The sequence below is a fragment of the Camelus dromedarius genome, chromosome X (assembly GCF_036321535.1).
Source record: "Camelus dromedarius isolate mCamDro1 chromosome X, mCamDro1.pat, whole genome shotgun sequence".
Taxonomy (NCBI): Eukaryota; Metazoa; Chordata; class Mammalia; order Artiodactyla; family Camelidae; genus Camelus; species Camelus dromedarius.
Genome location: NC_087472.1, coordinates 46,235,762 through 46,307,850, shown reverse-complemented (window position 1 = coordinate 46,307,850; position 72,089 = coordinate 46,235,762).

Below are 72,089 nucleotides of genomic sequence, written 5' to 3'. Positions count from 1 at the left end.
TGTTGTTGTTGTTGTTGTTGTTCTTTCCTTTTTCTTCTGTTAGCCCAGTGCATTTTATTGTTTGGTTTTTTATGTTAATCTATTCTTGCATTTCTGAAGTAAATCTTACTTGGTCAAGCTGTATAATCTTTTCAATATGTTTCTTAATTTGTTTTGCTATTGTTCCACTGGTGATGTTTGCAACTGTTTTTTTATAATGAGTATTGATCCACAGTTTTATTTTCTTGTAGTGTTTTTGGTTTTGGTATCAGATTAATGCTGGCCTCACAGAATGAAATAGAAAATATTCTCTCCTCTTTAATTTTAATTTTTCCAATAGATTTCAATATTTTGTAGAATTGACCTGTGACACTCTCATCCAAGTTTTTTCTTTGTTGGGAGATTTTCAATATTGATTTAGTTTTGTGTCTAGTTATATGTCTATTCAATTTTTCTATTTGTTCATTATTCACTTTTGGTAGAATATGTGTAGAAAGGTGTATTTTTGAAATTTACTTAAATATATTTAGAGTATATAATTAATTCACTAAAAAAGACCTGAGGTGATACAAAGAACAGATACTGAGCCATTTGTTAAATAGAATAATTAATAATAGTTAATAAAATAGAATTGACTTTAAATCCCTGTCATGAAGTGACATACTGTACACATATTAGTTCAATGCAAACTTACTTCAAACAGAGTATAGGGCTTTTTGTACATGAGTCATTTATTTATCTCTGAATTTCTGCAAATTCTCAGGTAATGGGAATTGTGTTATTAATATTTTATTCTACTGCTTGATGATTACACAAACAGTAATCCAGTCTATGACTTGGAAAATTTAGCTTACTTTTCATGCAAGTGTTTAAAACTTCAAATCCAACCTTTGTTATTTGTGTCCTTTTTGATGATAGCTGTTCTGACATGTGTGAGAAAATATTTCACTGTGGTTTTGATTTGCATTTCCCTGATTATTAGCAATGTTGAGCACAATGAAATATCACCTCACACCTGTCAGAATGGCTATCATCAAAAAGAACATAAATAAAAAATGTTGGTGAGGATGTGGAGAAAAGGGAACGCTCATATAGTATTGGTGGGAGTGTAAATTAGTGCACCTATTATGGAAAACGATATGGAGGTACCTCAGAAAACTAAAACTAAAACTAGAACTACCATATGACCCAGCATTCCACTCCAGAGTGTGTAGCCAAAAAAAACCCCAAAACACTAATTAAAAACATACATACACCACAATGTTTATAGCAGGATTACCTATAATTACCAAGATATGGAAGCAACCTAAGTGTCCATCAAGTGATGAATGGATAAAGATGTGGTATGTGTATAAATATATATACAATGGAATACTACTCAGTCACAAAAAAGAATGAAAGTTTGAGATTTGCAGCAACATTAATGGAGTTGGAGGGTATTATGCTAAGTGAAATAAGTCAAACAAAGACAAATGCTGTATGATATCACTTATATTTGGAATCTAAAAAATACAACAAGCTGAGAGACGGAGAAGATGGCGGAGTGGAAGGACGCTCGCAGGTCACCCTCTCCCACAAATACACCAAGACCCACATCTACAGACCCACTCAGCCAACCAGAGCACCTGTGGAACTCCGACAGAACATCGCCCTCTTCAAAAGATAAAGATGCCAAAAATCTGGTAGGAGAAAAGGAAAAAAGAAAGAACAAAAGGCAAAGCAGCGCAGGACGGGTCCCGCGGGGAAGGAGCGGCAAAGGAGGACTGGCGCTTGCTCGCTGGGTCTCCCCTCTCCAACTGAGAGGCCAGCGGGACGGAGGGGGAGCCTCTGAGGCTCGGATCTGTACAGAGCAGCCCTTGACTAACAGAACTAAGTTAAACGGGCACACAGCGTCCCCGCGACACCCAGCCTGAGACGCGGCCGGCAGCGGCGGGCAGGGCCAGGCTGCACAAGCCGGGCGGAGGACGGAAGTGGCTGCATGGAGGCAGCCCCGGGGGAACGCAAGGGGCTGCGTGCTGTGGCTGTGGGTGCACAGGGCAGAACAACCTGGGCCCTCCATAAAACAGCAAGGTTGATGTGCTCTCGGGGAAAGGGTGCACACCCCCATCCCTGAAATCCCACGGGAAGTTTTCGGGGGAAGAGAGGCGGGGCGCAGGCACAGCCGCCATATCCTCCGCACTGAGCACTCAGGCGGGGGCGGGGGCGAAACCTGCATCCACACCGAAGGGCTTAGCAGCCTCAAACACCAGACTGAGACTGGCCTGCAGCCCGGGGCAGATAGGATCCTTCCGTCCTGGTCCCTCAGAGAACTTGCTCCACGGGGACAAACAGGGAGCTGGGTTTTGGCTCGGAGCAGGGACAGGGCTGTCCCTCGGTCTTCCCCGAGCCCACCCGCGGAGCGCCGACCAGGGCGGAGCGCGCAGCCGCACAGAGCAGCGGAGCTACCAGCGGAGGCGCAGGTAGAGCGAGAGCGGCCCCCCGCCTTTCAGGCAAGAACACAGCCCCTGACCGAGGTGCTGGGAGGGGGCACGACCCGCCCTCCTACCCGGCCAGTCTGCAACATCTGACTGCGGCATCCGGAGGGGCAGCGACCCGCCCGCCCACAGCAGAGAGCTGCACCTGACCCAGTGTTGGGAGGAGGCGCGATCAGCTTGCCGACAGGTGCTGGGAGCAGCACAGAAGAGGGCGCCAACGGAGGGCCTGTGAAAACAGCAAGCTGAACTTCCAAAACAGGACGAAGACAGAAAGACTTCACATTAAAAGCACACAGACTCCAGGAGAACACCGACAACCCCCCCCCTTTTTTTTTAAATCTCTTTTTACCTGTTCTATTTTCTATTACTCTCTTAATCTTTACTTCTTAATTCATTTCTATTTCTCTTGGGTTTTGATGTCCTGCTATTGATTAGACACAGGTTTCAAATACATCTATTCATCTCCCCCCCCCTTTTTTTGTAAAGGTTTCAAAAGGACGTCTCAACCCGATTAATACTCTGCTTCAACTCACTCTTCTATTATTCATTATACACTGTTTTCAAACCCTCTTTCTCCCTTCTTTTAAAATTCTTTCTCTCTCTTATTTTTTTTCCTTTTTTCCTAAGTTCTATTCCTAAATAGGCATCAGATAGATAAAATCCTTAAGGACCAAAATAAACAACTGATACTCTATAAATCACAGTGCCAAAGAGGTATGAGCAAGATGAAGAAGCAGAAAAACCTTTCCCAATTAAAAGAACAAGAGAAATCCCCTGAAAGAAAGATCAACGAAATAGACATCGATAGCCTACTAGATCAAGATTTCAAAAAAGGAGTGATCGAATTGCTGAAGGAATTAAAAGAGATAGTGTTTAGAGATATAAAATATGTCCAAAATGAAACTGAAGCTATAAAGAAGAGCCAAGTAGAATGGGTAAACTCATTGACAGAGATGAGGAATGATCTAATAGCTGTGCAAAGCCGACTAGATAATGCAGAGGAACGAAGTAGTGATCTAGAAGACAGGGCAATAGAAAGCACCCATTCAGAAGAACTACAAGAGAAGCAAATAAAAAATAATGAAAATAGCATAAGGGACCTATGGGATAACATAAAGCGTCCTAATCTTTGCATAATAGGGGTCCCAGAAGGAGAAGAAAGATCAAAGGGGATTGAAAAGGTTTTTGAAGAAATCATGACTGAAAACTTCCCAAACTTAAAGAAGGAATCAGATATCCAAGTACAGGAAGCTCAGAGGGTCCCAAACAGGAAGAACCCAAATAGACCCACACCAAGACATATCATAATCAAGATGGCCAGAGTCAAGGATAAAGAAATGATTCTAAAGGCAGCAAGAGAAAAGCAAAGAGTAAGTTACAAGGGAACCCCCATAAGGCTCTCAGCTGATTTCTCTACGCAAACACTACAGGCTGAAGGGAGTGGCTAGATATATTCAAAGCCCTGAATGAAAAAAAGATGCAGCCTAGGATCCTTTATCCAGCAAGGCTATCCTTTAGGATAGAAGGAGAAATAAAGAGTTTCACAGACAAAAAAAAGCTGCAGGAATTTAGCAACACTAAACCCATGCTAAAAGAAATATTGAAAGGGCTATTCTAAATAGAAAAGCAGCAGGATGCTACAGAAATGAGAAACACACAACTGGAAAGGTGATAACTCGTGAATTACAAATAAAGTAAACATGAAATTATAAAAGAAGACATACAAATCAGTGAGAGTGGGAGAGGGAGGCAGGGAAATATAGAATATCTTTTTCTTTCTTTTTTAAATTTTTTTAACAGTAGGATGGGTTTGAGATCATGTTACTATCAGTTTAATAAAAACACTTCTAGTAATGGGTTGATAGATTTACAAAAAAGGGTAACCACAAGCCAAAAATTTACAAAGGAGTCACAAAAATTAAATAAAATCCATGAAAATACAAAGGAAAATTACCAAACCACAAAAGGAAGAAGAAAGGAACAAACAGGATATACCAATTCAATTGCAAAGATAAGTTCAAAATGGCAATAAACACACATCTATCATTAATTACTGTAAATGTTAATGGACTAAATGCTCCAGTCAAAAGACACAGAGTGGCAGACTGGATAATAAAGCAAGAACCTTCAATATGCTGCATACAAGAGACCCACTTTAGGGAGAAGGGCACATATAGATTGAGAGTGAAAGGATGGAAAAGGATATTCCATGCAAATGGAAAAGCCAAAAAAGCAGGTGTTGCAGTACTGATTTCAGACAAAATAGACTTTAAAACAAAGGCCATAAAGAAAGATAAAGAAGGACATTTTATAATGATTAAAGGAGTGATACAAGATGAGGATATTACACTCGTTAATATATATGCACCCAATATAGGAGCACCTAAGTACATAAAACAATTACTAACAGAGATAAAGGGGGATATGGATGGGAATATAATCATAGTTGGAGATTTTAACACTGCATTAACATCACTAGACAGATCTTCCAGACAGAAAATAAACAAGGCAACAGAGAAATTAAATACTACAATAGAAAAACTAGATTTGGTGGATATTTTCAGAGCATTACACCCCCAAAAAATAGAATATACATTCTTTTCAAGTGCACATGGAACATTTTCCAGGATCGATCATGTACTTGGGCACAAAAGAAACCTCAATAATTTTAAGAAGATAGAAATTATCTCAAGCATCTTTACTGACCACAATGCCATGAAACTGGAAATCAACAACAGAGAAAAAAAGAAGAAAAAAAGGAAAGCATGGAGATTAAACAATATGTTATTGAAAAAACAATGGATCAATGAGAAAATCAAAGCTGAAATTAAAAAATACCTTGAGACAAATGATAATGAAAGCACAACCACTCAAACCCTATGGGACACAGCAAAGGCAGTGCTAAGAGGGAAGTTTATAGCGATACAGGCCTTCCTCAAAAAAGAAGAACAATCTCAAATAAACAATTTAACCCACCACCTGAATGAATTAGAAAAAGAAGAACAAAAAGCCCCAAAAAGCAGCAGAAGGAAGGAAATAATAAAGATCAGAGAGGAATTAAATACAATAGAGATTAACAAGACCATAGAAAAAATCAACCAAACCAAAAGCTGGTTTTTTGAAAAAGTAAATAAAATCGACAAACCTCTGGCCAAACTCACAAAGAAGAAAAAAGAGAGAGCACAAATTAGCAAAATAAGAAAGGAAAATGGAGAAATTACAACAAACAAAATAGAAGTACAGAATATTATACGAGAATATTATGAAAAACTATATGGAACCAAACTGAATAACCTAGAGGAGGTGGACATGTTTCTGGAAACATACTGTCCACCAAAACTGAATCAAGAAGAATCTGAACACTTGAACAATCTGATCACTAGAAAGGAAATAGAAATAGCAATTAAAAACCTCCCTACAAATAAAAGTCCAGGACTGGACGGCTTCACCGGGGAATTCTACCAAACATACAAAGAAGAACTCATACCAGTCCTTCTCAAACTCTTCCAGACAATTGAAAAGGAGGGAATACTCCCAAACTCATTCTATGAAGTCACCATCACCCTGATACCAAAACCAGGCAAAGACACTACAAAAAAAGAGAATTATAGGCCAATATCACTGATGAACATAGACGCCAAAATCCTCACCAAAATTTTAGCAAATAGAATCCAACAACACATGAAAAAGATTATACATCATGACCAAGTGGGGTTCATCCCAGGGACACAAGGCTGGTTCAACATACGCAAATCAATCAGTGTAATACATCACATCAACAAGAGAAAGGACAAAAACCACATGATCATCTCAATCGATGCAGAAAAAGCATTTGATAAAATTCAACACCCATTTATGATAAAAACTCTCGCCAAAGTGGGTATAGAGGGAACATATCTCAACATAATAAAAGCTATATATGACAAACCTAAAGCCAGCATAGTACTCAACGGTGAAAAACTCAAAAGCTTCCCACTAAAATCTGGAACAAGACAAGGATGCCCACTATCACCACTCCTATTCAACATAGTCCTCGAAGTCCTAACCACAGCAGTCAGGCAAGAGAAAGAAATAAAAGGGATCCAAATTGGAAAAGAAGAGGTAAAAGTGTCATTATATGCCGATGACATGTTACTATATATAGAAAACCCTAAAAGGTCCACACAAAAGCTACTAGAGCTGATTGAAGAATTCAGCAAGGTAGCAGGTTACAAAATTAACGTTCAAAAATCAGTTGCATTTCTTTACACTAATGATAAATCAACAGAAGAAGAAAGTAAAGAAACAATCCCCTTTAAAATAGCACCCAAAGTAATAAAATATCTGGGAATAAATCTAACCAAGGAGATGAAAGAATTATACACAGAAAACTATAAACCATTGATGAAGGAAATTAAAAAAGACTTTAAAAAATGGAAAGATATTCCATGCTCTTGGATTGGAAGAATCAATATTGTTAAAATGGTCACACTGCCCAAGGCAATCTACAGATTTAATGCAATCCCTATCCAATTTCCCAGGACATATTTCACAGAACTAGAACAAATCATAATAAAATTCATATGGAACCATCAAAGACCTAGAATTGCCAAAGCATTACTGAAGAGAAAGAAAGAGGCTGGAGGAATAACTCTCCCAGACTTCAGACAATACTATAGAGCTACAGTCATCAAGACAGCATGGTATTAGTACCAAAACAGACATATAGACCAATGGAACAGAATAGAGAGCCCAGAAATGAGCCCAGAAACTTTTGGTCAACTCATCTTTGACAAAGGAGGCAAGAATATACATTGGAATAAAGACAGTTCCTTCAGCAAATGGTGTTGGGAAAACTGGACAGCAGCATGTAAAACAATGAAGCTAGAACACTCCCTTACACCATATACAAAAATCAACTCAAAATGGATCAAAGACTTAAACATAAGAGAAGATACAATAAACCTCCTAGAGGAAAATAATAGGCAAAACATTATCTGACATACATCTCAGAAATGCCCTCCTAGAAGAGTCTACTCAAGCAATAGAAATAAAAGCAAGAATAAACAAATGGGACCTAATGAAACTTACAAGCTTCTGCACAGCAAAGGAAACCAGAAGTAAAACAAGAAGAAAACCTACGGAATGGGAGAAAATTTTTGCAAGTGAAACCGACAAAGGCTTGATCTCCAGAATATATGAGCAGCTCATATGACTCAATAAGAAAAAAATAAACAACCCAATCCAAAAATGGGCAGAAGACCTAAACAAGCAATTCTCCAAGGAAGACATACAAATGATCAAAAAGCACATGAAAAAATGCTCAATATCACTAATTATCAGAGAAATGCAAATCAAAACTACAATGAGGTATCACCTCACACCAGTCAGAATGGCCGTCATTCAAAAATCCACAAATGACAAATGCTGGAGAGGCTGTGGAGAAAGGGGAACCCTCCTACACTGCTGGTGGGAATGCAGTTTGGTGCAGCCACTATGGAAAACAGTGTGGAGATTCCTCAAAAGACTAGGAATAGACTTACCATATGACCCAGGAATCCCACTCCTGGGCTTGTATCCAGAAGGAAATCTACTTCAGGATGACACCTGCACCCCAATATTCATAGCAGCACTATTCACAATAGCCAAAACATGGAAACAGCCTAAATGTCCCTCAACAGGTGACTGGATAAAGAAGAGGTGGTATATTTATACAATGGAATACTACTCAGCCATAAAAACCGACAACATAATGCCATTTGCAGCAACATGGATGCTCCTGGAGAATGTCATTCTAAGTGAAGTAAGCCAGAAAGAGAAAGAAAAATACCATATGAGATCGCTCATATGTGGAATCTAGAAAACAAAAACAAAAACAAACAAACAAACAAAAACAAAGTGTAAATAAAGGACAAAAATAGACTCACAGACAGAGAATACAGACTTGTGGTTACCAGGGGGGTGGAGGGTGGGAAGGGATAGACTGGGATTTCAAAATTGTAGAATAGACTACTCTGTATAGCACAGGGAAATATACACAAAATGTTATGATAACTCACAAAGAAAAAAATGTGACAATGAGTGTGTATATGTCCATGAATGACTGAAAAATTGTGCTGAACACTGGAATTTGACACAACATTGTAAAATGATTATAAATCAATAAAAAATGTTAAAGAAAATACAACAAGCTAGTAAATATAACAAAAAAAGAAGGAGACTCAGAGGTATAGAGAACAAACTCGTGGTTATCAGTGGGGAGAAGGAAGAGGGGAATGGCAATATAAGGCTAGGGGATTAGGATGTATAAACTATTATGTATGAAATAAGCTATGAGAATATGTTGTACAACACAGGTAATACAGCCAATATTTTATAATAATATAAGTGGAGTATAAACTTTAAAACTTGTGAATTACTATAGTGTACATGTGTAACTTCTGTAATATTGTACATAAACTATACTTTAATAAAACTTTTTTAGAAAAAGAACTGGAAAACAAAAACAACCTTCAAATCCAAGTATGTTTAATTAAAACAACAAGAATAATCATAATACAACCCCAAAGTTTAATTTCCTGTTACTATTCTACTAATAGCTACTGTCCTTCTAAGAAAGTGTTTGTACTTTCCCTGACTGATTTCTGCTAATTTAATTTTGGTACATGAGAAGAAAAGGAGAAATGAAAGTTTTTCAGACCATTCCATTACTGAATGCCAGCTAAAACTGTGCAGTATTAGCTAAATTTTGAACTGATATATAAACTCCATCTTTGCAGAACTTTAGTTCTGGTAATAATAAATCTGGCCCTCACGTTCAGTCTACCAACTTCAGTGCATTTTTAGGCAGTTTGAATGCATGGAACATTGGATACCAAAGGTAATAATTTGTATGCCATGGACTGTTCTCAAAGCAACAGAATATGTTTGCAAAATCTTGAACACAATTTCTTTTTCCTTAAATATACAGAAAAACTTTTTTTTTTAAAGTACAATGAATTTAATATATAGAACATCCCCAGAACCCTTTACAGTTTTCAATGTACATGTCTTAAACACATTTTATACCATTTATCCCTATGTATTTCATGATTTGGGATGCTATTTTATTTTATTTTTTTAACTTTTTTATTGATTTATAATCATTTTATAATGTTGTGTCAAATTCCAGTGTTCACAATTTTTCAGTTATACATGAACATGTATATATTCATTGTCACATTTTTTTCTCTGTGAGCTACCATAAGATCTTCTGTATATTTCCCTGTGCTATACAGTATAATCTTGTTTATCTATTCTACAATTTTGAAATCCCAACTATCCTTCCCACACTCCTCCCTCTTGGCAACCACAAGTTTGTATTCTATGTCTATGAGTCTATTTCTGTTTTGTATTTATGGTTTGTTTTTGTTGTTTTTGTTTTTTTGGTTTTTTTAGATTCCACATATGAGCGATCTCATATGGTATTTTTCTTTCTCTTTCTGGCTTACCTCACTTAGAATGACATTCTCCAGGAGCATCCATGTTGCTGCAAATGGCATTATGTTGTCGGTTTTTATGGCTGGGTAGTATTCCATTGTATAAATATACCACCTCTTCTTTATCCAGTCACCTATTGATGGACATTTAGGCTGTTTCCATGTTTTGGCTATTGTCAATAGTGCTGCTATGAACATTGGGGTGCAGGTGTCATCCTGAAGTAGGGTTCCTTCTGGATATATGCCCAGGAGCGGGATTCCTGGGTCATATGGTAAGTCTATTCCTAGTCTTTTGAGGAATCTCCACACTGTTTTCCATAGTGGCTGCACCAAACTTCATTCCCACCAGCAGTGTAGGAGGGTTCCCCTTTCTCCACAGCCTCTCCAGCATTTGTCATTTGTGGATTTTTGAATGATGGCCATTCTAACTGGTGTGAGATGATACCTCATTGTAGTTTTGAAATGAACCCACAAACTTTTGGTCAACTAATCTTCGACAAAGGAGGCAAGAATATACAATGGAATAAAGACAGTCTCTTCAGCAAATGGTGTTGGGAAAACTGGACAGCAGCATAGAAAACAATGAAGCTAGAACACTCCCTTACAGCATATACAAAAATCAACTCAAAATGGATCAAAGACTTAAACATAAGACAAGATACAATAAACCTCCTAGAGGAAAACATAGGCAAAACATTATTCGACATACATTTCAAAAATGTTCTCCTAGAAGAAATAAAAGCAAGAATAAACAAATGGGAACTAATGAAACTTAGAAGCTTCTGCACAGCAAAGGAAACCATAAGTAAAACAAAAAGACAACCTACGGAATGGGAGAAAATTTTTGCAAATGAAACCTACAAAGGCTTGATCTCCAGAATATATAAGCTGCTCATATGACTCAATAAGAAAAAAATAAACAACCCAATCCAAAAATGGGCAGAAGACCTAAACAAGCAATTTTCCAAGGAAGACATACAACTGATCAAAAGGCACATGAAAAAATGCTCAATATCACTAAATATGCAGAAAAATTTAAGACAATATATGGGTGGAAAAGCACTGTGCAGAATCCTTCTCCTCATAAATGTATTTCAAACAAAGAGTATTAAATGTCTCTTAGGTACAAACTCCCATAAGCAGCATTTTAACTAAAGACATTTCTGTGTCTGGTTTCTAAGTTGGTTGTCTCTTCTGTGACCATACTGGAAAAACTAAGATTAATAATAGGTATCGCTGTCAATTAGTTTGTACCTACTAAATGCTGGAGAATGCTTTAAGTTCTTTTAACTATTAATTAATTTATTTCTCACATCAATCCTGTGAAGTGCAGGTTAGAATATGTAACTGCTCTTTATGATTTTAAATCCATATAGATATGTTTGTTATTATCTTAAAATGTAATTATATTAGTGCTTATCAATAAGCACATAGTTAAGTTATCAGTTTTGGTGATGCTTCTGAATTTTTTTTTTTTACAAATAAATAAAGCAGACTGAATTTAAAGTTTAATACTAGTGTTAAAATCTTTAATTTTTCTTTTTTGCTTTGAATTCTTGTTGGAAATATTTTCTGAATACTTTTTTTTTACATTATGTTTAATTATATAAAGAATCTATGCAAATTGTAGTTAACTTGTTTTGCTATATGTAGCAAATATGTGCACATTTCAGACTTGTCGACACTTTAAAATCTCTTTCCCTTTGTCTATATACATACATATATACATAAACACAGACACAAACACATGCTTAAAATATAATTTATTTTGTTTCTCTGTTATACTCTGACTAGTATAAAAATAAAAACATTATATGAGATCACTATGTAATTACAACCAAGTTTTACCAGTTGTGAAATTTTAGCTAATCTTATTTTGTCTGGACTCACAACCAATTACTCCTTCCTAATTATAACGAAGCAAGTCCCAACATCATATCATTTCATTTGTAAATATTTCATTATCTATCTTTAAACAATAGGGGCCCAGGTATTAAAAATAATCTGAGTTACCAATATTATAACTAAAATAATGATAATATTTAATATAAAATATCTAGTCAATCCTTAAATTTCTAATTGCCTCATAAGTATCCTAATAATTTGTATGATTAAATTAGGATGCAACTAGAGTACACATATTTTTATTGGTTAATATTTTCATCCATAATTATTTTTAAGCTATAGGCTCCCTGTCCAACTCTCTTGTGTCATGCAATTTACTAGTGGAAGAATTAGGTTAGTTTTCCTGTGGCTTCCCACAGTATATATTTTGATGATTGCATCTGTGGTTTTATTGATCCAGTAACTGTCTTCTATAGTTATTTTAAATTTATAGTTGTATTTAAAGATAATCAAATGCAGTTATACTATTTTTTCACAAGACTACTTCAATCAGGAGGCACATAATATCTCATTATCTCTCTTTTTGTGATACTAGCAATTATTGAGAATCAATGTTTAGATTCAGTAGCTCATCAGAAGTTGTAAAATGGTGGCACTGTTATTCAACTATTTTTTTCTCAATTTATTACCTAGAATAATAGTATAATAAATGTTCCTTATATATGACATGTTTCTATAATTGTACAAGAAGTATAAGATATATGCTTGGCTATTGCCTTTCATTTTTCCAATTTAAAAAAAAACTGAGTTGCTTCACTAGTATGTTTGAATTTTGAATAATTAAAATATTTAATATCAATATTAATTCATGGATTTAAATATATTTTATATTTTAATATTCCATCAGAAATTTAAAATTAAATTTAAAATTAAATTATTATGCATATTGATTATATGTATTATGTAATCAGTTGGTTCTATTTTTCTAAAGAAGTCTACAAATACAATGAAATAATGACATTCTGGAAAATGCAACACTATAGTTACTATAAGAAGACTGGTGGTTTCAAAGAATTTGGGGGAGGATCTATAAGGTTGCTTGCTTGAAGCATATGGGAGTTTTTTTTAGGGTGGTAAAATTCTTCTGTATGATATTGTAATTATGGATACATTACACCATGCATTTGTCAAAACCAATAGAACTTTACATAATAGTGAACATTAATGTATGAATATTAAAATAAAAATAATTTAGGTCAAGGGAGCCTAGGATGGAACGCATAATATAGCAATACAATGTAATTGTTTTATGATATATGAAATAACCTTACTGATGGTGCTGCAGGTAAAAGATGTTGGTCTAACTCACTTAGAAATGAGATTCTGTAAGTCAAAGGCAAAAGAAACCAAACAAAAGTACTATATTCTAGTTGTTAAGGATTTTAACCATTGGGCTACATTTCAACCATTCTAATACCACTGCACATGTGTACTGGAATTGAAAAATTAACTAAATGAATGGTGAATGGTGGTAACCAAGTATCTTGTTATTGAAGTGGGAGGTATATAAAAGCAAGGACAGGAGGCTAGAATGATGATTGTGGTTAGTGTTGGAAGCATCATTATGAACTCACTTTAGCTTATTCTAGTTACATATTATTACATTGAGAAATATTTATAGACATATATATATATATTATATATATACATGTCTATAATCCATATTTGTATGATATTTTATTTACAGTCCTTTTCTGCCGAATCAACCCTGGCAATCAATGGGGTGACAGATGTCACAGCCAGATTGCCCTCACATCCTATTTAAAGTCCTTTTCTGATAATTTCACTGTTTTTGTCATGACCAGTTTTGTGTCTTTTAACTTATTTTCTCCTTGAGTTTTCAATATCTTCTTGTTTCTTTGTATATTTAATAATAATTTTACTAGATGCTGGATATTATATATATTGCGTTATTAAATACTTTATTTTTCCATCTAACTTTAAAGATTGATAGTTTGTTTCAACACACTTAATTTACCTGCACATTGATTTGATTCATTTACGGTTTCTTTTTAGGCTTTGCTAGAGCATGTTTACAGTAACCTTTAATTTAAGGCTAGTTTAGCCCTACAATTAAAATATGACACTTATTTGATTTCTATGGACCTTCCCAAATTAAAGGAAAATATAAATATGGTAAAGATAGAAATTTTATATATAATACCAAACTAAACAGTAGAATACTGTGAAAAAAATGAAAACATATGAGCTTAATTTAAACAGTTGTTTAGATATTGAGGGGGAAAATCACTAAAGGTAAAAACATAACAACAACAAAAAAGCCCCAAACTGATGCACAGGGAAAATGGTAGGAAGAAACTAACAAATCATCAATAAATGTAAGGTAATAAAAATGGCTGAACATACATTCATTTGAATCACAGGAGGTGTTAGAGAGAGAAAAAAATATTTGAAGAAATAACGGCTATTTCATTAATATTTTGAAAGCTATAAATGCATGAAACCAAAAAGCTCAAAAACTCATAAATTTTAAACATAAATCAACCATATGGTATATCGTAATCAAATAGCTGAAATATTTAGAGCACCCAGACTAAAAATACAAATCTCAATCCTGGGAACAAAAGAAAACTTGGGGACTTTCCATTACTAGCAACAAATGCCAATAAAAATTAGACTGATTGAAGAAAGGAAAAAATGATACGTATGTATATATAATTTTAAAGACTATGTATTTAAGATTTATAAACAAATGAAATCTGATTGATGGATAGAAATTGGGCCAGGAGATTGTACTATAACAAATGTCAATTTCATTACATTGATATTCATCTGTGTTATTAGCCTGTAGTTTACTTTTATTGTTGTGTCTTTGTTTTGCTTGATTACAAGGTAATACTGGTCTTATATAAGAAATCTGAAAGTGCTCCCTCCTCTTTAAGTTTTTGGAAGCATTTAAAAGAATTGGTATTAATTCTATAATTCATTATATTTTGCCACTTGTAGGGCTTTTCTTTCTTGGGAGATTTTTAATTATAGATTCAATTTCCTTACTAGTTATAGGTTTGCTTATATTTTCTATTTCTTCATGATTCAGTCTTGGTAGTTTTTCTGTTTCTAGAAATTTGGCCATTTCAGTTTAGGCTATCCAGTTTTGGGGAGAACAGTTGTTCATAGGACTCTCATATAATCTTTTTAATTTCACTAAAATTGGCTGTAATGTCTCCTGTTTCATTTCTGATTTTAATTGCATATTCTCTCTTTTTTGTAGTAAAATTAGTTAAAAGTTTGCCAATTTTGCTGAACTTTTAAAGTATCTAACTCTTGATTTTGTTGATTTTCTTTATTCTTCTATTCTCTACTTCATTTATCAGTACTCTAGTCTTTATTTTTCCTTTCCTTTAATTAGCTTTGTGTTTAATTTGCTCTACTTCTAGTTGCTTGAGATGTAAAGTTGGAGTATTGATTTAAGACCTTTTTCTTTTGTAATGTGTTTACAGTTATAAATTTCTCTCTTAACATTGCTTTCACTGAGTCCCAAAATTTGGGATTTGTTGTGTGTTCCTTGTCTGTTGGTTCAAAATATTTTCCAATTTCCATTGTGATTTTTTTGGCTCATTTTATTTAATTTCCATATATTTATGGGTTCTCAGTTTTACTTCTATTAATATTTAGTTTCATTCCATTTTGGTCAAAAAAGATGCTGTGTATAATTTCAAAATTTAAAATTTATTAAACTTGTTTTATGGCCAAACTACTGATCTTTGCATGTGTACTTGAGAAAAAATTGTATGCTTTTCTTCTGTTGGGTGGAGCATTCTGTATGTATCTGTTAGGTCCAATTGGTCTGTAGTGTTGTTCATGTTCTCTATATACTTATTGATTTTCTGTCTGGTTGTTTTACTTATTATTGAAGGTGAAGTATTTAAGTCTTCTATTATTGTAGATCTGCCTATTTTTCCCTTCAGTTCTGTCAATGTTTGCTTCATATATTCAAATGCTCTGATTGGGTGGGTGTAGGGGTGTGTGTGTGTGTGTGTGTGTGTGTATATATATATGAAGATACACAATAGTTGTATCTTCTTGGAGAATTAATCGTTTATCATTGTATAATATCTTTCTTTTGTCTCTTGTAAAAGTTTTGGACTTAAAGATTGTTTTGTCTGATATTAGTATAGCCACCCTATTCTCTTTGGTCACTATTTGAATGTAATATATTTTCTATATTTTCTTTTTATTTTCAACCAGTGTGTGTCCTTAGTTCTCAAGTAAGTTTCTTGTAGACAGCATATGGATTCTGTTTTTCAATCCATTCAGACAATCTGTGTCATTTGATTGGCAAGTTTAATCCATTTACATTTAAATAATTACTGACAGAAAATGGCTTACAATTGCCACTTTGTTAATTGTTTTCTATAGGTCTTATAACTTGTTTGCCTCTAATTTTATTCCTTACTATCCTTCTTTTTTACTTAATATTTTTTAATTCCATGCTTTGATTTCCTTCTCATCTCCCTTTGTTTATATTCTATAGATATTGTCTTTGTGATTACCAAAGGAATTACATAAAACATTTTAAAGTTAAAATAAGCTATTTTAAACTGACAACCACTTCAATCACATGCAAAAACTCTTCTCCTTTACTCCTCTACTCCCCCCACTTTATGTTGTTGGTGATAGAATTTACATACTATGCTCAAGTTAATATAAATTTATTGTTATGTTTTATGCTTTTTTATCTCTGATCTTCAACTTTTTTTTTTTAATATAAGGCATCTCAGTGTGTCTCTCTTTAGATTTGTTCTACTTAGAGTTGCTGAGAATCTTGTATTTATTTATATATTTCCTTTCCCAAATTATGGAAGTTTTTAACGATAATTTCTTCAAACAATTTTTCTTCCACTTTCTCTCTCTTTTCTACTTTTGGGACTCCCATTCTATATATATTGGTCCTGTGACTATGTCCAATAAATTCCTTTGGCTTTGTTCACTTCTATTTATTCTTTTTTTCTTTTTGCTCTTCAGATTCCATAATTCCAAAGACCTGTCTTCAAATTCACTGATATTTTCTCCTGCCTAATCAAGTCTGATATTGAACTCCTTTTATGAATTTTTATTTCAGCATTATCATCTTTAGCTACAGGTTTTGGTTGGTTCTTTTTTATAATTTCTATGTCTTTGTGAATATTTTAGTTTTGTCTGTTGTTTTCTTGATTTTGTTTAGTTGCCTTTCCATGTTCTCTTTTAACTCAAGAGCATACTTAAGACAGTTGTTTTAAATTCTTTATTAGGTAAGTCAGAGGCCTGTATTTCTTTAGGGTCAGTGTCTGGAGGTTATGATACCAACATGACCAGAAAATTTGATTATTTGACTGAGCCAGTATTGTAAAACAGATCATACTACAAAAGTTTATTTACTTTGGAAAGACAATGTAATTAAAGTGTCCAATCCAAAGGAAATATTCATAATCATCTAACAGCTCCTTAAGAAGATTGCTGCCCCAAATATTTTGTTCACTCAAATAGGAAAACTATTATTTCATATCTAATGACATATTAAAAATTAAAATATCCCAGGCTCCAATTTTAACTTATTGAAATTGCTAATAGGAAAATTCATAATTTTCAACTCAATATGATTTAAATAAATGCTAGTTTGTTTTGTTATTTTTCCTTATATCTATGGGTTGGATGGAACTAACTGTAAGGTTCTAATTAGGATTTTACAGTACATTTTTTAAATTTTATATTGCAAATTATAGGCATACCTTGTTTTATTGCTCTTCATTTTATTGTGCTTTGCAGATACTGCTTTTTTACAAATTGAAGATTTGTGGCAACCCTGAATTAAGCAAGTCTATCAGCCTTATTGTTCCAACAGCATTTGCTCACTTCATGTCTCTGTGTCACATTTTGGTAATTATTGCAATATTTCAAACCCCCCACCCTAAAAAGATTATGACTCATTGAAGACTTAGATGATGGTTAGCATTTTTTAGCAATAAAGTATTTTTTTAAATTAAGGTATGTGCTTTGTTTAAGACATAAGGCTATTATACACTTAGGTTACAACATAGTGTAAATATAACTATAAGAAGCACTGGGAAGTCAAAAAATGTATGTGAATTGCTTTATTATGATATTTGCTTTATAGTGTGGTGGTCTGGAACCAAAACCACACTATCTCCAAGCTATGCCTGTATTTAGTTGTATTCTAAATTATAATATGGGAAATGGTTTACTACTATTCTCAGTGACATTAATTAGCTTATCCTAGGAGAGTTTTTTGTATCTTCCAAGTCATGTTAAAAATATTCTTTTTCTGAAGCAAGACGCATGGTGGGAGAAGGGTATAGCTCAAGTGGTAGAGCGCATGCTCAGCACCCAAGAGGTCAGGGGTTCAAACTCTAGTACCTCCTCCAAGTGGAAATCAATGAAGAAACCTAATTACCTCCCCCTCATAAAATAAACAATACAAGCCAAAAAAAGATATATTATTTTTCTCTATGTATCTCAGTACCTGATGGCTATAGCTCAGTATTTGAGCACATGTGCATAATTATGTGTACACACACAGGTACACACAAATTATAATTTTTACCCACTTTTAGGAGAATCAGATCTCATTCCAGTCTTTAGATAGCATTCTAGTGCAAAAGGGAGTCTTAAAGATGTTATGTAGCATGTAGTCTCATTACTTCTCTGGCCTCATACTTTTTACTCCAGCAATACCTTAATTCTTGTAGTTGTCCCTCTCCTTACCTTTACCTATGTTGTCTCTGCTGACTGGAATTTTCTTGATTTCCACTATTTTAAAAATATAATCCAGTTCTCCTAGAAGAAATAAAAGCAAGAATAAACAAATGGGACCTAATGCAACTTACAAGCTTCTGCACAGCAAAGGAAACGATAAGTAAAACAAAAAGACAACCTACGGAATGGGAGAAAATTTTTGCAAATGAAACTGACAAAGGCTTGATCTCCAGAATATATAAGTAGCTCATACGACTCAATAAGAAAAAAATAAACAACCCAATCCAAAAATGGGCAGAAGACCTAAACAAGCAATTCTCCAAGGAAGACATACAAATGATCAATAGGCACATGAAAAAATGCTCAATATCACTAATTATCAGAGAAATGCAAATCAAAACTACAATGAGGTATCACCTCACACCAGTCAGATTGGCCGTCATTCAAAAATCCACAAATGACAAATGCTGGAGAGGCTGTGGAGAAAGGGGAACCCTCCTACACTGCTGGTGGGAATGCAGTTTGGTGCAGCCACTATGGAAAACAGTGTGGAGATTCCTCAAAAGACTAGAAACAGACTTACCGTATGACCCATGAATCCCACTCCTGGGCTTATACTGAAGGAACCCTACTTCAGGATGACACCTGCACCCAATGTTCATAGCAGCACTATTTACAATAGCCAAGACATGGAAACAGCCTAAATGTCCCTCAACAGGTGACTGGATAAAGAAGAGGTGGTATATTTATACAATGGAATACTACCCAGCCATAAAAACCGACAACATAATGCCATTTGCAGCAACATGGATGCTCCTGGAGAATGTCATTCTAAGTGAGGTAAGCCAGAAAGAGAAAGAAAAATACCATATGAGATCGCTCATATGTGGAATCTAAAAAACAAAAACAAACAAACAAACAAAAAAAACAAAGCATAAATACAAAACAGAAATAGACTCATAGACATAGAATATAAACTTGTGGTTGCCAAGGGGGTGGAAGGTGGGAAGGGGTAGACAGGATTTCAAAATTGTAGACTAGATAAACAAGATTATACTATATAGCACAGGGAAATATACAGAAGATCTTATGGTAGCTCACAGAGAAAAAAATGTGACAATGAATATATATATGTTCATGTATAACTGAAAAATTGTGCTGAACACTGGAATTTGACACAACATTGTAAAATGATTATAAATCAATAAAAAATGTTTAAAAAATATAATCCAGGAGTTATATTCCCTAGGAAACTTGTTCTAACCCACTTAACCCCTCTCCCCACACAAACCCACAGATGGGTTAACTTTTTTGCCCTTGTTGTACTCTCCCAAAATACACCATGCATATTCTTTAAATTTGAATGACCCAAGCTCTATTGTAAATATTCTTTCATGCATAATCCTATTTTTAGAGGGTTATGTTTTCTGTTTAGAAATTATATTTGTGACCACAGTGCTTAGCACAATGCCTGGCATGAAATAGAATAATAGAGACAATATTTATTGAACTCATTCATCCATTTATTCACTTTTCACAGTCTGTAATAATGATTTATGAAGCATTTATTTATTGTTAGATTTCATTTATTAAATTTTTTGAAAGTAAACATTAAATACTTATTTTTGGCTAATAATTTTTTCCCTGTAATAATTTTCTTTTCCTAGGAATTAGAGATATTTTAAAAGCATAACTATTCTACTATTATTATTTTTACTTGCCATTTAATAAAATTGTAGTCAGGCAGACAACTGTGATTTTTTTATTGAAGTATAGTTGATTTAGTGTCTGGTGTACAGCATAGTGATTCATATATATATATACATGATTCATACATATATATTATTTTTCATTATAGGTTATTACAAAGTATTGAATGTAGTTCCCTCTTCTATACATTAGAGCCTTACTGTTTATCTATTTTATATATAGTAGTTTGTATCTGCTCATTCCAATCTCCTAATTTATCACTCCCCCAACTGCCCCCTTTGGTAACCGTAAGTTTGTTTTCTATGTCTGTGAGTCTTTTTCTGGTTTGTAAATATGTACGTTTATATCATTTTTGTAGATTCCACATGTAGTGATATCATATGATACTTGCCTTTGTCTGTCTGACTTACTTCACTCTGTATGATAATTGTCCATTCATGTTACTGCAAACGGCATTATTTCATTTGTTTTTATGGCTAGAGAGCTGTGGTTTGTGACATTTAACATACTTCTGCCAAGTCTATATGTAAATGCAAACATTAATGTTTTAAAACCTTTAGATTTAGTATTAAACATAAATTAGTGAGAGTATCTCCATGTTTTAATGTCTAATTTCAATAGGTATGGCTTTGTTCTGTGTTAATAAAAATAATGTTTATTACAACTTACTGAACAATACCTATATTTTACTTTCCTTGCTATGACATGTGCTTCCAGAATCTTTGGTGGGTGTTTTTAGAGAGAAGAAGGTTGAAAATACTACAAGTCACAATACCTCTTTAATGCCTATTTTTCTTATTTTAAGGTAAATATCAGATTTTGGCAAATAAAAGAACTATTGGCACTATCTTAAATAATTCAGTATATGTATTTCACTAGTTTGGCAATATGGAGAAGCAGGATATGAACTCTGAAATCTAACTCCATAGTCATCAACCTGTAATCATGATAAAAACCTACTGTTATTCAAAACAGATTATGAAAAAATGCCTAGAAAGTAAACTTTTGCATTGTTCTCCATTGATGTAAATAGTACATATCCAGGAGTCTCAGTTCCTAGGAACTTCCTTTCTCCTCTCATTGCTTTGGGCAAAACAATGTTATGTGTTTGGCTTATGCTACTAATTTTCAAAGATGTTAAGTGAAATAGTAGATATTTGAAATTTAACAATTTTTGAAGTACTGTTCTTTAGTATTTGATATATGAGAAATTAATTAAGCAAATACCTTAAGCAAACCCTCAATTTTGGTTTGATTTGTAAATAATGCACAAATTATTCAGGAAGAAAATACATTTAAGAGGAAGAAAAGACACCAGTAAAAAATTACATAATGTTAATTATCCTTATGAAAGTAATGATCTAATCCTTTGCAAAGGTATTCAGTTGGTCTTTTTACAATAGAAGAAAATAATAACATAGCTAGGGTCTGAAGACAACCATCCTATAAGGTAATGAAGTCTACTTCCTTTTTAGCAATGTGAAAAGAAAAACCTGTTACCTATTTATCTTATGATGATTCGAAATCATATGTTAGATACTCAATCTTGACTAATATTTTCCTAGGAATTTATTTCTTAAATTTTCTTATTTGATGAAATTTTAGTCAGATAACCATTTGAGATTTGAGACATTTTAAAGTAATGCTAACATCTCTTACTACAAATTCAAAGCATTGATGTTTTCAAATTGTTAGTTTTTTTAAACATAAATTAGTGAGAGCATCTTCCTATTTTAATGTCCAATTTGCAGCACAGCCATTTCTCTGACTGCTTTGTTTCAATAAAAACTGTTCTGTGAACCCTGACTTACTTTTATAAATATGAATAATAATCCTATGAATATAATCAAATTAATAAGAACAAAAACAACTAACTTAAAGAATCATCACTTGCGAGGTATAAGAATGGAGCCTTCAATTACTGTATCCTAGAGTCTATGCTCCATGTGAGAGAAATCCAATCCTCATACCTCAGAGGCAACTGCAGGTACCACACCAGCACACTGCCACCAACACATCAGCTGCTGTGTGCCAATTCTTTTTGATCACTGCTCTCAAAAGACAAGGCTCTTCAAAGAGCCAAACTGCATAGTGATATGTCATGCACTATTGGAGCTCATTTTCACTTTCAATGCCCAAATACTGCTTTGTTAGAAAAATCTATGGATGCTGCATCTCAAGGGTAAATAACCAATACTCTTGATGAAAAGGAGGCTTCAGTAGTTATTTCTGTTGGAAGAGATTTAATGCTTAGGAAGAAACAATGTCATTCTAACTTTTGAAGATATTAGAATTACTCAAACTTACCACTTTATTTCCTTTGTAAGATAACTTCCTTCTCATTGTGCTTTTGTATATTAATCTTGTGCTCCACATTCTTAGACATGATTCTTATTCTTCTGAGCTCTAAGAGAAATAGACTGTTTAGGTTATTCTGTTTGAATAGTATCAAGCATGGTGCCATGTGTCTTTAGCCATATTGAAAATTTGGGAAAAATAAATTTAAAATTATACTAATACTGTTTCAACCTGTAGCACAACATTCACTTAAGAAATTCGATTTGATAGATAGCAGTGTTCTTTCTGCTACAAAATGTAGATTTTGATTTTAAAAATTCAGGGGATGTTTATTGTATCTGCTTGAAAACTATGAATCAGACCCAAGTTCCCTCCCTTTTTTACCTCAAAACCTAATGTATACATTGAGTGGAAAATCATACAATTTTTAGCTCTGATACTTTCACTGTTCTTCTGGATAAAATTGTACAAATATGCACATGTAGAGAAAAGGAATGTAAGAACCTGGTTCATTTTTTTTTCTGCTTTAATTCAAAGTTTAGCACGTGGCTTTGAAATAGATAGCTCATTTTTAAATTATTCTGCTTTAATTCCTAATTGGAAGAAGAAATGTGAAACTAAAGGACATTATATTGCAAAATATATTCCAATGAGACATTAAATTCAAAGTATAGAGAAATGGGAATTCCACCTCTGCAATTACAGAATGAATAGCTTTATGGACCCATTTCACATTAAAACAACCATAACTAGTGGAAATTATTATTTTAAAAACACAACAAATTAAAATTTCTGGAACATGTTCTAAGGACATAACATAGAGCATAAAGCAGATGAAGAAAGATTTAGTAAAGGAAATCTAAATTTTGGCAAGAACAGCAAGGATCTGAGGCACATGAGCCTTTTCTTATTTCCTCCCCTCCCTTAGAACAGCATGAGGGAAGTTCCACTAGGGGCAGGTGTGGCTCAGAAGATGAAGCTCCCAATCCAATCAGCCGCCAATCAAGGAATGCTGTATGACCAACAGAAGCAGAGGCTAAATTTATGGTAGTGCAGCCAATAGATAGAGACTGCCTTACTTCATTCAAGTTCCAACTGTTAGGGTGGAGATTGTGCCCCAGGGGCAGTAAGCCAAAAAGTAAACAAAACAAAACAAACAAAAAAAAAACACCAGACCCCTGTCCCGCATTTCCCTTGCCCAAGACAACTCATAAGTTAAGGTTCCATCCTGGAAGATGCATGCAAGAAGTCCAGAGGCTACTGCCCTAATGTAGTCCTTCACTAATTAAACAGGGTGTCACTCCAAGAGAAGTGGGCCACTATCTCCACTACCAGTTCATGAGATGTGGCTTAAGGATTTGCCCAGGAGGCAAAGACCTTCCATAAGAAGACACTGTTCCAAATGTCTCACCAAGGAACTGACTTTATTTATTCATTTATTTTTAATGGAGGTACTGGAGATTTAACCCAGGACCTCGTGCATGCTAAGCATATGCTCTACCACTCAGCTATACCCTCCCCTGCCCCAAATTGACTTTATTTGAAACAGAGTGTGGGAAAGTCCAAGCCTGAGACTACCCTTAAAAACAAGACATTTTTGAGGTAAGCAATTAAGAGGTGGCTGGTAGGTCTACGAGAAAACAAACTACACAGTAGGCTAGTAGATTTACCGAAGAGAACCAGGTCAGAACAAACCTCAAAGGCTGACCTCTATAAACAAAATAAAACAAACAAACAAACAAAAAAGACACTTGCAAAGGACTTTAATAAGATCCATTTGTGAAGAAATTTATATCTCAGATCAGTGTCAAAAATAATAGAAAAATCAAGCAGAAATTAGTGAACACTAAAAGCTGGATGTAATAACAATAGAGTCAAATAGCTTATCAGAGAAATCCAGAAAATAGGTAGTCAAAGAGAATACCACTACAACCACTGTCATGCAGGTGACTGTTACACGTGCTTAAGGCTTAAACCTTTTGAGGAGCAGCATCAGATACTTCACACTGCAGGGGAAATTAACGTCACTAAAATAGTCTAGCCAGGTAACTAAACAAATAAACAAACAATTATCAGCAAAATCTGTACCAAGGAAAGGGATCAGTATTCAGAATTTCTACATTATATTACCTAAAATCCCCAGTTTTCAATGATGACAAAAAAATTGATATATGCAATGAAACAGGAAACTAAGACCCATAAACAGGAAAAAAAAAATCAGACAACATAAATTGCCTGAGAGGACCCAGGTATAGATGGTGATGATGGTTTAATGAGTTTACCTCCAAATATATCAAGTCATAAACATTACATACAGCTTTTATATGTTAAAAATTAATACTCTAAAAGATCTTAATAAACAGAATGAAAAATAATCATGAAAATTAAATATTTTCTTAAAATGTTCGTTATTATCTAATTTCTGAAAGCAAAACATATGAATAGTTTATTGTATGAAAGGTAGTTAAATTCTAAAGGGTTATGTCTATATTACTCTTGAAATAAGTAAATCAGTGTTTTGATTTTTATTTAGAGATTGAAAGTTTATTTTCTGGTTGCCTGAATTTGAACTTAAATGCATTAATGCATTAACTTAGAAGCATATTTTTGCAAGTCCTTGTACACTCAAACAGTAGATAACAAAATATACTAATGTATTATGAAAAAATATTTAAATAGTGCGCAAATGTGTGTTTATATCATTGTTTCAATGGTAAGAATAATGGCATCAACTAAAAACACCCATCAGCAGTGTATGGGTTAAGTACATTATAGTGAATCCAAGAAGAGAGAATGTCATTATCTTTTGAAATGATACATGGATCTAAATTTTTCAGCAAATTAAAAATTCCAAATCCATGTTTTTTTAATTAAAAAAATATTGTTTGCATTACTAAGCTTTAATTATTTACATGTGTATATACATAGAAACCTATAGTGAGACTACAAAAAATGTCACTGTGATTATCTCTGCATGGCTGAATTGTTTTCAATTTGTTTATCTGTGTTATCTCTCTTGTTCCTGTAACAAACATAATTATTCCTTCAACAAGTAAAACATATCTTATTTCTATTTTCAAATGATATATTTCTAAAAGCTTTCTCTCATTGCCTTGATTAATCCTTCTCCCTTTGTACTATTTCATACTTTCAAATGGAAAGAAAAAGTAGGCAGAGCAGCAGAGAATAGGAAATAACTCTGCTAAAATGTGCAGCTTTGACGTGTATAGCCATTCATAGATTTCAAAATCTTATGTTCCAGTGAAATAATGTAGGTTGAGGTGTGACACACACTAATAGCAGATGGAACAATCTATTTCCTCTTCTCAGTAACATAGAGTGTATTTCTCAAGTTCCCTTGTAGTTACATGCGGTTAAAGGATTCAGTTCTATATGGTGAAAAGTGGTTAGAAGATATATGTCACTTTCAGTCCAAACACATAAAAAAATTTTATGTACAATCCTGCATGTTCTTTATCCATGCAAAGTATCCATTTCAAGATGATGAAGCCAGAAAATGGAAGGATCCCAGATCCTTGAATCACACTTCAAGAAAAACAACCCATAATTAGTAATAACCATTTCAGACTTTATACAAACAAGATATACTTCTCTGTTAAACTGATGAAATATTTTTTTTGTTTTTGTGCCAGATAGTTTCCATTTTCCATTCCAGATCCACTATCCTGTATTCTCCACCCTGAACTCTGCCCCCAAAGGCTATCTTATAAGAATTAAGGGGCTGCCATGCTGTTTAGATTTGCTCTCTTTCTGCCAGGGAATGCTGGCAGGAGATTTGAATAAAAGAGGAACATGAAATTGAAGTATTTATTACCTCAGCTCCGTCTACGACTTGTTGCCAACAAATTTCTTGTCTTCTACCAAAGTCCACAGTTCCTGTAACATGAGCTTTTCCAACAGCTCTCTCTCCTGGAACCACGTGCTTTTCTTACCCCTTCAAGGCTAGGTATAGTAATGGCTGACCATTGTTGCAGTCCTCCTCAGGATGTGCAGTTACTTGCTGCTTTCGCTAAAGTCTACCCACACTTGTAAACAATCTCCTCATTAAGGTCTCTTCAATTACTTAGAGTAAGTCATGTGTTTCCTGACAAGACCTTAACTAATAATGTTGTTATAGCAATTAGACTAGTTTAATTAATATGTCTTACTCCATACAGCAAAAATACCTCAGACCATCTCAGAGCTATTCTTCTAACCTACTCATTTGCATATGTGTTCAGCAGCAGTTTCCAAAGAAGGTGTTGGCTAACAGATTTTTTTTAACCCATCCTGAGGGAAAATTTGAGTGTTCATTAAAGCGAATAAATAGGAAAGCTTGATATATTACTTCTTATAGGCCTATTATTTAATATATTTTATGTATAAAAATACATATAAAATGTTATATGTTAATTATATAGAAACATGCAAGAAGAATATTCATGTTTGCCTTAAAAGATTTGACAATCTAACATTATAGATGAGATGTACATATATTAACATTACTAGAAAATTTAAGATAAGAATATTTTGTGTTATAGAAAGGAATTAATAATTATGTGGAAATTATTATGTAAATGTCACTTAAAAGACTGATGGATGGAAGAAGACAAAAATGTAAACAAAAGGCTAGTACCATTATAGAAACAGGAATTCAGGATAAAAGCACTGAGGGAAAAAGAATAGGCTGTGTCACAGTGTAAATGGCAAACTTAATGTTTTGTTCCATTAGTAAATGGTAGTCTTAGAAAAGCAAAGTGGAAATCAATATATAAAAGATCATTATCTGATAGAACAAATATATATACACTGATGGAGCATAAATATGGGCTGTCCGGGCAGTTTTATTTTTTGGAGCAAATACTCAAATATTAGGCTATCCAAGATAAAGGTGACCTTGACAGTAGATATAACAAAATTTGATGAATAAAGTATCACTGAGAAAATTATGTAAATTCTTTTAAGAAAAATATCCTTGATTTATAGGCAAGATAGAGGAACAAGGGTCAGATTTATTATTCCCTTGGAATATTTTTTTTAATGTGAAAAACTAATTTTGGTGTAATGGGTATCAGGCAGTGAAGAACAGTGATCTTTAAGATAGCTGAGATAATTTCAACAATTGTTGCTACTAACTGCCGGGTTAGAGTTTCCAGGCTGTGGTGCAGTAATGGAGGAACCCAGCAAGAGCTGCTGAACTACTTGAGTTTAGAAGACAGAGCTGGAAGACAGAGTCTGAGAGGACAGGGTAGGTAGAGTTTTCAGATCAAAAGTACTACAGATGAAAGGACTGAATAGAAAGATAACTTAGGAGATCTAAAAAACCCTAGAGTCTTCAAATGAATAGAATCAGCCAGTGTGTGTGAATAAACTACTAAAGGCCAGAAAATAACTACCTGAAATAATTGGGTGGGGGAGCAATGCTTGGTGTAGACACAGCCATGAATAGTCCCCATCAGCCAGATTGGAAAGCCTTATAATTCATAAGGCATCATATAGAATTCTTAGATATGTCTTGCTTTAGTATTGGGTAATTAGCCCAAGACTGAATGCTGTTTTTGTCCCATAAGACAAATCTTCCACAGGCCCAGAAAGGATCAAATTTTTTCCAAGTAACTTAACCCCATCCAAGAAAAATCTCCAATATCTCCAATAGAGATGCAAAAAAATGCAGAAAACAACAAAAATTTACAATGTCTGGAACACCATAAAAATTACTATGAATTAAAAGAAGCAAGATAATGTAACACATAATAAAATAAAAATCAATGAAAACTGACCCAGTGCTGATATAGATGATAGAATTTGTAGAAAAATACACTAAAACAAATATTGTAACTGTATGCCATTTGTTCAAAACCTCGAGGAATTGTTGAAAATTATACATAGAGATGAAATAGGTTTTCTAGAGATAAAACTACATTTACAGTGGGAAAAAAAAAAAACCTGGATAGTATCAATGATAGATTAGACAACACACAAGGGGAAAAATAACAGTGAACTTAAAGACATGGGAAGAGAAACTGTCCAAAACTGAAATATAGAGAACCAAAGGGAAAAAATTAAAAAGGAGTATCAATGAGCTAAGAAACAACTGGGAAAGGCCTAAGGAACATGGAATTTGATTCCCTAATAGAAAAAAAAAAGAGGGGAAATACATTTTAAGAAATATTTGGAGAAATAATGACTAAAATTGTTCAAAGTAGAAGACAATTATTCACCCAAAGATTAAAAAAAAAAAAACAACCTCAATTAATCCAAAGTATGTGATGGAAACTATGCCAAAAGCAATATTCTAATCATATTGCTCAAAACCACTAATAAAGAGAAAATGTTAAAATTGGCAGAGATGTTACATGCAAAGCAGTTTCTGGAGGAACATTTTTGAATTGTTGAGGCAAAAAAAAAATCTCACAAGGTTTTAGAATGTCTAAACTCATTGCATTTTATGCATAATTTTCTATAAATATATGTGACTTTTGCCTAGATAGAGAGTCCATTCTTTCGTCATAAAGCAAAATAGCCTGTGACCCAGAAATATTTTTAAAATACTTATATTACAGTAATTCTCAGAGTACTTTGAATCAAAAAAAAAATTAGAGATATGCTTGTATATTAGAAAGACTTCCTGGAATGGGAATCCTGATGCTTGAGTTCTAATCTCAGTTTGGTAATTAGTTTTCTGTATAATAAATAGTATGTATCTTCAGCTATAAAATAAAATAATTGGATTAGATTGCCTTTAATATTTTGTCTTACTTTAAAATCCTGTGGTTTCATCTTTTGTGTCAATTGTCATGCTGATGTGTGTGAATGAAAGTGAAGAAGCAAATGAAAGGAACACTCTGTATAGTAGAACCTCCTATTGGCATGAAATAGATGACCACCAAAAGGTTTAAAGAGGCAATAAAATTATCTTCCAGCAGTTATCATGTCAAGTATTTATGAGTTCTTCATCATCTGCCTTGAAGCTTTTACTTAAGCCATATTCTCTCATAGTTTCCATCACATAGGCATATTGACTTTATTGGGAAGATAACTTTCCTAACTGTCCTCTATGTTATAATCACAATCTACTTTGTGTGATTGAAGTCATATACCTATACGTTCTCATCATTTTATTAAGAACATGACATGCTTACAAAATGTGAATGTGATAAGATAAAGTGGGATAATATAAGAAAGTTTCTATAGCTTTGTGAGAGCAAGAACAATCAGTTTGAATAAATGCCAAGCCTGGCACAGATCTGTATATGATATACATCTGGTAAATGTTTAAAACAACAAATGAATGAATTAATAAAAATCAGTCAGAACTGGAAGGAGAAAAGTAATTCAATGCTACCAACAATATGAGTCTAGCTATTGAGATAAATATTTTTTATTCTTTGTTATAGTGAGTAGCATTTGTCATTAGAATAAATGATAAATAATTTATAATGATAAATTAGAATAAATGATAAATAAATTAGAATACATTTTAGAATAACAGCTTAATAATTTCATCCTAGTTTTATTGACTTCAAAAATTTGTTTAGTCTCTTGAAAAATAAGACATAATCTCTAAAATGCCTTTTCCTAAAAAATTCTTTACAATGTGTCAAACAGAAATATAAAGCAATACCAGATTTTTACACTTTAGTATTGAGGTTACAGATATGGTATTGTGGATTTAAGCAAGAAATGCTGTCTAAACAAAAAGATAATCTGTATTCTATTTTTAATATTTATTATACATTTGAAAACATGCATAATTCTACATATATACATAAGAGTGATCATGTCATAACATTGCTAGTTTTTAGTGCAGTAGTTTCTCTTTTCATTATTTGAAGTATAATAAGTATTGTTAAAACAAAATTTAGTTTTAGCTCTGGTTTTTAGCTCATATTTTCTATTTGGTTTAAGTTTAAGTTTCAGTGTTTGCAAGTCTAACTTCAATACCTATTACTAAATATGTATATGTTAAGTAGATTTTATGATTGTGTTGGGTTAACATCATACTGAGAATGTGAATATAAAAAATATAAACAAGTCAGTTGGATTTATATTTATTATGTAAATACATCCAATTATAGACAATTGTTCTAGATGTAGCATTCATTTAAATCTCTGCATATATTTGAATGTCTGTAAGGTGAAATATAAAATTTTATTAATTGTAACAAGAGGAAAATGCTACAATGACTAATAATGATTGTGAAAGATTTTAATTTTGTTAATTTTAATAACCTTAAAATATCAAATAAATATATAATATATTAATGTTAATGTTAAGGAGCAGTGTATTGCATTGATAACTTTAAGGAGGACATTTTATTCTTAAGCCTAAAAATATTTATAAAATTAAATACAGTATTAGGCAGAAAAATAGATAAATTTTGTGTCTAATATTTGTAGAATTCTTTGGAATAATAGCATTACATAACATTAAATAAAACAATTATAAAAAACGATAATTAATATGTAAAATTTTAAGAAGAGAAATTATTCTAAAATCATGTATAACACCTGTGTTTCAGATAAAAAAAAATTTATGAAGAGTATGAATTCTAGTCCAAAATGGTGACATAGAAGGTTCCTGAACACCTAGCTCTGAAAGCCAATAAGACTTGCTTCCATGTGACCCATAAGACTATAGTGAACAAAGAAACAATTTTTAATGGGCTTGCAAAGACTAACCATGGCTATTTGCCCAAAGCTCAGCACAGAGGCAACAGACAGAAACATCCATCTCCTAGTCATTTCCTGAAAGAGATAGTTTGCATTTATTAAAAGCCACAGCCTGAGCTGAGTGTCAGGCTCCTAATTTAGTACACACCTAGTGGCTGACTGTGATCTTCTCTGGATACTGGGAATGCTGGCAAGAGGCAACTCCATGATCTTCCTGTGCTCTGCTCCAGGTTGCTAGTATCTCCTTGAAAGGAACTTATCCACATGCCTGGTGCCATGACTTGTAGCTACTGCTGAGAGCAGTCACCCCTTGATAACCTGGATCTGCTGGTTAATGGGGCTTGAGTTTCAGGTCCCACAGGACTGTAACAAACCAAGAAACACTTCTTTTTTTTTAAATTTTTTATTGATTTATAATCATTTTACAATGTTGTGTCAAATTCCAGTGTTCACAATTTTTCAGTTATACATGAACATGTATATATTCATTGTCACATTTTTTTCTCTGTGAGCTACCATAAGATCTTCTGTATATTTCCCTGTGCTATACAGTATAATCTTGTTTATCTATTCTACAATTTTGAAATCCCAACTATCCTTCCCACACTCCTCCCTCTTGGCAACCACAAGTTTGTATTCTATGTCTATGAGTCTATTTCTGTTTTGTATTTATGGTTTGTTTTTGTTGTTTTTGTTTTTTTGGTTTTTTTAGATTCCACATATGAGCGATCTCATATGGTATTTTTCTTTCTCTTTCTGGCTTACCTCACTTAGAATGACATTCTCCAGGAGCATCCATGTTGCTGCAAATGGCATTATGTTGTCGGTTTTTATGGCTGAGTAGTATTCCATTGTATAAATATACCACCTCTTCTTTATCCAGTCACCTATTGATGAACATTTAGGCTGTTTCCATGTCTTGGCTATTATAAATAGTGCTGCTATGAACATTGGGGTGCAGATGTCATCCTGAAGTAGGGTTCCTTCTGGATATATGCCCAGGAGTGGGATTCCTGGGTCATATGGTAAGTCTATTCCTAGTCTTTGGAGGAATCTCCATACTGTCTTCCACAGTGGCTGCACCAAACTTCATTCCCACCAGCAGTGTAGGAGGGTTCCCCTTTCTCCACAGCCTCTCCAGCATTTGTCATTTGTGGATTTTTGAATGACGGCCAATCTGACTGGTGTGAGGTGATACCTCATTGTAGTTTTGATTTGCATTTCTCTGATAATTAGTGATATTGAGCATTTTTTCATGTGCCTGTTGATCATTTGTATGTCTTCCTTGGAGAATTGCTTGTTTAGGTCTTCTGCCCATTTTAGGATCGGGTTGTTTGGTTGTTTCTTATTAAGTCATATGAGCTGCTTATATATTCTAGAGATCAAGCCTTTGTCGGTTTCATTTGCAAAAATTTTCTCCCATTCCATAGGTTGCCTTTTTGTTTTACTTCTGGTTTCCTTTGCTGTGCAGAAGCTTGTAAGTTTCATTAGGTCCCATTTGTTTATTCTTGCTTTTATTTCTATTGCTTGAGTAGACTCTTCTAGGAGGGCATTTCTGAGATGTATGTCAGATAATGTTTTGCCTATATTTTCTTCTAGGAGGTTTATTGTATCTTGTCTTATGTTTAAGTCTTTGATCCATCTTGAGTTTATTTCTGTGTATGGTGTAAGGGAGTGTTGTAGCTTCATTGCTTTACATGCTGCTGTCCAGTTTCCCCAACACAATTTGCTGAAGAGACTGCCTTTATTCCATTGTATATTCTTGCCTCCTTTGTCGAAGGTGAGTTGACCAAAAGTTTGTGGGCTCATTTCTGGGCTCTCTATTCTGTTCCATTGGTCTATATGTCTGTTTTGGTACTAATACCATGCTGTCTTGATGACTGTAGCTCTATAGTATTGTCTGAAGTCTGGGAGAGTTATTCCTCCAGCCTCTTTCTTTCTCTTCAGTAATGCTTTGGCAATTCTAGGTCTTTGATGGTTCCATATAAATTTTATTATGATGTGTTCTAGTTCTGTGAAATCTGTCCTGGGTAATTTGATAGGGGTTGCATTCAATCTGTAGATTGCCTTGGGCAGTGTGACCATTTTAACAATATTGATTCTTCCAATCCAAGAGCATGGGATAGCTTTCCATTTTTTAAAGTCTTCTTTAATCTCCTTCATCAATTGTTTATAGCTTTCTGTGCATAATACTTTCACCTCCTTGGTTAGATTTATTCCTAGGTATTTTATTACTTTGGATGCTATTTTAAAGGGGATTGTTTCTTTACTTTCTTTTTCTGTTGATTCATCATTAATGTAAAGAAATGCAACTGATTTTTGAACGTTAATCTTGTAAACTGCTACCGTGCTGAATTCTTCGATCAGCTCTAGTAGTTTTTGTGTGGACTTTTTAGGGTTTTCTATATATAGTAACATGTCGTCAGCATACAGTGACACTTCTACCTCTTCTGTTCCAATTTGGATCCCTTTTATTTCTCTCTCTTGTCTGATTGCTGTGGCTAGGACTTCCAAGACTATGTTGAATAGGAGTGGTGATAGTGGGCATCCTTGTCTTGTCCCAGATTTTAGTGGGAAGCTTTTGAGTTTTGCACCGTTGAGTACTATGTTGGCTGTAGGTTTGTCATATATAGCTTTTATTATGTTGAGATACGTTCCCTCTATACTCACTTTGGTGAGAGTTTTTATCATAAATGGGTGTTGAATTTTATCAAATGCTTTTTCTGCATCTATTGAGATGATCATGTGGTTTTTGTCCTTTCTCTTGTTGATGTGATGTATTACATTGATTGATTTGCATATATTGAACCAGCCTTGTGTCCCTGGGATGAACCCTACTTGGTCATGATGTATAATCTTTTTTATGTGTTGTTGGATTCTTTTTGCTAAAATTTTGGTGAGGATTTTGGCATCTATGTTCATCAGTGACATTGGCCTATAATTCTCTTTTTTGGTAGTGTCTTTGCCTGGTTTTGGAATCAGGGTGATGGTGGCTTCATAGAATGAGTTTGGGAGTATTCCCTCCTTTTCAATCGTCTGGAAGAGTTTGAGAAGGACTGGTATGAGTTCTTCTTTGTATGTTTGGTAGAATTCCCCGGTGAAGCCGTCCGGTCCTGGACTTTTATTTGTAGGGGGGTTTTTTATTGCTATTTTGATTTCATTTCTAGTGATCGGTTTGTTCAAGTGGTCAGTTTCTTCTTGATTCAGTCTTGGTGGACAGTATGTTTCCAGAAACTTGTCCATCTCCTCTAGGTTATTCAGTTTGGTTCCATATAGTTTTTCATAATATTCTCGTATGATATTCTATATTTCTATTTTATTTGTTGTAATTTCTCCATTTTACTTTCTTATTTTGCTTATTTGTGCTCTTTTTTCTTATTTGTGAGTTTGGCCAGAGATTTGTCGATTTTATTTACTTTTTCAAAAAACCAGCTTTTGATTTGATTGATTTTTATATGGTTTTTTTAATCTGTGTTTTATTTATTTCCTCCCTAATCTTCATAATTTCCTTCTGCTGTCTTTTGGGGATTTTTGTTCTTCTTTTTCTAGTTCATTCAGCTGGTGGGTTAAATTGTTTATTTGAGATTGTTCTTCTTTTTTGAGGAAGGCCTGTATTGCTATAAACTTCCCTCTTAGCACTGCCTTTGCTGTGTCCCATAAATTTTTTGTGGTTGTGCTTTCATTTTCACTTATCTCAAGGTATTTTTTAATTTCAGCTTTGATTTCCTCATTGACCCACTGGTTTTTTAATAACATATTGTTTAATCTCCATGCTTTCCTTTTTTTCTCCTTTGTTTCTCTGTTGTTGATTCCTAGTTTCATGGCATTCATGGTCAGTGAAGATGCTTGAGATAATTTCTATCTTCTTAAAATTGTTGAGGTTTCTTTTGTGCCCAAGTACATGATCAATCCTCGAAAATGTTCCATGTGCACTTGAAAAGAATGTATATCCTATTTTTGGGGGGTGTAATGTTCTGAAAATATCCACCAAATCTAATTTTTCTATTGTATTATTTAATTTCTCTGTTGCTTTATTTATTTTCTGTCTGGAAGATCTGTCTAGTGATGTTAATGCAGTGTTAATATCTCCAACTGTGATTGTATTCCCATCAATATCCCCCTTTATCTCTGTTAGTAATTGTTTTATGTACTTCGGTGTTCCTATATTGGGTGCATATATATTAACGAGTGTAATATCCTCATCTTGTATCACTCCTTTAATCATTATAAAATGTCCTTCTTTATCTTTCTTTACGGCCTTTGTTTTAAAGTCTTTTTTGTTTGAAATCAGTACTGCAACACCTGCTTTTCTGGCTTTTCCATTTGCATGGAATATCCTTTTCCATCCTTTCACTCTCAATCTGTATGTGTCCTTCTCCCTAAAGTGGGTCTCTTTGTATGCAGCATATTGAAGTTTCTTGCTTTATTATCCATTCTACCACTCTGTGTCTTTTGACTGGAGCATTTAGTCCATTAACATTTACAGTAATTAATGATAGATGTGTGTTTATTGCCATTTTGAACTTATCTTTGCAGCTGATTTGGTATTTCTTCTTTGTTCCTTTCTTCTTCCTTTTGTGGTTTGGTAATCTTCCTTTGTATTTTCATGGATTTTATTTAGTTTTTGTGACTCCCTTGTAAGTTTTTGGCTTGTGGTTACCCTTTTTTGTAAATCTATTAGCCCATTACTATAACTGTTTTTATTAAACTGATAGTAACATGATCTCAAACCCATCCTACTGTTAAAAAAAATTTAAAAAGAAAGAAAAAAAATTCTATATTTTCCTGCCTCCCTCTCCCACTCTCAATGATTTGTATGTCTTCTTTTATAATTTCGTGTTTATTTTATTTGTAACTCATGAGTTATCACCTTTCCAGTGGTGAGTTTCTCATTTCTGTAGCATCCTGCTGCTTTTCTATTTAGAGTAGACCTTTCAATATTTCCTTTAGAATGGGCTTAGTGTTGCTAAACTCTTGTAGTCTTTCTTTTCTGTGAAATTCTTTATGTCTCCTTCTATCCTAAAGGATAGCCTTGATGGATAAAGTATCCTAGTCTGCATCTTTTTTTCATTCAGGGCTTTGAATATATCTTGCCACTCCCTTCTGGCCTGTAGTGTTTGTGTAGAGAAATCAGCTGAGAGCCTTATGGGGGTTCCCTTCTAACTCACTCTTTGCTTTTCTCTTGCTGCCTTTAGGATCATTTCTTTATCCTTGACTCTGGCCATCTTGATTATGATAAGTCTTGGGGTGGGTCTATTTGGGTTCTTCCTGTTTGGGACCCTCTGAGCTTCCTGTACTTGGATATCTGATTCCTTCTTTAAGTTTGGGATGTTTTCAGTCATGATTTCTTCAAAAACCTTTTCAATCCCCTTCAATCTTTCTTCCCCTTCTGGGACCCCTATTATGTGAAGATTGGCATGCTTTGTATTATCCCATAGGTCCCTTATGCTATTTTCATTTGTTTTTATTTGTTTATCTTGTAGTTCTTCTGAATGGGTGCTTTCTATTGTCCTGTCTTCTAGGTCACTAATTTGTTCCTCTGCATTATCTAGTCTGCTTTGCGCAGCCTTTAGATCCGTTCTCATCTCAGCCAATGAGTTTACAAATTCTACTTGGCTCTTCTTTGCAGCTTCATTTTCATTTTTGACATATTTTATATCTCTAAACACTATCTTTTAGTTCCTTCAGTACTTTGATCCCTCCTTCTTTCAAATCTTGATCGAGTATGCTATCAATTTCTATTTCATTGATCGTTCTCTCACGGGATTTCTCTTGTTCTTTTATTTGGGAATGGTTTCTCTGCTTCTTTATCTTGCTTATACCTCTCTGGCACTGTGGTTTATGGAGTATCAGTTATCTATTGTGGTCCTTAAGGAGTTTATCTATCTAATGCCTATGCAGGAATAAAACTTAGGAAAAAAAAAGAGAGAGAGAGAAAGAAAGAATTTTAAAGGAAGGGAGGAAAAACAGTTTTGAAAACAGTGTATAATGAATAATAGAAGAGCAAATTGAAGCAGAATAGCAATCGGGTTGAGACGTCCTTTAAAAACCTTTGAAAAAGGAGAAAAGAGGAAAAGATGTATTTGAAACCTGTGTATAATCAATAACAGGACATCAAAACCGAGAGAAATAAAATTAAAATGATATGGATTTTTAAAAATAATAATAATAAAAATATTTTTAAAAAACTTAAAAGGGATTAAAACTGGGGGTATATATAATTGTTTAAGAAGTAAAAATTAAAGGGTAATAGAAAATAGAACAGGTAAAAACAGATTTTTTAAAAAAAGAAAATAAGTAAAAAGGGGGGGGGGGTGTTCTCCTGGAGTCTGTGTGCTTTTAATGTGAAGTCTTTCTGTCTTCGTCCTGTTTTGGAAGCTCAGCTTGCTGTTTCCAGAGGCCCTCGGTTGGTGCCCTCGTCTGTGCTGCTCCCAGTGCCTGTCAGCAAGCAGGTTGCGCCCCCTCCCAACATTGGGTCAGGTGCAGCTCTCCTTTGCTGTGGGAGGGCGGGTCACTGCCCCTCCCAATGCCTCAGATGTTGCAGACTGGCCAGGTAGGAAGGCAGGTCGCACTGCCTCCCATCACCGTGGTCAGGGGCTGCGTTCCTGCCCGAAAGGCGAGGGGCCGCCCGACCTCTCCCAGCGCCAGTCGCTCCGCTGCTCTGTGCAGCTGCGCGCTCTGCCTCGGTTCGGCGCTCTGCAGGTGGGCAAGACCAAGGAACAGCCTTGTCCATGCTCTGGGCCAAAACCCAGCTCCTTGTTTGTCTTGGTGGAGCAAGTTCCCTGAGGGACCAGGACGGAAGGATCCTATCTGCCTCGGGCTGTAGACAAGTCTCTGTCTGGTCCTTGAGGCTGCTAAGCTCTTAGGTGCGGATGCAGGTTTCGCCCCTGCCCCCACCTGTATGCTAAGTGCCGGAGGATATGGTGGCTGTGCCTGAGCCCCGCCTCTCTTCACCCGAAAACCTTCAGGGGGTTTTCAGAGATGGGGGTATTCACCCTTCCCCCCAGGACACATCAACCGTGTTGTTTTATGGAGGGCCCAGGTTGTTCTGTCCTGTGTGCCCACAGCCATGGCGCACAGCCCCCTGCAGTCCCCCTGGGCTGCCTCCGTGCAGCTGTCCCTGTCCTCCGCCCAGCTCGGGCAGCCTGGCCCGGCCCTCAGCTGCCAGCCCGTGTCTCAGGCTGGGTGTCGCGGGGACCCTCTGTGCCCTTTAAACCTAGCTCTGTTAGTCAAGGGCTGCTCTGTACAGATCCGAGCCTCGAAGGCTCCCCCTCCATCCTGCTGGCCTCTCAGTTGTAGAGGGGAGACCCAGTGAACGGGCGCCAGTCCTCCTTTGCTGCTCCCTCCCCACGGAACCATCCTGCTCTGTTTTGCCTTTTCTTCTTACTTTTTTCCTTTTCTCCTACCAGATTTTTGGCATCTCTATCTTTTGAAGAGGACGATGTTCTGTCAGAGTTCCACAGGTGCTCTGGTTGGCTGAGTGGGTCTGTGGATGTGAGTCTTGGTGTGTTTGTGGGAGAGGGTGAGCTACGAGCGTCCTTCTACTCTGCCATCTTGTGTCCTCCTCTCAAGAAACACTTCTTAATCAGCCATTCCCAAAGGGATCAGCACAGAAGATGTAGAGAGAAATGCCCATCTCCCAGTATTTCCCTAAAAAGGCCTATTTGCTTACTTTAAAATCTCCTGCTTGAGGATCAGGCCTGAAATTTATCATGAATCTAGGGACAGACTGAAATCCTCCCCAGAGACCAGGGAAGCCAACAGGCACCATCTCAGCATTATCCTGGTAGCCAGCTTAAAATCACCAATAATTCCCTGGAAGGAGCTGGTAAACATGTCTGGTGTTCCACTTTTGTCTTTGCCACTCAGGGAATGCACTCTTTAATCTCTTGGTTCTGGTGGCCAGTGAGGCTTGATTTTAGGGTCCACCAGAACTGCAGCAAACAAAGAAGCAGCTCTCTCTTCAAGAATCAGCACAGAGGAAACAGACAAAAATTCCCAGGTCCCAGTCTTTCCCTGAAAGAGGTATACTTGCATACTTTAAAAGCTACTGTCTGGGGGTCTGGCTTCCAATCAGTATACACGCAGTTGTTTATTGAGATTCTCCCCTTCGGACCACTGACAGATCCTGACATGACCTCAATTACTGGAGGCACTAAGAAGAAAGAATGTAGCTTGGACACTCAAAAAGGTTGAGATACAACCAAGAGCAAGAACCAGGCTGAATAATAAGGTTCATCTCCTACAAAAGACCACTCTATTAAGATAGTAAGAGGTCGTAGTTTTATTTAATCCACAGAAACAAACACAGAGACTCAAAAATTAAGAAACAAGGGCACAAGTCCTGACTTGATGGCTTCACTTATCTTCCTACTCAATTCCGTGTGGCTCTTTCTTACAATCTTGGTTGTACAGGAGTCTTTCTGCCACTCTGCAGTCAGTTTAGAGAGAGAATTTTTCCATGTGTTGATGTATTTTTAATGTGTTGGGAGGTGAGTTCTTCATCCTCTTGCTCCACCATCTTGATCTCCTCCCTGAAATATTTTTCTATTAGTGTAACTTCTAAATAATTACTTAAACTTCTAGGTTTTGTTTTATACTTTTTCAGGGAAGTTCAGTGAAAACTTTAAAATTTTTTTCAATCTCCTTCAATTAAATGGAACTCAAAGTTCAAACAGTTTTCCCTACAAATCTTGTTGAAACTTGATTTTAGGCTCTGTTAAATAATAAAGTTTATCCTTGTCTATGGCTTTTATTACCCATATGTACCATTCTGGTGTATCAGCTTGGTACATATACTAGTAATATAAATTCTCTCTTTTTATCTGGAATTCTATCAACTCCCAGAAGTTTTCAGGCTCTAGTTCCTTTAAATTTGTATTATGGTATCCTGAAAAAAAATTATCATTTTATGAGTCAGTTTTGCATAGCATGCTACTCAGTCATGCTGAGTATTCTGTGTTCAATAAATGTAAAAATCAAAATTCCAGACTTCTGTCTTATATCAGTGCAAAAACTGAAACCAGAGTGGTCCTCCCTATGATTAATCAAAGAAGCAATTTATGATCTCCTCTACTAACCCTTTGATCAAATTTGCTACTAACATTTAATGTGATTTGGCATCATAAGTATTGGCAACAGAAAACTGCTTTGAAATGGCTCCCTTATTTATAATGTAGGCTATAGTAACTTCAAAAGTTAGTAAGTTGAAATAGAAACAATTTTGCAGGTTCAGAAATATTACATGATACTATATTATACTTCGTGAAGCAAAAAAATTATCTTAATCTCAATGCAATATGTAGTAACCATGGGCCCAAATTTAAAACATGAAAATTTTAAAATAAGGCCCACCTTTTATCTAAAAAAAAAAATTTAAATTGGCCATAGAAGTCTTAACTGAACTCATGAAAATGTGATTGTGGCCGTTTTTTTTTCCCATTAATTATCAATTGTTTTTGTAATGCTTATGCCTTGATATATATCCTTTAAATCTCACTAAGCTGAAAAGATAAGAAAACACACAAGAAATTGCTTACTCAGTGGCACCAGAAAAATCACTACCTACATTAATTGGGTGAGAAGAAATGCTAATTATGAATTTTTAAATGTTTTAAAATAGCATTGAATTCAAATAACAATTAGTTTATGATCTTAATTATAACACACGGGGAGAAACATCTTCAGTGCCAATAATCCTCACTACTGTAAAAGAAAATCCCCCCAAAGAGAAAAAAATAGCTCATGAATGAAATAAAAAAAGGATATTAAGAAATGAAGATTAAAAAAAGAGCCCTGGAGTTATTCATTGATCAATGTGCAGGATTCTTAAATCTCATACTGCATTTGCTTTATGAAATTCAATATGCCAATAATAGCATTAATTCATATGTGAGCTTTTAATGAGTACAAAATGAATAGCCTGGGGGAGAAAGATTAAATATTTCCATTGATATCCAGAAAAAAATGTGAAATAAAATACATCACATCACAGAATTTTAAAAAATGAATCTAGATTATTAAAGTAAAAATTTTTAAAGGCAGGTTTTAGTGTACTGATACAATTGCCGAATAGTTTTTTTGATCTCCCTGTATAATCGATTAGTAAGTAAGGAAATGGAAATACTGAGTTCATTTGTCTTTCCCATTTAAAAACTAATTAAATATCAAGGACTCAATTAATCATATTTTTGAGAAAACAACACTCAGACAGCTAAATACAATGTGGTACACTGAATTGGCTCTATGAACAGAAATAGGTCATTGATGAAAAATAAAAAACTGATAAAATACAAATCAAATCTGGAGTTTAGTTAATAGCACTACAGCACTGCTGGTTTCTTAGTTTTGCCAAATATACCAAGGCAATGTAAGATGGTAAGAATAGAGGAAACAGGATGAGAGGTATACAGGAATTCCCTATATTATCTTTGCAATGTTTATATTATTCTAAAATTATTCCCAAACTAAGTTTACTAAAATTATGTTCCAAACACCCAGAAATTTAAAAGGTCTTGAAAAATTGTTGTTTTCTTCTGAGAGTTTTATAATGCTATTCTTTCTATTGTGATGATTGCTGAGACCCACTCTCTTCTCAAGGTGAAATGAGAGTTGGTGGGGTTAGAATGATGCTATTCAACCAAAGTATAATTCCTATACAAGCCATCTTGTTAGGCTGCTGAATTGAATAGGTTCATTAAAGTCTAAGTTCTACTAATTGGCAGATGAAGCAGATGTTTAGACTGATTTTTCAGCCCTGGACATCCAGATAATTGTCATTTTACTCAGTGTTTTTGTCTAGATAATAGTCTACTCATTTCATTTCTTATGTTCTTCTTTTTCACATAATAACTTATTTTCATAGTAAATATTTGGAAACTAGTAACAGTTTCTGTCACATAATTGTCACTAAATGTATATATTGGTTTTATTGCTTTCTATGTATAAGCATATCCTTAGAAATGCTGTAAATAGAAAATATAATATATATCAGGATTTCTAAAAACAATTGGCATCTGTTAGTTCACAGTAAAATAATGAATACCCCTAGAATTATCTAACAAATGCCAGTGCTATGTGGCTTCATTTTACATTTGTGCCTCCAGTATAATATGTATAATATATATCTGTTTATTTTGAGACTATTATTCCAAAAATATATATTTAAGTATATTAGAACATTCTTTTTATTTATTTTATAGTCAGATACTATAAATGGTGATAAATGTGTTTGATTTTATGAAAAATAATCCATATTTGAATCTTCATTGAAAGAGGGAAAACTCTTTAGTTATCTCTTACATGAATCTAATTTTTTTTTTTTGCTTATGCTCTTCAAGAATACAGTAAGAAATTCTGCTTTATGAATGTACATGGAAAGTAACAACAATTTCAGCTATTACACCACATTTAAAATATAAAATACTGGGCTATAATATGAGGAATCACTACTCTATGCCTGTGTCTGTTTCCAAAAATTTGTTCAGTTTTGAGCAAGTTACCTAACTTCCCTGTTAGTCCTTGATTTCCTTGTTGCAAATTTGAGTTTATAGTTAAGATACTTATGTTTATATTGTGACATAATTTTTCTTCATTTGGTATCCTTATGTGGGTTAAAGGAGGAGGAAAGTGGGAAAGAGAAAATGTGTAACTTCATTTTTGATTCAGTGAAACAGTAAGATAAAAAAGGGAGATGCATTAATTATAAATATTTTCATAGTGACTTAAAATGTTAGTGATTATTCAGTATGATAGATTCTCCATTTATTTCAAAATCCTTCCTATTTATCCATTCAATTTGAAGAAGGGAAATATAAAATGTTTATGGAAGTGGTGCTGCATTAGGATTGTATCTCAAATTTATAATATCCAACCTTGTAAAAAGATGATTGTCAGTTTTTTTGAAACAGGTGTTATCTATAGTTCATCTATTTGTCACACTGCCTATAAAATATATTGTGAATATCTTTTCTCATTCATTTATTGAACAAGTATTTAATGAGATCCTATTATGTGCCAATACAATCTAACTATATAACAAATTTGTTTGGTCTAGGGAACGCGACTTGATATTTGAAATTTATACATGTAGAGCAACAACCCTGTGAAGTAGCATGTAGGTGATCGTCATCTTCATTGACATATTCAGGCTGATATACAGAAAGGGGTGAGCTGCCTGCAAGTCACACATTTGGTAAGTTGTGCAAATAGAAATTGTCTATGTTGTGTGTTCATAAGCTAGTCTCGCCATTAATATTAATGCTTTAAATGTTATTTTATACACTGGAACATTATTTAGAGTATATTCATCCAAAATAATTTATGAATATACAGGTAATCAGAATTATTTTGATCAGGTGACAGAAAACCTGTTCAAAAATTCATTAAGAAAAGAAGTGAATCAATTGTCCCGTGAAAGTCAAGAGCCCATCATCTGTGGCTTGAGACACAACTGTATCCAAGTTAAAAAAAAATGCAAGTTATCCCTTTCTCAGCATCTGTGAGCGCTCTCCTTCTTTTTTTTTTAACATTTTTTATTGATTTATAATCATTTTACAATGTTGTGTCAAATTCCAGTGCTCAACACAAATTTTCAGTCATACATGGACATATACACACTCATTGTCACATTTTTTTCTCTGTGAGCTACCATAAGATTTTGTATATATTTCCCTGTGCTATACAGTATAATCTTGTTTATCTATTCTACAATTTTGAAATCCCAGTCTATCCCTTCCCACCCTCCGTCCCCCTGGCAACCACAAGTCTGTATTCTCTGTCTATGAGTCTATTTCTGTCCTGTATCTATGCTTTGTTTTTGTTTGTTTGTTTGTTTTTGTTTTTGTTTTTTAGATTCCACATATGAGCGATCTCATATGGTATTTTTCTTTCTCTTCCTGGCTTACTTCACTTAGAATGACATTCTCCAGGAGCATCCATGTTGCTGCAAATGGCATTATGTTGTCGGTTTTTATGGCTGAGTAGTATTCCATTGTATAAATATACCACCTCTTCTTTATCCAGTCACCTGTTGAGGGACATTTAGGCTGTTTCCATGTTTTGGCTATTGTAATAGTGCTGCTATGAACATTGGGGTGCAGGTGTCTTTTTGAAGTAGAGTTCTTTCTGGATACAAGCCCAGGAGCGGGATTCCTGGGTTATATGGTAAGTCTATTCGTAGTCTTTTGAGGAATCTCCACACTGTTTTCCATAGTGGCTGCACCAACTTCATTCCCACCAGCAGTGTAGGAGGGTTCCCCTTTCTCCACAGCCTCTCCAGCATTTGTCATTTGTGGACTTTTGAATGATGGCCATTCTGACTGGTGTGAGGTGATACCTCATTGTAGTTTTGATTTGCATTTCTCTGATAATTAGTGATATTGAGCATTTTTTCATGTGCCTTTTGATCATTTGTATGTCTTCCTTGGAGAATTGCTTGTTTAGGTCTTCTGCCCATTTTTGGATTGGGTTGTTTATTTGTTTCTTATTGAGTCATATGAGCTGCTTATATATTCTGGAGATCAAGCCTTTGTCAGTTTCATTTGCAAAAATTTTCTCCCATTCCGTAGTTTGTCTTTTTGTTTTACTTATTGTTTCCTTTGCTGTGCAGAAGCTTGTAAGTTTCATTTCTCTTCAGCAAATGGCGTTGGGAAAACTGGACAGCAGCATGTAAAACAGTGAAGCTAGAACACTCCCTTACACCATATACAAAAATCAACTCAAAATGGATCAAAGACTTAAACATAAGACAAGATACAATAAGCCTCCTAGAGGAAAACATAGGCAAAACATTATCTGACATACATTTCTCCTTCCTTTTATGTTAACATAATTTTCAATCCACAAGGTGGCAAAGAAGACCATGCCAACAAAATTCTGGGGAATTTCTGTGGCCAAATGTGGGTTATGAAAATACTTCTAGTTACAGAGGATGGGATCATTCGTGTGTGAATTTTATGGACTGATAATTATGGATGACTAAACCCCAAAAAGTATACTTGAGAGATAAAAATCATATATCACCTACGTATATAAATATTAACAAGAATGTAAAGCACAAGAACTGCCTACTTAGAGAAATCTTCCCAGAAAAATTTAGTCAGGCCTTTCTCTATACTTTATTAAGATTTTTATAGCACTTATATTGTATTATAATTTATTTTATGCATTCTTCCCTTATAGCATCATGAACTTTATAAAATCATGGACTACCTTTTGTTATGTTTGTGTGCTTATTTCAATATTGCTTGCCATGATATAAATTCTTAATTAAACTTCTTAAATATATGAATAATTAAAGTCATAAAGTAACTTTTGCATTGAAACATCTTGAGATGAAGAAAATGTATAAAATATATTAAAAGATAAATGATTTTTTATTAAAATATAGTTGACATACAATATTATATTTATTCCAACATAGTGATTTGACATTCATGTACATTATGAAGATCACCATAGTAAGTTTAGTAACTTTCTGTCATCATATAAAATTATTGCAATGTTATTGACTATATTCCCTATGCTGTACATTACATCCCAATGACTTATTTATTTTATAACTGGACATTTGTACCTCTTAATCCTCTTCACCTATTTCACCCAACCCCAACCTCTCCCCTCTGGCAACCACCAATTTGTTCTCTATGTCTGTGAGATTTCTGTTGCATCTGGTTTGTATGTTAGATATATACCAAAATTCTTAGAATAAACAGGAAAATATCCCTATAAATGCTTTAGCAATCAAATTCTAAGCATTTAGTTCTTCAACAAAAATTTATTAATCTTATCTTTTGTATTCTAAACACTGTGGAAGATGCTTTTAAAAAAAACTATTGAGGTAGAATGATCATAAATGGGAAAAATGTAGTTGGTCACATCTGTTAGGAAAAAGTAATCTGGAGACAAAACGGAGAATAGAATAGAGACAAGAAAAATGGAGGGCAATTAAGTGTATTAAGTTAGTTGCAACACTGGTGAGAGATCATCGAGGCCTTGGAAAAGCATGTGTCAGAATGGTGGAGAGCCTGGGTCCAATTTAAAAGATTCTTAGGATACATAAGCAATAGGATTTAGTGAAAAGTTCAAGGAGAAGAGATAAAAGGTGAAGGATTGAGAGACGTCTAGGATTAAAAAATGATTTCTTTTAATTTTTTTAAAATAATTTACAATTTGAATGTTACATCTTCTTGGTGGAGTAACCATTATATTATTATATAATGCCCCTTTTTTGTCCCTGGTAATTTTCTTTGCTCTGACTTTACATATTAATTGGGAAGAGAAAACTCTCAGGCTCCTGGGGGAAAGAAGGCTTCCTTGCCTGAGTCATTTGTAATGATGGGGGTTCCCTTGCAGGTGCTGCCTGGATTCATCTCCTAGTAGGGAAGGAGGGTTTCAGATGGGTAGGGACAAAGATGCTTCTTAGGCTGACTTGTTGTCATAAAGTTCCTCCTGCTGCTTCTGCCAGTCTTTTCTGGTGTCTCTGGATAGGAGAGGGGGTTGTCAGGCTCACAGTGATGAAGACTTCCTAGATCACTCCCTGACCACCTGGGTATCTCTGTGTGTAGAAGGATGTCTTCAGCCCTGCTGGGAAGGTGAGCACTTCTTCTGGCCACTTGTTTTTGGCCAGTCTATCCCCTTTGCTTGTGATGCAGGGCTCACCTGGTGTTACTGGAAAGGATACCATTCCATCAGAGGGAAGAGTGAGCCAAGATGGGCTTCCTTCTGTGGCTTGATTGAGGACAAGGAAATTCTGGGTAATGATCACTTTCTATTGTGTTAGGGAGATGCATGGTGCCCTGTCTCTCTGTTGCTTCTTTAGTCCTGGGGTCACAACCAGTTTGCCTATTTCATACCATCTAACAGAATTGTCCTTTAGTTGCCTCCTATTATTTCTAGAGTTTATACTTGGCAGGCAGGAGCCTGGAGAAATAAATCCATACCTACCATCTTGACTGGACCAGAAGTCATCAAACTGATACTTAAAATTTATGTTTATTTAGTTCATTTAAAAATAATAATTACATAAAAAGTAGAATGGTGGCTTCCAGAGCCGGGGGGGAAGATGAATGCAAAGTTATCATTTAATGGGTATTGGGTTTCATTTTGGGAAGCTGAAAATGTTCTAGAAATAGATGGTTGCACAACAATGTGACTGTACTTAATGCCACTGAACTGTACACTTAAAATGGTTAATATGGTATGTTTTGTTGTGTATATTTTACCTCAATAAAAATATCAACAATAGTCTATTTTAAATTAGCAGAAATGAATTACATGTTTACATAAATAATATTTTTAATGAAAAGACTACATTTCCAAAACAGTAAAAGTGGCAATGTTTTACATTTTTGCAAATATTAGAAAATACGAGAATATAAAAACACATATTCCATTAGCTATCAGGGCAATGAAGTCATCATACATCATATAGTTACTAGACAGCTCCACTCTACATTTGTAAAAGAGTAGCAATGAAAAAGGAAAATAATATCTTAGTGTTACTTGAGTAAAGTTTTGACCTCTAGAAGTTTCTAAAAGTGTCTTAGAGTTTTGACCCCTAGAAGTTTCTAAAAGTGTCTCCAGGGGTTCTCCAGACCACCCACTGAGAATATACATTTTAGTCTAATAGATACTTGTACTGATTGGATCCACAGTTGAAAATTATAGTGAAGGTTTTAGTGCCCAGATTAAACACACAAAATGAAGAAATAAAGAAACTTAAAGGCAGGGCCAAGGTAAAGTTTTTATTTGTGTCTTACATGAATTGTGCAGAATTCAAAAAAGACAAAGTTAAAAAATAAAAACAAAAACAAAACAAAAAACAAAACAAAAAATAGTTCCTGGTGTAGAAGTGTAGAGGTGTCAGACTGTATTGCTTATTTACTGTGGAATTCTCAGCTACAAGAGAGAGTTGTCAATATCTTCCAAACATCTTTAACCTGAAAGAAGTAAGTGAACCCTCATCATCTCTAAGTCGAAGTATTTCCTATATTCAGGAAAGGAAATAATACATTATTCCTCAGTGAAATATAAGTAACTCCATTAGGCAGGCAAATAGCAGTCAGGATGCTCTTTCATTATATATGAGAGAAGCCTGTTGCAGCAAGAAATAATTACACTTGAGTAGTATATAATTATATAATGCAGGCTACATAAGTAGAGAAGGGCTTATCCTGCTCTGTGCAATGTAGATGCTAAATATTCAGTCAACCTTGGTCTAAGAGAGATTGTTACAAAATGCAATATTATACAAATTTGTAACAGATTGAAATACTTATCAAATTCTAATTTTAAAAGAAGATTTGGTCAAGGTTTTCTAACTCAAAATGAAATCATACTGTGTAGGATTTTGTAGAGATAACTAATTTTTTTTACTTGCATGTCTTTGGTGATCATTTGCCTCCATTAACAGTGTGCCTAACATCTTCCCAGCAGCCATCCGAAGATCTGTCATACTGTTCACTTGAATAATACAGATGAACTTTAGGAATATCATTTATCTTAAGAAAACTAGTGTGTTTCTCAGGAAAACTTTAGGCAAAATAAAATTTTAAGCTAATGCTACGGATAAGGAAGAAAATAAATGTGTTAGTAAAGTGGTTGATATGCTCTACTAGAGCTAGTGTTTTGTTTTAATTAATTCTGATGAACAGCATAATGTGAAAAGGAATTTTACATACTACACTATTAGCATTTATGAGGACAGATAATATTAAGGGTTGTCTATTCACATGTGCAAAAAAAGGGAAGTCATTTATGTGTCATCTGGAGATGAGATAGTGTATGACATCACCAAGAAAAAAAAAGACAACTAATTTAACTATCTTCTTTCATTGTGAATGATCTATTGTTATAGGGAAATTTGTAGCTATTACCAATCCAGGAAACATTCATTCACCTCTCTCCCTGTGTGATCTATGCCAACTAACTGTAGGAAAGTACAATTAATTCATTTGCTTTCTCATATGTTCCCATTACAGTAAGGAGACAAGTTTTGACATTGAGGAGATTGATGAGTTGGCCAACATTTTTCTTAACTCTAATAAATGGATTTATTCTTAATTTTGAAATTCCACATTCATTGACTTTAATAAAATCTGTCTTTATGCTAAATTTTATTTTCTTTAAGTTAAATATCCCTATTCATCCCTCTCTGGTTACTCTTTTCTGAAGACACCTTAATTTTTGATGTCTCACTTATCTGTTACTTCTCTGATTTGGAACTAAATTTTTGCTGAAATGATAATTTTTATATTAGGATTATTGTAATTACATTCCTGCTGGTTCATAATGAATTTTCTGACAATAAATGTTCTTAAGTCTTTCTCCTGTATTTCTAATGCATATTTCTTCCATCTGAAAATCGGACACTTACTGTCTTGTGCTTCTTTGTTTCTATTTTTTTTTTAGTTCAGATACATATATCCACAATAAATGTCTTCTCATTAGATTTGTCATACCTTTTCTTTTTTCTTTTTGGTCCACATAACATATTTCAAATGCTTCTAGCTTCCTAAGTTTTTCATATTATATGAATACATTCATCTACATTCTTGATAAGTATGCTCTCCAGAACAAGCAATGCTATGTTACCAACAATGTGAATTTGACCGCTGGTTGAATATCTAGTGAGTAACCACCACTAGAGTTACAGTCATAGATAATCCAGCTAGATGTTTGTTTATTTGCTGTATGATTTAATGTAGCTGTTCTTAGTCTTGCAGGAGGCCAAGAGGATCATAATTTCCCCCAATTTTTTTCTAGAATACGTCTTTTGTCTACCTTCCTACAAATTTGGAAAATTTTATTTGTGTTTGGATAGTAGGGTAGGGAGGATCAGATGTTGGGATAATCATGCATCTTTTGTAAATGATCTATAGGTGATTCTGTCAGACAAGTACTAGTTTAATCTACCTTTCTTTTATTCTTTTGCAAATTTTATTATACATATATAGTTAATTCTATGATTGAGATCCACAAAAATAAATGATACTTTTATTGTATTCAATAGAAATCCAAAATTTTATTAATGCACTTCATCCAGTTTCAGGCTTTTTTTTTTTTCAGTTTCAGGCTTTCTTGTGAAATAAATTTTAAAAGGATTTAAAAAGAGTATATACATTATAAAGATTAAAAAATAGTTGATAAATAGATCACTTGAGAAAAAAATGAAAAATTAAAGTACCTTAAAAAGATATGTTAACAATAATTTACAAAAATATTTACCTCTTTGGAAGATTATTTTCTTCATCTCCATTTGGATAGCACAAGAGAAAATAAACATAAACAGTAACAAAGATATTCAAGTTTATTCTTTAACATCTACACCTGATTCTTATTGGTTGATATATATTAAGAATAAATGCAGAATGCTCAATTTGGGGTTTTTTTTTCAATTTCTCAAAGAGAAACACCTTTTTATTTTAGGACAATTAAAACTTTGATGAGAAAAAAATGGTGACAAAAATATAAAAATATATTTAAAGAAATTATGTAGCTGCTCTACATAAGTTCAAGTTTCTTGATCTGGACAAATAAATTATATAATGGGAGCTAAAAGTCACTATATATGAGATGGCTAGCCATTGTTTATGACAGCTGAAGAATGTTGGAAATGGTAGAAGCTGATAAAAATGAATATTTGGAAATGCATAAAGGTAATACTCAGGAAATGGAAAAAGCTTTTACACACCAGAGACTTGTGAGTTTTATGTTATTGTTGGTCAATATTCTTGAATAAAATAAAATTATTAGTTAAATAGTAAATAATTAGTGCCAGTACAGTTTCACAAAGGGTGAATTATAGAAGGCTAAATTCATGTTTCATTTAGATACTGTTTCTGGAATATACAAACACTTATTTCTCAGCTTATATTCATGTTATCTATATTGCATAGTTTTTCAAATGATAAAACAGATTAAATTATATCTTATAATAAAATGAAGTATTTCCTGTGTCATTAAGGTATTAAGGTATTTGGGGGCATATAACTCTAAAGTTCAGATTGAACACCATAGTTTATATTTTCATATTATGGTAGATGGAATAATGGCATCCCCCCAAAAGAAGCCCATGTCCTAATCACTAGATCTATGAATCTGTTGCTTTATATAACTACAATAACTTTTCAGATATGCATCAGTTAAGGATCCTGAGAAAGGAGTATTATTTCTAGATTACCTAGGTGGTCCTGATGTAATCACAAATTATGAGAGGGAGACAGAAGATCAGATAAAAGTGAAAATGCTATGCTATTGGCTTTGAAGATGGTAGAAGGGGCCATGATCCAAGGAATGCAATAAGCCTTTAATAAATACAAAAAGAAAAAAAATAGATCTCCCTTGAAACCTCTGGAAGGAGAGCAACCATGCTAGAAACATTATTATTGACTTATAACTCTATGAGAATAAATTAGTGGTAAGTCACTAAGTTTGTGGTAATTTTTCACAACAATGGTAAGAAAGAAATGCACATATCTCTGTTCTCTAAAAATAAGTCTTTTTTAAAATCAAGCCATTCTAATACAAGGCATAAGTTTTATTAATATACATATAAATCTAATACCACATTTATATTTAAAATGTATTATATTTTATGTGGCATATTTGATGGTGTGAGGTTTAATATCATATGACAAATTGGTTAGGCTATAGTACTCAGATGTTTGCTCAAACACACACATCCTATTGGTTATATTTCTTTGGAGAACCCTAGCTAATACAGATGGCCATTGTAATTATCCTTGTGTAACAGATGAGGAAACAGAAGCTCAGAGAAAATTTGTAGAAGAAATAAGAATTTCAGTAAAAGGTAAGAAAGAAAGAAGCATAAAGTGTATTTGAAAAAATGTTGGCCAAAAACTTCTCAAATTTGATGAAAAGCATTTATTGGACTACACATCTAAGAAGTTCACAGAATTTCAAGTAAGATAAATTTTAAAGACAAAGACAAAGCCAGAATCTTGAAAGTAGCAAGAAAGAAGTATCTCTTCATGTACAAGGAATCCTATAAAAGGGTAATAGCTAATTTTTTCTACTTAGAAATTATGGAGTCCATATGGTAGTGAAATGATGTATTCAAAGAGCTGAAAGGAAAAAAGCTATCAACCAAGAATTCTATACCCAGCAAAATGACCTTTCAAAAATGAAGGAAATATTTAGAAATCCCAAGTTAAACAAACAAAAAACTGAGGTAATTTGTTGAGAGCAGGCCTGCATTAGAAGAAATACTAAAGAAAGTACTTCAAGCTGAAATGAAAGGACAGTAACCAATTATTCAAATCCACATGAAGAATTAAAGAGCACTGGTAAAAGTATCTACATAGGTAAATATTAAAGACACTAAAAATGTATTTTTCAGCACTTTTTTGTATGACAATAATAGTAAAAAGAGAGGAGAAGAAATGTAACTTTATAGGAACATATTTTTATATACCAATGAAATTAAGTTCATATTAATCAGAACTAAATTGGTAAAAAATTAAATTGTTACTTGCAATCCTCAGGGCATCCATGAAGAAAATTCAAAAATAAAGCAAGAGGAGCAAGGGAATTAGTGTCACGCTATAAAATGCACATTTGCCATTTAAAAAGTAAATGGAGGAAGAGAGGAATAAAATGGATATAAGACAGAAAATAATACAAAATGGCAGATATAAATCTTAACTTTCTTATAATTACATTAAAGTTAAATAAATTAATCACTCCAACAACAGTAATTGGCAGAATTGATAACAAAAGCAACAAGGAAAAAATGGTCCAACTATATTGCTGTGTAAAGTACACATATTAGATTCAAAGACAAAAACATGTTGAAGGATGGAAATGGATGAAAAACACCATGCCATGCAAAACAAACAAAAGCTAGGCTATGACACTATCAGACAAAATACATTTAAGACAAAAATTGGTACTAGGGACAAAGGACATTTTAAAATGCTAAAAAGTTTACTCTATCAAGAAAATATAAACATTATAGACATATAGGTATATAACAAAAATGCCACGAAATATATGAAGCAAAAACTGATGGAATTGAAGGAGAAATGCATAAATAGTATTTAGAAATACTGGTTGGAGATTCCAATACTCCATTTTTAATTAAAAAATTAGGGAGGAGATCAACAAGGAAATAGAAAACTTGAAAAACACTGTAAACCAACTAGACCTAACTGATACCTGTAATATACTCACTTAAGAACAGTGGAAAAAACACTCTTCTAGGGGCCATTCTCCAGGACGGACGAGGCAATAAAAAGCCTCCATATATTTAAAATATTTGAGGTCATAAAAATCATATGAGGTATATTCCCCAAAGACAATAAATGAAATGAGAAGTGAAAAAAGAAGGAAATTTGAAAAATTCACTAATATGTGGGAATTGAAGCAGATATTCCTAGATAAAAAAATGAATCAAGAAGTCACAAGGAAAATTAGAAAATACATTGACACAAATTAAAACAAGAACACAGCATATCAAACCTTATGGGATGTAATGAAAACAATGCTCAGAATAAAGTGTGTAGCTCTAAATGCCTATACTAAAAAGGAAGAAAGATCTCAATAATATATGTGTTGTATATATATACGTGTATGTGTGTATGTGTGTGTGTGTGTGTGTAGAGAGAGTGAATGGGAGGACAGGAAATGGTGTCAGTGATTATATATAATTCAGTCCAGGAATTTTTCTAAGACCATGCAAAAATGGGGCAATAATAAGCAAAATCTCAAGTTAGGGAGTTTTGTTTTTTTTTAGCAGATAGGAGTTATTTCAGCTTATTTTTATTGTGGTAAAAAACATATAACATGAAATTTATTCCCAACAAATTTCTTTTTTTTTTGGAGGAGGTAATCAGGTTTATTTATTTATTTAATTTTAGTGGAGGCACTGAGGATTGAAGCCAGGACCTCAGTTATGCTAAGCACAACTCTACCACTTGAGCTATACCCTCCTCCCTATTCCCAACAAATTTCTTAAGTCACAGAACAGTATTGTTGATGATATGAAGTACTGTTATAAATCAAATCTCTAGAAATTTTTCATCTTGCATGGTTGAAACTTTATATCCATTCAATAGAAACTTTTCATTTCCTCCCCACCCCAGCCAGTCCCTGACAACCACCATCTACTTTGTTTTGATTAGTTTGATTCGTTTAGATACCTCATATAAGAAGAATGATGCAATATGTGTTCATCTGTGCTTGGCTTGCTTATTTCACTTAGTATAATGTCTTCAAAGTTCATCCATGTTGTCACACATAACACAATTCCTTTCTATTTTCAGCTGAATGATATTCCATTAGATGTACATACCACATTTTCATTATCTATTCAACCACTTATGGCCACTGAGTTTATACTGACCTCCTGACTACTGTTAACAATGCTACAATGAATATGAGAATGCAGTTATCTCTTGGAGATCCTGATTTCAATTCCATTGCATAAATATCCAGAAGTGGAAATCTGGATCATATGATAATTCTATTTTTTATTTTATGAGGAACCTCTATAATGTTTTCCAAAGCAACTGCAAAATTTACATTTCTACCAAAAGTGTACAAACGTTCTAATTTGTATCCTTACCAGGACTTGTTATTTTGCTTTTCTTGATAATGGCCATCCTAACAGTTGTGAGAGGATATATCATTGTGGATTTAATTTGCATTTCCTTGATAACTAGAGATGTTGAACATCTTTTTATATACCTGTTGGCAATTTGTGTGCCTTCTTTTGAGGAATGGCTATTCAGGTTCTTTGCCCATTTTTAAATTGGGTTATTTGTGTGTTTTTATTTTTATATTTATTTGTTTATTTATTTAGATACTGAGTTGTAGGAGTTCCTTGTATCTTTTGGATATTAGCACCCTATCAGATATATGGCTTGCAAATATTTTGTCCCATTCTATAGGTTGCTTTTTCACTTTGTTGGTTGTTTTCTTGGCTATGTTGAAGCTGCTTTAATTTGATGCAGTCTCACCTTTCTATTTTCAATTTTGTTGCCTGTGCTTTTGGTGTCATATCCAAAAAAATCATTGCCCAGAGCAGTCAAGAAGCTTTTTTCCTATGTTTTCTTCTAATAATTTTATTGCTTCAGATCTCATGTTTAAGACTTTAATCCAGTTTGAGTTGATTTTTATATATGGTGTGATACAAGGGTCCAATTTCATTCTTTTGCATGTGGATATCCAGAGTTTCCCAAACCATTTGTTGAAGAGACTGTCTGTTTCTCAATGTTTATTTTTGGAGCCTTTGTCAAAGATCAGATGAGTGTATATGCATGGGTGTATTTCTGGCCTGTCTATTCTGTTCTGTTGGTCTATATATCTTTATGCCAGTGTCATAATGTCTTAATCACTGTAGCTTCTTAGTATGTTTAAAAACCAGGAAGTATGAGGCTTTTGGCTTTGTTCTTCTTTCTCAAGAAAGCTTTGGCTACTTGGAGCCCTTTGTGGTTTCATATGAATTTTAGGATGTTAGGATGCTTTTATCTATTTCTGTAAAAAATGACCCTGGGATTTTACTAGAGATTGTATCGAATCTGTAGATTACTTTGTGTAGTATGAACATCTTAACACTATTAAGTCTTCCAATCCATGAGCACAGAATGTCTTTCCATAAATGCATGTCCACTATAATTTCTTTCATTAGTGTTTTGTAGTGCTCAGTACACAATTCTTTCACCTCTTTGGTCAGGTTTATTCCTAACTATTTTATTCTTTTTGATGCTTGTGAATGAGCTTTTTTTTCTCAATTTTCTTTTTAAATTGTGAATTCTTAGTGTATAGAAATGCAGTTGATTTTTGTATTTTTTTTGTATCCTGCAACTTAATTGAACCATTTTTTAATTTGAACAGTTTTTTGTGAAATATTTATAGAGTTTTCTACATATGTGATTGTGTCATTTGAGAGCAGAGATAATTTTACTTCTTCCTTTCAGATATGGATGAGTTTTCTTTCTTTCTTTCTTTCTTTCTTTCTTTCTTTCTTTCTTTCTTTCTTTCTTTCTTTCTTTCTTTCTTTCTTTCTCTCTTTCTCTCTTTCTCTCTTTCTCTCTTTCTCTCTTTCTCTCTTTCTCTCTTTCTCTCTTTCTCTCTTTCTCTCTTTCTTTCTTTCTTTCTTTGCCTAATTTTTCTGCTTAGGACTTCCAGTACTATGTTAAACAGAAATTGTGACTGTGATAGTGAACATCCTTGCCTTATTGCTGATCTTAGGGGAAAGTCTTTCAGTTTTTCACCATTGGGTATGTTAACTGTTGGCTTTTCATGTGTGGTCTTTATTATGTAGAAGTAATTCCCATCTATTCTTAGTTTATTGTGGGGTTTTGTTGTGAAACAGGATATCAAATTTTCTCAATGCTTTTTTCTGCATCTATTAAGATCATCATGTGATCTTAATCTTTTGTTCTTTTAATTATTTTAATGAGAGGGTATTAGAATTTTTCATAACAGCTTTGACATGGCTGGTTTCATGCTTGCTTGGGTTGCAGGAGCCTCTTAACTGGTTTCTGGATTTCTCTCAAAGGGAATTGGTCTAGATATTGTTAAATTGGTGTGTCTATGGAAGGAAGGAAGGTATGAGGCTTCCTATTCTGCCAATTTGATGACATCACTCTCCTATTTTAGCTTATTTTTCTGTTCGTAAGAATGTTTCAGTAAAATGGAAAATGAAACAGTTATGTGTGTCAGGGAAAATTAAAGGAGAAAAATCACTGAACAGGTAAGATAAACAGTATTCATGCATACTTCTTGTGAAATCTGTCTCAGTCTTGCCTGATGTACTGGTATGATTATCAATAGGGCCCTCTTACACTCTTAAAGAGTTTATGTTTGATAATAAATTATGCAACAAACTATGAGTAGCAGATGGGATTTAATCCATAAGTGGGGTACATGGATGCAGAAAAGTGCAGAGATCATTTTTCTATTTTTAACAAGAAGAGAATTAGAGTATATGTATAACAAATATTTAGGTTTTTAGATTTCAGTGGTGAAATAATATGCATGAGTTATTCCACTGCTTCCATATTCTTAGTGAATCGAAAAGCAGGATCATCAGCTGGGACTATAGAAGAAGAAGGATTGTTATGGGTTCTATTAGAATGCAAAGGCTGTGAAATAGTCATACTAGAGAATGTGATTGTAAATTAAACAGAGAAATATAATAGGTATGCTGTGTAGTACTGAAGGCCTATTGGAAGTTTGAGTTTGATAGCAGAAACACCAGGAGAAACAGATTTTACAACAGATGGTTCAAATGAGGAGACTTAAATGAAGAAAAGCTTTGGGCAGTGTTAAGAAAAATCCCAAGGAATTAGAGAGTGACCCAGAGATAGTGCCAAATGATAAAAGCAGGAATTTTGTTTTGGTAATGCTATATACTCTTTTCATAGTCAGGGATCCCCAAATTACATAAAGTTCCAACTCCACAAAAGCTGTAAGGTACTCCGAGTAAAGTGTACAGAGCACTTTTACAACATCTTATGCTAAATAAGGATATTTCTGGAAATATTTCTTTATTTTCTTTCAAAAAATTTATGATAGAAGCAACTAAAGTTCCTTTGGGAGGATAAGTACATTAGCCATATGCTTTTTTACACCCTAAGGATACAGATGTAGCTGTATCCTAATTAATATTTCATTGGTATATTATAAAAATGAGCACAATGAGAGCTATATATTCAAGTAATCATATCCATACTACTTTTAAGTAAAATAAAATCAGAATTTACAGTATATAAAAACAAAAAATGTGAGCCAAATCTCCTATTTTATGCCAAAACACCTTTCAATATCATAGCACAGCCATCTCTATTGACTCCCTTAAAGTAATTTCACAAATTCTCAATTTTTTCTCATTAAAAGGTGATAGATTTATATAACCAAAGTAGTACACCTGCTGAGCCAAAAGGAAAATAGTTCCATTTGATATGACTTAATTATGCATATGAGCTACTTCAATCTTATAATTAAAAGAAATGCTGAGATCACCTTGAATGACATGTTGCTATATTCTCTTAAGAAAAGACAGACTAGCTTAGCTTATCCATTATTATTGAAAAAGAGGTATAAGGAATGCTTTCATGAAAGCTTAAAAATAATTGATTCTAAATGAAATAAGGCCACCTAAATGTCATATTCTGCATAAAGCTTTGTAAACTCTAAAAATTCTCCAGTACAATGGATTATTGGAACCACAATAACCCCATTTTAGTATTTTCCTTGTGATGAGTACTATATTAGCTGAATTTGGCTATTATTGAATTTCAATTTCTTATTATAAGAACCATCCATACATGTACTATAATTTTTCTGACTTTCATGCCCTTTTATTCTGAGGAACAGTTAGTGGACAGATTCCAAATGATTTTTACATGGAAAATTTCTTTTATTAAAAGCCACATTTTCCCCAGTGAATAAGTATAGGAAAATAATATAGAAAAATGAAAGGACACATTAAAACCATAGTGAATTTTAATTTGCCCTAAAATTACCAAAAATAATCAATGCCAACGTCAACACAAAGTGATAACAGGGACATAAGAGCAAGATGTAATGTATACACTGCCTTTGCAAATCCTTGTTTTAAAGCTTATATTAAATGCCTTTTACAATCTGCCGTGCACACAACTTCAGTTTAGTAATAACTAAAAAAGTTTTTTAAATTCACACAAGTAGCCCCACATTTGATATGTTACTTTAGTCTTAATTGAGTTGTGTAAATGTCTTGAGCTATCTCAAAAGAGTTACTAATCTGACTAGAACTGAAGGATGACTTTACTACACATGATCTCTATTAAACTAGATATGTAATATTTTATTTTCTAGACATAACTAGACCCCTAGATAATCTTTTCAAGTGAAAAGAAAAACCTTGTTATCTAAGCTACTAAAATACTATTTAATATAACTTATGGGCATGGGTCTAGTAACTAAAATAATGTCAATAAGAGATTGTTTCAGATTAAAAATTCTTTTGATGGTGGGATACAAAACACCAACACTCCTTATAGATGAAAGACAAAACTTTGTTATGTATGTTAGTCCAAATGAAAGAAGTCTGTCATGCAGGGCCACACAGGCAGTTGTACCTGGGGACAGGGTAGCAGCAAGCTGGAGCTGTACAGAGCAGCTTATGCATGGCAAACAGGATGGGATTTCCCTAGGTTTCTCAGGTTCCCAGTGGACTGGCTAATTTGAGTATCTTGGAGAGCTCTTGGGCATAGGTGTTGTCCCTACTTGTCTAGTACCTGGTCCTGGAGTGTGAGAGCAAGATAAGGAGGATGGTTGAGGTATATGCTTAGTAGCCTCCAAAAATGGGACCCCAAGAAGAGAGGAAGTTGGGATGTGTAAATCATAGCCCCAGAGAGTTAGAAATTAATAAGGGATACGATTGGGGTGGGAATTTAGCAAACTGCCCACAAGGGGAAATTGACAGTTTTTTGCCATGACTTCACAACTGAATCAAAAATCATGTATAAAATGTATTACAGAGCTAATACTTCTTTGAAGATTAACTATGTGCCAGGTACTAATCTGTGTACGTTATATATATGACATCATTTGAATCCACTCAGTACATTTAAGGAACCATTAAATTTGAGGGTATTGTTTTTATGGACCATATTAACCAGAAGAATACAAATTTCTCTTTTTTTATCCTGTTTGGGATTCATTAGGCTTCTTGAATGAATAGATTGTGTTCTGGGACTATTTTAGCTTTTGCTCTCTAATTATCTTCTGTATTCCATTTTCTTCTCCCCTTCTTCTGGCATGCCAATTAAAATATAAAATAAATCTTCTCACTCTCTGCTCTATGGATGTTGCCCTATTACCTGTATTTTCTCTTTTTTCTTCTCTCAATTTTACATTTTTAATCATTCCCCTAATCAATTTTCTTTGTCAACAGTTCTCTCCACAACTTTGTATAATCCTGTTAAACTTGGTCATTAATTTTGGTAACTATAGTATTCAATTATCAACTTCCTAAATAGTCTTTTTTCAAATATTTCTTATGACACCTTTTGTAGTTTCCAGGTCACTGCCACAATTTTAAATACTGGCCTATATTTCTTTAAGCATGCCAAAAAGAATAGTTTTATTATCTACTCTCTATACTCTCTACTATACTCTCTAATTTTATGGGTCTATTATCCATGGATAGGATCAGGTTCATGGGTATACAGCTTGTGCAGTTGCTTAAGAGCCCCACACTCTGTCTAATGTTATGCTGTTGTCGTTTCAAAATTCTTGATAGTTTTTGAACAAGAAGTACCACATTTCTAGTTTGCACTGGTCCCTCCAAATTATATAGCCTTCCTGTCTGTAGTTCTGTTTTGTGCCTGGTTCTATTTGATTTTCTGCAGGAACTTTTATTTTTTTAAAATACATTTATGGGAATTATTTGAGTCTTAGTATGATTGTATTTTCCTCCAGAAATAATTTTCATTTGCTTTCTCCCACAATATTGGCAGTGCTACTGATCCAGAGCACCCTGATGATGTGACGATAGACTATAAAATTTTAGGAGGAATTACTGACTTTCAGCTCCCCCTTACCATGGATTTATAGCCCTTGGGGTAGCTGCATGAAATGTAAGATTGTTTTAGAGTCCAATAGTCTGGTAAACCCTAGGCTTTGATTGATGTCTCTAGTCTTGTAAGGTCACCAAAAGCATAATTCATGTTAGCAGCTGTTTTTTTTTTTTTTTCAAGATTGTATAATATCATCAGAAAAAAAAGTGACTGAGTACTAGATTAAACACCATGGTTACTATCTCCTCCTGGATTTTGATCCAATAATTCCTCATTATTCATAAGCCCTATGTTACCTCTGAGTATATTTTATAGTAAATTTTAATTTAGTTGACCTCAAAATGATTTTGATCTGAATTAACAAATTACCGATTACAAAAAAATCAGACCTTTTCCATTCTATTTTTTAAATTCAATAAGAAATATTTTTCTCTTTCTTTCAAATTTGCTCAAACTATTTTATTTATTTTTAACTTTATTGTAAAAATGACAAATATAATTATATATATTTAAAGTGTACAATGTAATGATTTAATACACATATACATTGTGGAATGATTACCACGACCAAGATAATTAGCACATCCATCATCTCACATAGTTAACCCATTTCTGTATGTGTGTGGTGAGAATACATAAGATCTACTCTCAGCAACTTTCAAGTATACAATGCCATATTAACCATAGTCAGCCATGCTGCACATCAGATCCTCAGACCTTATTCTTATAACTGAAAATGTGTGCCCTTTGACCTATACCACCCCAGCCCCCCAACTTGCAACTACCATTCTATTCTCTGTTTCTTTGAAATCAGTCCGTTTATTTAGCCATTCTTTGAAATCTTTTATTACCATTTGTCTTTTTTCAGCATACAGATCCTGTGTCAGTTTTTTCAGTTGTGTACCTTAACTATATGAATGATACTTTGTTAAGAGTATTTTGTCAAATGCTTTTTTCTGTGTCACATGTTGATATAATCATGTTTTCTTCTGTAATCTACTGATATGGTGTATTATATTTATTTTCAAATGTTGAACCAGTCATGCACACCTGGAATAATTCCCACTTGGTATTAGAGTGTACCACTTTTTATATATTTTTCAGTCGGGTTTGCTAATATTTTGTTTAGGATTTTTGCATAAGTTCATGAGAGATGCTGGTCTGTAGTTTTCTTTTTTGTGTATATTGTTTCTCTCGTTTTTGTGTCAAGACAATACTGGCTTCATAAAATGAGCTATGAATTGTTCCCCTTTACTTTTACTTTCTAAGAGAGATTGTATAAAATTGATGCTAATTCTTTAATTCTTCCTTAAATGTCTGATAGAAATCGCCAGCAAATTCATCCAGGTGTAGAGAAATTTTTAAATCACTTTATTGAAGTTTGATTGACATACAATAAGTTGTACATATTTAATGTATACAACTTGATAAGCTTGGTGATGAATATATACCCATGAAACCATCACCACAATCTATGCCATAAACATACACAGTACCTCCAAAAATTCTCTCCCACCTTCTCTGTGATGATGATGATCGTGATGATAAGAACACATAATATAAGATCCTGGCAAAATTTTAAGTATACCCTACAATATTGTTAACTATAGGTGCCATGTCGTACGCTATACCTCCGAGACTTATCTGTCTCAGATAAATGAAACTTTGTACCCTGTGACTAATACTTTGCTGTTTCCCACTCCCCCCGCTTCAGGCAACCACCATTTTACTCTCTGCTTCTATGAGTTTGACTACTTAAAATTATTCATATGAGTGGTATTATTCAGTATTTGCCCTTCAGTGTCTGGCTTATTTAATTTAGCATAATGTCCTGTAGGTTCATCCATGTTGTCAAGCAGGCCAGATTTGCTTCTTTGTTAAGCTGAATAATATGCCATGTTGTGTGCATTCCACATTTTCTATATCCATTTATCTGTCAATGGACATTTAGGTTGCCTCAGCATCTTGGTTACTGTGAGTAATACTGCAAAGAACACCAGAGTCCGGATATGTCTTCAAGATCCAAATTTCAATTCCTTTGGATATATATCCAGAAGTAGGATTGATTGCATTTTTAGAGGAAATTCAATACTTTTTTCCATAGTAACTGTATCAATTTACATTCCCACCAACATGTGATTCATCTCAAAGCTGGCAAAATTTGGTTGTCTTTTCTCATTCAAGTTGTAATTTTCTTGGCTCTTGGTATAATCAAAAATTTTTTCTTGTATCCTGGATATTTTATCTACTATGTTTGGAAATTCTGGGCTCTATTTAAATATTTTATTTTAGCAAGTCTTCACTCTATTTATGTTTAGTATACAGGTCCTGGATGACTTTTCGGGGCTGTGGTTCCACTAACAGTTTAATTTTCATAATCTTTTCAGTGTTACTTTGGTCTGATCACTTGGTTCTGTTCAATTCACCTAATGTCATCAGGGCTCCCATCTATCCCTGCTGGTGGTGCCTAAAGGGACAGAAGTGGTTTCCCTCAGTTGACCACTGGGTGTTTCTCAGTGAGAGAAGGGAGTCCCAGGACCTCTGGGATAAGAAGGCTCTCCTGTCAATACTAATTTTTATGAAGGGGTCTACTAATGATGCCCTCTGGCCACCCTGGTATCCCTAGATGGAGGAGGGTAGTATCAGGCCCATAGGGACAAAGAGTCTTTCTGAGAATTGATATCCACTATGCCTGAGTCCCTCCTGCTAGTTGCACCTGCCTGCAGCCTCACCTCTTGGGCAGGGGAAGCAAACATCAGGGCTTCTGGAGCTTCTCTGGCTGATTGCTTGTTTTGTCATGATTCCTCCTGCCTGTAGGGAATTATGATTAAGTCCCAAGCTAGGCCACTTGTTGGGATATATTTAATTATTAAAAATAATTGAACACTCCCACTACAAAATTCATAGTATACCTTTTATGTGTCCATAGTTTCAGAAAGTACATTATCTATTCATAATGTTTAATTAAAATTTACATGCAAATGCTGAAATATTTTGTGTTTTTAAGAAGTTGTCATCTTTCTCAGCATTAGATGCAATAATTAGATTAAAGACAATTTGGAACCCTTTTTGTTATTACAGGAAATGAACAAAAGTTCACTATAAAAATCTCCGGGAAATTAGAATTCCCATAGTAAAATGAAAAGAAAAATGCTAGGCATACTTTAAATACTGACAAATTTTAGAGAATGTATTTCTACTTATTTATCCATTAACCATTTTACTCCTAGTAAATTTGTATTTGGATATTTTAATGGCTGCAAAATTAACATTAATGGCTTTATTCTTATTGAATTTGTATCACTATTTAGATTAACTGCATTTAGAAGAACATGTTTTTATTTTTCCTCTTTAATAACCTCAGAGCTGTGATTATATTCTACAGTAATTATTCAAAAATTATCTTGGCAAAAAATGTCTAATTTAAGTATGAAGTTATTACTCTCTTTCATTATTATGTTCTGAACTGCTTTGCTTTTGAATTTAAACCTTTAAGGGATTTTCTTAAGATATGTTTTCCATCATATATAGTCAACTTTGGTATCAACAACTATGGTGTGATTGCTTGCATTACCAACACTTATTTATATTTTCTCATGTTATATTTAGATAATATGCTCTGTTTATTTTTTAATTATTTTTTTGTCCTGAAGATACAATAAGCTATTTTTTCCTTTTGAACAAAATGTTTAACTATGTAACCATAGCTAGTGTTTTTTTTAGGCTAATACTTTGCACACTTCTTAGGATTGAGGTCATCTATTTTCAGTTACTGTAGGGTAGGAATAAAATGAGGAAGATTAAATTGGTGGCCTCCAGTTCCCTCCAAATTTTTCCATTGCACGGTTTTGTTATTTGACTTGAGGTTCAGTGATTTATATATAATCTGATATGCTTATATTCAAATATGTATTAAATAACTAAATATCAGAGTAATTATTTTGGATAATCTGTGCTACCTATGTTGCTGTTTTTGTTCTTTATCCTATCTTGAGTTTTCTGTTGCCTACAAGGAGTAAAGTACATTATATGGTAAACATCATGGATTAGTATGCAAAAAATTTTTTGAAACAATTTTAATGCCTAAGATAATCTAGTTATTATATCCAATATGCACATTTTGCCAACTTAGTTTGTGATAGATCTCTTAGGAGAATTAAATAATAGTCCGGTTGATATTTTAACAACAGGAACAAAATTTTGCCAAAATAAAAGGAGGTAGAGAATAGGATTTTAACATGTTTTGTGATGTAGCCCTGCAAATTATAAAACAGAAATTCCTGCCCTTTGCCACTCACAACTATTTGCATGTTTAAATGGTTTAAGATTTTTATTTCAAAACATTCAATGAGATTCATATTTAGACATAGTTTTTATTCCAGATCATTTTAAAGAAAGTAATAAGCCATTGGGCAAGATTTAAGCCAGATATGTGTTTTCATTGACTAGCACTATTGAAATATTTTTGAAACAATTGTAACATTTAAAAACCTCTGGAGCTTTAATAGTAAATCTGACTTTCCAGCTTTTCTTTTAAAGAATGGAATGTTGCTAATGGTGGGTGTCTAGTCTCCATATAGCAATAATCTGTTCTGTTGAATGTTGGCTACTCCTTCAATGGTACATGAGTTTTCCAGGCTGTCACAATCCCTAATCAGCTTTCATTCATTCATATATCTGATTTTTATATATTTGAGTTTGTGTTCCCTGGATTAAAATGTATCATTCACAAGTTTAGCATTTATGAAATAAGCTAACCATGAGTGAGAGATTATAATATATAATCATTTGTGATTTTGCTGAGGTTTAAATTCGAATTGTTAGTATTATGAAAATTGAATGCAGAAATTAACTATGAGTAGGCCCCGCTAATGTGCAACATCCACATCTAGCATTCATATTCATTCACCATTTATTTTTAATACATGGGATACGGGGGGTGTCAGATAGATCCTGGTACTCATGACTTGTTTCTAATCAGCAGAATATGACAAAGGTGATAGGATGTTAGTCCCTTGATTGAGTTACATTATATGGTTAAGGCACTGGAATTTCACCTCCATAATTATGTTACCCTATATAAAACTGTCTTAGCCAACTAGAGCTCTTTTCTGGCTTGATGAATGAATCAGCTATTTTGAGGAAGCTTACATGATGAGGAACTTTGGGTGGCCACTAGGAACTGTGGACACCGTCTAGGGCCTGATGCTAACAGACAGCATAAAGCTGGGGCCCTCCATACTGTAGCCAAAATGAAATAAATAAACTTGGAAGAAAAAACTTCCCAAGTCTCCAGATGAGAATGCAGCCAAGCTAACACACTGACTGAAATATTTGCAAGGCTGTGAGCAGAAGACCCAGCTAAGCTGTGATCAGTCTATTGGCCCACAGATGCTGTCAGAGCATGTTGTGTTGTTTAAAGCTGCTAAATTTGTGCAAATTTGCTACACAGTATAGAAAACTAATATTCATGGTAATTGTACTGGAGGGATAAAACTAATGATTCGGTTAAGTTTGTGGAATGCTATAACAACAAAGATGTAGTAGGTAGAGTATATTTTAGTGGTAGTATTTAATAGTTTTATAAATACATTTATTCATTTATTTATAAAAATCACTGAAGGTCTTATGGGCTCATGTAAAATATTCAGTTATGCAAATTCACTTATATGGGGTGTACTGGTAAATTTTATGTATCAACTTGGCTAGGCCATGGTACACTGATTTGTCATTAAATATTATTCTGGATGTTTCTATGAAAATATTTTTTGGATTATATTAACATTCAAATCAGTTGACTTTGAGTAAAGAAGATTACCCTCCATGATGTCAGTAGACTTCATTCAAACAGTTGAAGGCCTTAAAAGAAAAATACTAATCTCTCCAGAGGAAGAAGTGATTCTATTAACAGATCATGTTTGTATTCCAACTCTTCTCTGTGTCTCCAGCCTATTGGCTCACCCTGGATATTTTGGACATGCCAACCTCCACAGAATGTGAGATAATTCCTTAAAATCTCTAATACAAGGAGTTAGTTAAATACTATTGTGTTATTTACAAATTTAGACATCCATGAAAACCTTGGGACATATCCCTGTGATATAAAGACATTAGTGACTATTAGTAAAGTGGGAATAGCCTTTTCACTTTTATCTTTGAACAGTTCCACCTGATGTCAAAGGGATGATAATGAACATAATTATTGTATCTAGTTTTGCAACCTTGAGGTAGACTGAAGTTATAGATGGTTCAATGGTGAAATTTAGATTTTTCTCATCAACTAAATGTTCTTCAGTTGTCAGCATTTGAAAGGGTGAAACACGATTATAGGGAAAGTAAAACTGAAGCTCAGAAAGGTTATAGATATTTTTACTGGTTTTGCCACACCATCACTCCACAAATAATCAAATGAATATATATATATATATATATATATATATATATATATATATATATATATATATATATATATATATATATATACACCTTATGTAAGTAGAATCATGCAGCATTTACCCTTCTATGATTGGCTTATTTCATGTAACATAGTGTCCTTGAGGTCCATCCATGGTGTTACCATGGCAGAGTTTCCTTCTTTATTAAGGTTGAATAATATTACAATGTATGCATATATATCTCTATCTCCCTATCTCCCTATCTCCCTATCTCCCTATCTATCTATCTGTCTATTATCACATTTTCTTTATCCATTTATTTGTTGATGGGCGTCTAGGTTGTTTCCAAATCTTGGCTAGTGTGAATAATGCTACATTGACAATGGCAGATGTCTCTTTAAGATCCAGATGTCCACTATTTTGGATGTATATCCAGAAGTAGGATTCCTGGATAATATGATAGGTTCCATTTTAAGTCTTTTGAAGAACCTCCATACTATTTCCATAGTGGTTGCACCTTTTACATTCCCACCAATAGTGGACAAGGGATTCAGTTTCTCTATTTCCTCACCAAGATGTTATCTTTTGTTTTTCAGTCAAAGCAACTAAGCAAGAAAAAGAATTAATAGGCATCCAGATAGGAAAGGAAGATATAAAATTATCTGTTTGCAGATGACATAATCTCATATGTAGAAAACATAAAGACTTAGCAAAAAACTGTTAAGATCAATAAATTCAGTAAAGTTGCAGGATACAAAATCAACATATAAAATCATTCTATTTCTATACACTAACAAATTATCTGGATAAAAAATTAAGGAAAGAATCCAATTAACAATTAGCATCAGAAAAAATAAAATGCTTAGAATAAACTTAATGAAGAAGGTGAAAAACTTGTATACTGAAAAATACAAAACATTAATGAAAGGAATCTACAGATTCAGTGCAATCCCTATCAAAACCCAAAGATTTTTTTACAGAAGTAGAGAAGTCAATACTAAAATTCATATAGACTCAGAAAACACCATCAACAGCCAAAGAGATTTTGAGAAAGTAGAACAAAACTAGAAGCATCACACTTCCTGATTTCAAACTATACTATAAAGCCAAAGTATTCAAAACAATATGGTACTGGCATCCATCTATAAATGAATGGATTAAGATCAAACACACACACACACACACACATACACACACACACACATAGCTGATTATTTTTAAGCCATGAGAAGGATAGAAGGATATCCTGCCATTTGCAACAACCTGATGGACCCCTGAGAGTATTATGCTAAGACAAATAAGACAAACAAAGAAAGACAAATACTGTATGGGATCACTTTTATGTGGAATCTGAAAAAAAAAAAAAAAAAAAAGAAATCACAGAAATGATAAGAACAATGATGATTCCCAGGGATGTAGAGTTGGGAAAAATGAGGAAGTGTTCATTAAGTTATAAGATGAATAAGTTCTGAGAACTTACTGTAGAGAATGGTGGCTACAGTTAATAATACTGTATTGTATACTTGAAATTTGCAAATAGAATAGATGTTAAGCATTCTCACTAAAAAAAGGTAATTAACTTGATTCTGTTAATGTTACAATGTCAAGTATATCAAATTATCACATAGTACAGTTTAAATATATACAATTTTATTTGCCAGTTATGCCCAAAAAAGGTGGGGAAAACTAGAGCTGGAATGACTGAACTTGGAAAGGAAAACAACATAGAAAATTACTGAACAAAAAGCTGTTTTTTAAAAACATCAGTAAAATCAGTAAACTTCTAGACAACCAGGCTAACCAGAAAACAAGAGTGGAGACACAAAATATGAATATTAGAAATAAAATTCATCATTACTAATTCCACTGATATAAGATAATAAAGGATACTACAATCAACTGTATTGCCATAAGTTTGATAATGAAGATGGAATAGTCAAATGACATGAGGACACAAACTACCAAAAGAATACAATGAGATGTAGATAATCTGAATAGGCTAATATCTATTGAAGTAATTGAATCAATATTTAATAATCTCCCAAGAAAGAAATCACTAGGCCCAGATGGTTTCACTAGTGAATTCTACTGAACAATTAAAGAATCAATGGTACCAATTCTTTTAATACTTTCTAGAAAATGGAAGCAAAGGTAACACAGTTCATTCTGTGAGGTCACAATTACCCTAATACCAAAACCAGTCTATTTAGAGTTAACATTGTACAACTTTAAGTAAAATAAAAGTTTCTGATCTTATGAACTATCTCTTTACCTAATTACTGATATCTATGGTATAGCTGTCACATCTGCTACATCTACATATAATTAAAACCCCACCAGTGTTACAAATTTTGCTTTCAACATTCATATATTAAAAAAAAAAAGATAAAAAGTCTTTCATTGTGATTCAACTATCTACCACCTCTAGTTATTTTACTTTCAAGTTCCCATCTGTTATCATTATCTTTCATCCTTTAATAGTTCATGCCCAGAATTTCTGCTGGAGACAGATTTTATTAGTTTCCCTTTAGTTGATAATGTCTTTTTTTTTTTTTTTTACTTTACTTTACTATTGAAGAATATTTTCACTTGATATTTTCTGCATTATTTGAAAGATATTGTTTGGTTCCTGGTTTCCATGGTTTCTGGTTAGAAATATGCAAACATTTGAATCATTGCTCCCTCGTGTGTAATATATATTGGTTTTCTGTAGCTGTTTTCAAGAGTTTTATTTCTTTATCATTGCATTTTTAGCAGTGTTGCTATTGTGCATTTAGGCATGGTTGTCTTTGAGTTTGTTTGGGGTTTGCTGAGACTGAGATTGTTGAATCTCTAAATTTGCATTTTTGTTCAATTTTGGAAGGTTTTCTGTCATTATTTCTTCAATATTTTCTTTCTGCCCCAATGTCTTTCTTCTCCTTCTGTAACTCAAATGACGCATATAGCAAATATTTATATATTGTTGCACTGTTCCCTGAATCTCTCCTCATTCTTTAATCAAACTTCCTCTCTGCTCTTCAGATTGTGTAATTTTATTGATCTATCTACAAGTCACCAACTCTTTTTTGCCATTATTTTAGGGAATTTTTCATTTAAGGTATTTTATTATTTTGTCATAATATTTACATTTGGTTCTTTTTTATAATTTCAATTTATTTTCAAAAACATCTATCTTTCCACTCATTTCAAGTGGATTTTAACCTTAACCTGTTGGAACATTAGTTATAGGAAGTATTTTAAAGTCTTTGATAACTCCTTAATTTCTGTCATCTCAGGTTGACATGTGATAATCTTTTTTTGTAAAATTTCACTTTATAATTTAATGTTTGTATTTATCATTTTTTCCAAGTACAATTCTTGAAATCTACAAAAAATCCTAAAAACAATAAAATAATAAACTCTTTCAGTTTTTTTTTTTTTCTGTTGTATTTCAGATCTTCAAGGACTCCACATATTGCCTGAGATAGTTGACTGGTTGTCTTTTCCTCCCCATATTTCTTTTTTTTTTTTTTTTTTTGCTTCTCAAAGAGTTATTTATTTTCCTCCCCATATTTCTTGATTAAACAGTTGAAGTCTCAAATTTGTGGGTTGAACTGATGACCAGGTTGAATGTATTTCCTTGGCTCTACTCATGTAATTAAGGATTTTTGTGTTGCTAGTGCTGTATCCTTTGAGGTTTACCTCAACTTCAAGATACAGTCTACAGGATCTGCATGCTTTAATACCTTATAACAAAATAGTCCTAATTCTTCCCTCCCATTGCTGTCATTCATTAATTTCACTTATATATAAGCATATATATATTAATGTTTTAAAATCTAATTTACTGAGAAGCATGAATTATGTTGATATATATAATTATATGCATATAATATATATAAATATATTGTGTGTATATATGTATATGTTCATGTTGCTCAGGAAATTAGATTTTTAAATATCAGTAGCTTTATATTAGAAATGAAAATTAATGATTTATCAACAATTGTGTGATAGAACTACTGTATTTTCTAATTAAAAGGCCACAAGAAGTTTTAAGCATATTTTAAGTTGAAGAAAATAAGATATAAGGATGAAAATCTCTACTAAATTTGCAGACTTCATGCACTAATTAGGAAATTTTTTTATCCTTCTGTATCAGAGCATTTTAGCAATATGTGTAAAATGGAAGCACATGAAGAGTACATCTATTCCTGGTGATCTCCTATAGTGCACAATCTGGCTCCTAGGACATTTGATTTCAACACCAAAGCAGATGGTTGGTAAGATGATAAAAGCTAAGAGGAAAAAGAAAGACATTCCAAATGAATCAAACACCTTGTGTAAATGAGTGACTGCTAGGCTTAGGTTTAAATATTGTGAACTTGAGCAAGGATAAGATCTCTGGTGAGGCCAAAGAACCCATCCTCACCATTTCTAAGTGGGTAGAAAGAGGATCTTTAGGAAAGTTAGAATTTTAAAAAGTTAAACACTTTAAACAAGCTAACACTTTCTCGACTTAACAAGATTTAACATTTACTAAGTCCACTTTGGGGGCTTCATTTACAAAATAAATTCAGAAGCATTATTCCTAATTAGAATAACTGTATCAGAACATTTCCCTACACTCCATCATGATGATTATCTCAAACTCACAGGTCAAAGCAAATGTTGCCAAGAAAAAAAAAAGTGATTATGTGTTAGTAGCTCTCTGTCAAGATGGATAAAGGAATAGACTCAAAAGGAGTCTGCAAAGAGTTGTTCATAAACACGAAAAAATCTTGAATCTCAAGCAAGAACATCCAGCTTAACAGGTTAGTGTGTATTAAATATGTTCCTTAGAAAGTAGTATATTTATTATTACAGGATTTGTAACCTACCTGGCTAAACTCCAAAGTATATGGATATTTTTTTGTAAAGCATTAATACAATTCTTGCATTCTTTGAAAATTTATTGTTCTACTTCCATCT